Source organism: Astyanax mexicanus, chromosome 16 (genome assembly GCF_023375975.1).
Source record: "Astyanax mexicanus isolate ESR-SI-001 chromosome 16, AstMex3_surface, whole genome shotgun sequence".
Lineage (NCBI taxonomy): Eukaryota > Metazoa > Chordata > Actinopteri > Characiformes > Acestrorhamphidae > Astyanax > Astyanax mexicanus.
In genome coordinates this window covers 21,108,589-21,180,677 of record NC_064423.1, presented here as the reverse complement: position 1 = coordinate 21,180,677, position 72,089 = coordinate 21,108,589, and the positions used below count along the sequence as shown (strand labels likewise).

The following is a 72,089-nucleotide window of genomic DNA, read 5'->3' as shown; positions in this document are numbered from 1 at the left end:
CAACACCCTTTAGTGATGTGGGGAGAGAGCGCCATCTACCCACCTGGAGGGAGCAGGGCCGATTTTGCTCCCTCTGAGCTTGATGGCAAAGCTGCATGAGCGGGGATTCGAAACTGTGACCTCCCGCTCATAGTGGCAGTGCTTTAGGCTTAGGTGGCCTTGGGTGGTGCAACTGTCTAAGTGTTTTCACACTTATCTAGATTGTGTCTGATCTAAACCAAAATAGGTATAAAAAGTTCAGTAGACCACAGTCAAAAGGTGTTGGATTCTGGTAGAAAGCAGAATTGACACAACATCCGGAAAGGCAACTCATGAAATTCACAACATGTCATCGCTATAGGTACTTCCTACTTCAAACCAATAAATGTTAAGTATAGAGAGACATAACCCATGTAGATGATAATAACATGATGTAGGACAATTCTTCAGTCAGCTCAATAAGTGGTTTTATGAAAAACATGTCTGAAGCCCCACCTCTCATGGATTAAACCTCCTATAAAATACGATCCTTACCTTTTTGTTGCATTTGTGATGAGTTTTCACGACTGTTTTCACAACTGTCCACCACCCCTTCATCTCCCATTAACTCTGCATCTCTCCTTTTGACTCCAGTTTTCGTAGAGGAGGGGACTACCCGAACTCCAGAACTCCCAAAATGTTCTCAGAGTTTTCCTCCCTCTCTTCAGTCTCATATTAATACTTTACTTCATAAGGAAATTCATTTGTTTAGCAGCAAACAGAGACACAAAAACCTACACACAAGTGTACTACAGCAGAATGGTAGAAAATGTGTAGAAACTCAGTGCAGACATTGAAAGATTTATACTTCCTAAGAAAATAGTCTCCTTCTAATAATCACTAGCTGATGGCATGTTCCCAACTACCAAAAATGCATTATGTAACCAAAAGAGACCAGTTCAAAAGTATTGCATTTTTTCACACTATAAGGTGAACTTAAAATTCTTTAATTTTCCTTGAAATCGTCAGTGCACCTTATAATCAGGTGTGCGATATACAGGAGTCTCAGTTTAGTTCTCCAGCACCGAGGCTGGAGCAGTGTTAGCATTAGCTTGTAGCCTAACCGCAGCTAGTGCTAGTGGTTAGCCGCTAATGCTGCTGCACCCAGCCTTAGTAAAATCTGGAAATCTAAGCTTACTGTTAATAAATTGAAGCTCTTTACTCACCCAAATAAACAGTTATCAGGAGAGAAATCTGTGTAGATTAACATCCAGCACTCATTTGGTTTTAAAAGAATTTGCAGTTTTGTTTACTTAGCTTAGCTTCATTTAACTTAGTTTGCACTTTTTCTATCACTGATGCAAATGTTATTGTAAACAGAATAAACGTATAGAATTTTACACCAACATTCCCTTTTTGGTTAGGCTGGTTATTAATTCTTTGTATGCAGATGTACATCACCTCTGAGGTGGGTCAGCACTGGCCGTTACAGTCATTATAAAGGCCACCTATCTTGGCCCAGCCTGGCTGTGAGCAGGATCTGGGGAGGCCATAGATCCTCATTAGGTCGCTGAATCTCTGGGCTCTGCTACATCTCTCACTGGATGCGGTCAGTAGGACGCTTTCCCTCAAATCCCTCTGGGCAGCCCAGGGAGCTCCCGTAGTCACACTGAACGACTGTACGTCACCTTTAAATTGCTCTATTTGTCTGCACTGGTCAAACCACCACAGGCCAAGACATTGCTTCCAGCAAGTGTCGTTATAACAAAGGCGTCAGAAGAAGGTGATTTCTCCCACTCTGATTTGAGAACCATTAGTAATCCAATCCAGTTATAAAGGGGATTGTGAACAAAGCCAATCAAATACCAGATACCCAGTTCCTAAATGACCGAATAAAATATTGGGGGTCATTACATATTCACTCTGTCATAACTTCACAATATTCTTAACTGCTCTCTTAAAAACAAAGACTATACATGGTTTGTTTGCAGAGATGCCATAGAAAAAAATCACTTTTCCCCTTATAATTCTTTAAAAGTTGTTTTTCGGAAAACAATGTTTGTAAAAAAAAAAAAAAAAAAAGGGTGTGATAATGAAAACAGAAAACAATAGACATTATGTAAAATTCAAATAAAAAAAGTTACAAAAATATTTCAAGCTTGTAACACATTCCAAAAAAGTTGTGACAAGGGAAATTTAGGGGGTACTAATGTAAATTAAAGTATAAAATTGAATACTAATGTGATTTCAAACAGGTGATGTCAACAAGTGATTGTGAAAAAGCAATATGCGTTGAAGGCTAAGTCATTAAAGAGCAAAGATGGGCAGGTGTCCACATGCTACACGCATTATAAAGGCATGGGCGATGAAGATGAGGTTACAGATTTTAGACTGGAGAATGTCTGATAAAGGAGCAGCAATATTACAAGGTCACAACTGGTCTGAAATGGATGTATAATTTTTTTTTCCTGGAGTGGTTCGCTTGTGGTGAGAATGTAATCTGGTCTCGATCCGAACCAGCTATCAAATATACTCGTTTTTAGTTGAGCTAAACTGCTGAAAAGTTGCTGTTTAATCGGATATATTAGCCAGATAATATACTGCTATGAACAAACACTGTCTCTGCTGCTCCATGCTGTTTACGCATGCAGTAATGTGCAGCTTTCAGATATACACGTTGTAACACAGAATCTTGTCGCTATATTTACTTTCTTGCTCCTGCACCAGACAGCTCTGACCAATCAGAGGGACAATGGGCTTGCATAGTATATTGGTGCACATTTTGGTGTGTTTAGGTTTATGCCTGTGTGAAAACAAATCAAACAGAGGGAGAAAATGCTCCAAGTAAACAAGCTCTTCAACTGATCCAGACCATAAAAAACCAACTACAGGTGTGAAAATGCCCTTTTATACTCAACAAATTAAGTTCAAATTCAGAAATCCTTACAACCAGGCTGAGATGTTTGCATAGATGTAAAACATACACCTTCAAACATACAATTGTATACTAGTATTTTAATTGACTTCACTAATATAAATATAAATTTCTTACATTCATTATTTTATTTACATTTAAATGTCTATAAAAATGTCTATAAAACATGAGTCTTAAAAAGAACAAGAGCAATTAATCACAGTTAATCACAGAATATTGTTGTGAATAAACTGTTTACATTTTTTTATTCGATTGACACCACTTATATTAACAAATAAAAAAAATAATTTAGTTTGAATTGTCATGGTTGTGAAGAACCATTGATCAATGTCAGAGTGTAAAACCGCAAATCCAAGCCATGAACCTTTTAGCAACCTTCATTATTTTTTGTGTGTAAACCTTTGATTAATTGACTAGCGAGTAACCCACATTTATTTGGCAGTCTTACACTCAACAAACAAGAGCTGCTAGCCTGTAGTGGTTCACAACTGTAGAGACCTCAGGCTTGTGTTGGGCGTCCGCAGGGTTCTTCGATCCATGCTGTAGTTACAAATAATAAAACACTGACAGCGTATTAAATATTTGCCAGATGATCAGGCAAAGTAAAAATCTCTAGGATAGGGAATAGAGACTAACAGCTTATTCCTTATAGAAGAAGACTTTAAAACAAAGAAGGAGGGAATTGGGGAAGGAGCGATGGAATAAACTGGACTTGCTTGTGGCTAAAGGAAGATACATGTCTCAAGGGATTGTGCAACCAGAGAGAAACATACAGCTATATGCTCTGTATGTATATATTTAAAAATAGATGTCTAGATCAAACTGCATCCAGTATGATGTTTTCAACCTTTCATATGTCTCTCTTTGTATGTGTGATATATGTCTCTCTCGCCCCCTCCCCTGCCATTCCCTACCTCTATTCTTCCCACCACCTCATGACTGTTACAGACAGTAGGACACGAGGCAGTGGTCAGCTCATGCGCACATGAAACAGACCAGGCTCGCTGCTGTCAAACGAGTGGCTCGCACCCTTGTATCCCTCGATGTGGAATTTTAATTGCAATCTGTAGGGTGTTTTTTTGTTCACGCCACACAGAGAATGTTTTCAAAGCAGGCTTTTGAACAGGTGTTCTCGGTTTGCAGGTTTCTACCGGTCAGCTATGCTGCTTTAGTCCTGTTCTGCTGCTACATAATGAACGCGCTTGTGTGTGTTTGTTACGTTCATTCCCTGTGAGGAACACCAAATATGCATCCTCAAGAACAGTGTCATGGCAACGCCTTTTTGGAGGAAAAAATGTCTGTGTTAGAACACAGACACAAGTGAGGACCAAAAGCTCTTGGTCTTAAAAACCTTTCATCGCCATTGGAAACACTCTTCTAGAAAAAGGATGCAAAATATTTAGCAGCTTCAGAATTAGTTTCTAGTGCAAATAAGATCTTCAGCTGACTAACATATCCAAAAAACAACCAATTAAACACTTTTTATCTAAATATTTAAGTGATTTTATTGCAATTTAATTGCAAATACTGTAGATTGTAGTTTCTATATATCGTCGCTGTCCAATGAAAAACACTTATCTCCAAAACAGCAACTTTACAGGAGAGAGAAAAAACCTTGTAAACTTTCAATGGAAGTCAAGGTAAAAAGAGTTTATTTCAGGTCATTTTAAAGTGTTTCTATTGGTCTGTTTATCAAGAAATTTTGGCACAGTGTAAGGGACAGTTTATTTGTTTAAATTATGTAGTAAACTAAAAATTGACAAAAATGGAGATACGTGTTTTTCATAGGACAGCGACGATATATACTATAGTTTCTATTCACACAACACAGACAGAGGTGCAGCAACTGTAGCTTGTTTTCTTTATGGGGTAAAACACTAAATCTATAGGAGAAAGTACTCTAAGCTGTCAGTGCTGTCCATGTAGCAGGGTTCTGGAGGACTGGTGTTGATCACATTTTGGTTATTTCCCTGCTCAAACAAACTTAATCGATAAGTAAGTAAGGTGTGTTTATGCAAAGTAAATCACCAAACTGTGATGGACATAAGCCTTGGATCTCTATCCAATACCTTTGATCTGAGTAAAAGTTTCATTAGCGATGCAGAACTTAGTGACAAACTGAATGCAGTCAAATTCTCACAGCAATTTTCCAATATCTGTTACCCTTAAAGATCCCTGATTCATTATGGGTGCAGAGTAGAAGCTGTAGCTGTAACAAATAGTGGGCAATCGTAATCATAATTTCAGGAGAGGCAGTGGATGAGCTGATAAGTCTACTACTGATAAGTCTGACTGGCAAACTGGACAACCGACAGAGGTACTGAAGGACAGACAGAGGTACTGACTGATAGACTGACTGATGGATTGACTGACAGACAGACTGACTAACTCACTGACTGACAGAATGAAAGACTAAATGACAGATGAATGACCGGACAGACTGAGTGGCAGATGAATGGACTAATATATTGACTGATGGACAAATGGATAGACAGACAGAGTGTCAAACTAATATACAGACTGACAAATTGATGGACAGACCGACAAACTGACAGACTGTCAAACTGAGGTACAGACTGACAAACTGATGGGCAGACTGACAAACTGACAGACTGCCAAATGGATTTTCTTTCATTCTTCAGCAGCTTCATTAATTTTTGTTAATGATTTATGAAGGGTTTATGAAGGGTTATTTTGTAAAAACCTTAATTCTATATGGAACTATAAAGAACCCTGTATTTATGGAACCCACAACTTCGGTTGAACTGTGTGTGTGTGTGTGTGTGTGTGTGTGTGTGTGTGTGTGTGTGTGTGTGTGTGTGTGTGCGCGCGTGCGCTTGTGCAGGTAGAGAAGGATGAAGGCAACCACCCGTGTGGCCCACATGCTGCATCCTAGAGCATTGTGGAAGGGGAGCTTCAGGCTGTCCTCGTTAGGAGGCTGTCAGTCAAGACCAGGTGCCTCAACCCCAACAAAATGTCTTCACCAACATTCTTTAAAAAGATCTGAAGTTCACTTTGTCTAAAATATGTAAAAACAAGTTTGACTGTATATAAAATGTATGTTTTCACCTGTAACACCGTGACCAGAACAAACCAACATGATAAAATATAAGTTTCAAGTAAAAAAAAAGTAAGAAAAAAAGAAACCCTCAGAAAACAAAAAAACATATAAAAGAGGGAAAAAGGGAGGGAGAGAAACACAACAAAACATAGCAAAAAAAGACAAATATTAATATTAAAAGAAGAGGCGTGTGAGGTGGTGTTTTGTCAAATGGCAGGAAACGCAGGCTTAAAGTTTACAATACCCAAAAAAATAAAATTGTTAAAAAGATGTGTTTAGCTACTCAGAAAGTAACAGCTAAGTTAAACTAGCTAGTTAGCACGGTCTGTGCCACTAGCTAACTAGCTAATTAACTAGCTAGGTTAACTGACTAGTTAGCTGGGTTAGCTAAACTCATACTTGTTGAGACATGTCCTACATAGTAACACAGCAGTTTTCTCTTATGAAGGTAGTTTCAAGTTTAAACTATTATTATTAACTATTCAGCTGTTTTTTAGTACAGACTTCAAGAACTGTGTTTGTCAGAAAATGAAAAAAAAAAAAAAAAAAATTAAAAATTAGCTAGCTAGCTACCCAGCTACCTTAGCTAGTTAAGTTGAGTAGCTATGGCTACTAACCTAGAGACATTGTTTTAAATACTTTAGGCAATAAAATTAGGTATTATCTTGAGGATATTTTCCTTTTTTAAAAAGTTAAATTTAAATTGATTAAATGTAGATACTTTGTTGCTAGCTGCTATTTGCATTCGGACTTTTTATATAAAAATAGTTTGTTTTTATTAAAACCTCCAAAAATAATACATTACCATAATGGTAATTTCATTTTACCATAATAGCTTAAACCTTACATGTACTCTTATGTATTTTAATTTATTTAGACCTGAGAGGCATGTGAGGTGATATTTTGTCAAATGGCAGAAAACACACAAACTTGATTTAGTTTGATTTAGATAGCAAGCAATAGGTAATAAAATACATAAAAAGACATGTTTAGCTACTTAGAAAGTTACACTAGCTATCACGGTCTGTGCCACTAGCTAACTAGCTAATTAACTAGCTAGGTTAACTGGCTAGTAAGCTGAGTTAGCCAAACTCATACTAGTAAAGATAGGTGCTACATAGTAACTACACAGCAGTTTTCTCTTATAAAGGTATTTAAACTAAACTAGGTTTAAACTATTAGCTATTAGCTTTGTTGTAAAGGAGTGGGTATTTCTGTTTCAGCTGTTTTCAGTCCAGACTTCAAGAACTGTGGTTGTCAGAAAAGCTACCTTAGCTAGCTAACTAACTAGCTACAGTCACTAACCTAGAGACATTGTCTTAAATACCTTAGGTATTAAATATTTTTAGGTATTATCATAGAGACTTTGTTAAAGTTAAATTAAAATTAAGTAAATGTAGATACTTCCTTCCTAGTTTATATTAGTAGCTAGCTACGTTAGCAAGCTAATTAGCTGGGTTAACTAAACTCATACTTGTTAAGACATGTGCTACATAGTAACTACACAGCAGGGTTTTTTTTTTTCTTATAAAGGTAGTTTCAAGTTTAAACAGTTAGCCGTGGAGGTTCAAAACTAACAGCTTTGTACATATGTGTTGTAAAGAAGTTTTAGCTGTTTTTAGCTCAGACTTCAAGAATTGTGGTTGTCAGAAAATGACAGTCTGTCAAAAACAAAAACAAACAAACAAAAAAAACGGTTTAAATTAGCTAGCTACCAAGCTACCTTAGCTAGTTAACTAACTAGCTAAGGTCACTAACCTGAAAACATTGTCTTTTTAATACTGTAGGTATTAAATACTTTTTAGGTATTATTTTATACGTAAAGTATATTTTACTTTACGTAAAGTAAAATTAAAATTGAGTAAATGTAGATACTTTCTTTTTTAACATTCATTTAAACTTTTTTTATATAAAAAATACTTGTCAGTCAGTTGAGTTACAGCACAAATTAGTTTTAATAATTTTTTTTTTTAAACTTCCAGCCACGTTCATATAAATGGGAAATTTAATGGATAATTCGAAGAAAAATAATAGATTACTTAATGGAAATTTATTGTTAACATAATAGCTTAATAGCTTAGACCATGTACACATATGTATTTTCATTTATTTAGACATACATGCACATACACTTAGTTAAGATACATTTAATGGGTTTAATATTATATTTTTTTATTGAGTACCATAATGTGATTATTTTCATACTTTCACAGGATTATGTACTTTTTTACAGAAGTTCTGCGGGTGCTTTTTCCATCCTCTGATAAATTTTAGCATGATGGCTACGACTGTGGTCAAAATCTGACCAGTAATAATGACTTTGATAAAAAAGTGTCAGAACTGATACCAAAAACATATTAATCCAAAGAGTGAAATGGACATAAATGTAGTATCTGTTGTGCATATATCTCAATATATTTACCTGTTTTTGTTTTTTAACAAATGTTAAACACCACAGACATTAGTGTATGAATATTCAATATTCAATTTCATGCTTGTAATGTGGTAAAATTGTACTTTTTCTTGTTGTTTTTAAGAACTGAATATGTTTTCAGAAAACTGTGCAGAAAGACTGGACCCTGATACACATGCAGAGTTCAACACAGCCCAGATACAACAGCCTTATAAAGCTCAGAGAGAAGAATCAGTTCATGGACCAGAGCTGTACTCAGAGGCTTCAGAGTGAAAGACCGTGGCTGATGATGTGGTGTGTCAGCCTGCGTGTAACACTGAGGACGGAGGGAGGCCATGCAGGTATGTGAAAGAAACAGGTTGTTTTCAGTGACAGAGACTGGGTTCTTTGGAATTGAGGTATTAGGTATAGAGGTGGATGAACACTGCCATCCAGTGGCCATACTGAAACTTCTTCACCATCAAATATATCACTTTACTAGACTCATTGTAGATTTAGGGGCCTAGTATTTATATTTCTAACTTCTAACAGATATGTGGGTTTATATACCAAAACAGTTTAGTTTCTGGACTCAATAGTACATTATCAGAATTCAAGCTTGTGCTTTTAAGTTAAACTTTTAATTTCCTTTCAGTGAAAAATCTACATTCAGAATGCTGTGTAGTTTACAACTAGGCTTAATATCTGTCTGGAAAACCACTTGTATATGTCCAAATACTTGTAAACATACACGTCCAAATGAGTTTCTAGCTATGAACCCAAGTGGTAAGCAATCTAACTAGTTTTTTTCTGCAAAATTGGGCTTTTACAAAGGACAGTCTGCATTTTTTTATATAAACCACAGTTTTCAGAAAGGTTTGCACTTTGCCCAAATGTTAGTGAACAGCCATTCTAACAAATTAATTCACATGATTTAAGTTGCGTTCATTGCTCACTTAAATGTGCTAATGCACACATACAGTTTGTTTAGTCACTGTAGAGAAGTGTTGCTTATAGAAAAGACAATTTACACAGTACATCAAACTCTTCTTTATGAAACCTTGTTACCCCTGATATTGGCCCTTTAAGATTAGTCTACACTTCAGTAGCAATGATGAATCTCTTGTTGTGACTCACAGACTCACAAAATTTGCCTGAATTTTGTCTATTACAAAAGCTTGACCTTAAAATATCTTTGTTCCTTTACAGCACAAACAACGCAGGTTGTTTCATGGCAGCTTAAATGTAATTTAATATAATCCAGGGACTTGAACGGTTAGCATGCACGTAGCAAACAGGGTAAGACGGGAACATTATGCACTCAATGAGCAGGAAAGTTGCATGAGGAAATGAAACTCTTGCTGCTGCATCTGATGTCACTGTTTCTCTTAGTAAAGGCCCATCTCCAGCATTAGCAGAAAGCAAAAAAAAAAAGTCTGTGCATGCAAAACTTTGCACGGTGGGTGGGTCGACTGTCACTTAAAACCTCTGAGTTACTGTAAAGCATATGAACGGCAAGAAGAAAGAAGAACTTGATAATGATAAACGATAAATATGCATTTTGATAAATTTCACAGAAACTCTGCTTCCTCATTTATGCCTATATCTCTCATGATATGCATGAGTGCATGTGTGCATATGTAATGGTGGTAGCTTATAGTACATGCATATACATATAGACACACAGGCTGCTGCACTGATGAAACCAAGACTGTTGGTTCTATCACTGCACACAGTTTTTTGCTCTTTCACATGGAGGGCACATTTTCTCACTTTGTAAGTGTGAAACAACAGCCCGCATCAAGTGACTTGTGTGGGTAAGCTATAATTATGCTGGCCAATGAGAAGCGGCTGTCCAGCTTGTCATGCTCTACTTTTAATTCAGAAGTGTGTGTCTTATCGAATGTTTCTGGACATTCATTGCTAATCTGAAATAACAGGATATCACTTCAGATGAGGAGATAGATGAAGTGTGTGCTTGCACATGCGCTGCTGTCTTGCTAACTAACCTCATACATACAACACCTGTGTGCTCTAAGAGGAACTCACTCAAGGGGAAATTTTCCAGCTGCTTTTTGCCTTGCCACTTATTCCTCTTTGAGATAGAAGCAGTAAAGATTTCTGTAATCATTTCCTGTGACCTAACATGCTGTAGAATGAAAGTAATAGCAGTCAGGAAGCATGGATTGTGGGGAAAGGAGTTGGACTGCGGTAAAGCTCCCACAGGTCCTTAATAAATAGGTTTGAAATAGGTTTTAAAATTGGTCATTTATGTTCAGAAGATATTTAAAAATTTCTTGTTTTTACTAGTAGTAGTAGTAAATTCTAAGATGAATCCTAAACACCAGGTTGTAAACTATAATTGTGTATTTTAACTAATCCAGAATAGACCAATATACAGGCAGCAGAGCTCTCCAGATCAGACAAATACTGATCAGTGTTTATGGTGCAGTCGAAGTGGTGCTATTTTTTCATTGTTGATGACATACAAGTGTAAAAAAAAAAACTTTAGAACTCATCACAGCTTTTGTTGAAGAATTTTTCTCATGGCTGCTGTTTCCGTCATGCGATTCTGTTTGATGTACAGTCCCCACCCCTAACTTCTCTCACATACTGAAAGCGGTCGTAAGTTAAAAATAGAGAAGCTGAATCTTATCAGTAGCAAACTTGCCTTCTAAACACATATCAGCCTTACTAATATGTCAGCTTTCCATGTAGACTCTCAGATGGAAATAATCTCTTAAACCAGGGGGTTCAGTCTTATTTAATCTTATTAAAGGCCTGTAGATGTTTTATTTTTAATCATTAATCATCTTTTAGGTGTTTAAAACAGTGATATAAAAAAGCAAAGGGAGTGAGCTGCAATCCGCTGGACACGAGTAAAAATTTTAAACAGGTCAACCGTGTGGCCCTGAACTATTCCACTTGTATGGCACAACATTACCTTATGGAGCGCTGCCAGATATGAATAATTGTTGGTGTCATCATACGCTTAAAGCTGCCTTAGGTCACTGAGTGGGTTATGTTTTACTCATAGACACGGAGGCAGGTGGTGGTGGACAGATGTCAAAGGTCATAGAACAGAACAGAAAATTATAATCAAGGCCAGCACGTTTAATTAGCACATAATTAGCTTCTTTTTTCTCACAGTTATTCAGAATTTACTAACAGTTTGACTATTCAGGAAGATATACCATCATTTGGTATGCTGGGTATATGTAGTGGTGCTTGAAGGTTTAACCTTTAGAATGTTCTGTATTACTGCATACTTTTTACCTAAAACATGATAATATATTATTTTAGTCCTAAAAGTAGATAACGAGAACCAAATTAAACAAAAAAAGATATAAAAAAAATTATACTTGGTTATTTATTTACTGAGTATCTGGTGCATAACACTCTTCATTTAAATCAAAAAGTTCTATTATGGAGTCATCCATTACAAAACATTTTAATAATAGTCTTCTGACTTATCTACAATCTTTAGCAAACTCCAGAGAAATCTAGAAAAATCTAAAGGGTTTAAAAACTTTCAAGTAGCACTTTAAACTATACTCTGCAGCATCAAACAGGCACCATTATACCTTGTGGGCCTCTAGATAAAGTCAGTATATATATTTTTTTTTTGGATCATCATAATAGTTTGTTTAAATGTAAGAGACCAGAAATCAGGAACCAATGTGTGTGGGGAAAATGTCACTATAGTGACCTTTTTAATAATAGTGTTAATGGCTGTGTACACAAGTGGTAAGTATTTTAACTAGGTTTTAATCATAGTTTGTGTTTTTTTCACCAGAAACATTAGGATAAAATAAAAAAGTGTCAAATCGCATGGTGCTGTATTTATGGTACTTTGCCACATTTTCCAGAACTGTTTTATAAACAATATGTTCACTACATGCATTGTAATGTTTGTGGACAGCCTTTCTAATGTATGCTGTGGAGCAGTGAAAATTTGTTCTTTGAAATGATGGTCCATCCAGTGCATTTGGGATACATGGAGTTGGGGATGAGGTGAGGATGTTTTTAAGGGTAATACCGTTTGTGTCAAACATGTACACTGCACCTGTTGTGCTACATTCGAAATCTGCTCTCAAAAACTATTTTAACAATGGCCAGGTTGATGCTGCTCTAACATTTGACTATATAACATAGTAGACCAGCACCAGCAGATAACATGGCTCCCCAAACCATCACTGATTGTGGAAACTTCACACTAGACCTCAAGCATTTTGGACTGTGCGTCTCTCCACTCTTCCTCCAGACTCTGTTCCCTTAATTTCCAAATGAAATATAAAATTTACTGATGGTCAGTGATGGTTTGGAGAGCCATGTCATCTGCTGGTGTTGATCCATTATGTTAGATTGTGCAGTGTCTGCTGACAACTTTTATGGATATGTAGATTTTATTTTCAAGCAGGGCTTGGCACACTGCCCAAACTGCCAAAAGTTCCACCCAATGCCGACTGGGATAGGCTCCAGCCTCTGTCCCCGATTGCCACTTGCAATGTATTCTGTAGACTTTGGCTTGTTGTGATCTAGCAGTGTTCTAGCAGTTATGATATTCCACAGAAGTTACTGTTGGTTGTTTTTGCATTCATTTCAAAAAGATGTAAATTTAACATAATGGTTTGGTAGCTAACAATCATCATTTAGATGGTTTCAATAATGGTTTGGGGAACCATGTCAACACTTATAACAAATCACTCTGTGTGTAAAGTAATATATAATCTATATACTGTTTATAACTTTTTGAATTCAGTTACTGAAATAAATTAACTTTTTGATGATATTAAACATTTTTGGTCGCACCTGTGCATCCACATAGGTCTAATATATTTTAAGTTTCGTTGAATTACAAATGGCATACATGGCTTTCCCTTATGAAACATTACTAAGTACCTGCGGCTGACCTAAATCAGATATACAGATATGCAATTTGTTTTACAGCAAAATAGAAAAATGTGCACTAAACCCAGTCTACATGCATTGCCATCACATCCTTTAAAATAAAGTATTAAGTTTTACAGTGTGTCAAAGACAAAGACATAGTGTGTTTTTTTTATTGTGTAAAAAGGATGTAATATTTGTACTTTCATTACAAAGGGTGAATTTTGCTTTTTAACTGATATGCACTATATACTTGTACCTGTGGTCTGGCTGAATTCTTAACTAAGCTTTAAGGCTGTCAGTAATTATTTTAGCTGTGTGTGTGTGTGTGTGTGTCTTCATGCGCACACACATATTTATGGATGAGAGAAGTAGAAGCGGAAGTCTCTAAACCCTCAAGATTGAGACAGCAAGCTATTTCTTTCTATCTGACGCTATTTGAGGTTTTAGTCTGATTCTCCCACCCGTGCAGCCTTACAGTGATCTCACGCTGGTAGTGTTAAGCAAGATTACGGAGTTGATCTGTTCTCCTTAAAACAGAAATATATTGAACAAATGTGTATTTATATTAATTTTAAAAATACATTATAATTATATAATGTATTAGCTAATTATTTCATAATTTATAATTACGTTACTGATGTAGGCCAAATATTATTGTTGGTGTTAATTCATCTAGTATTTCTTCTGAATTATGTGAATGACTGAGCTCCCCAGTGAAATCACATGCACGACTGCTCCAGAATCTTTGTTCCACTATGGTTGAAAATGAAAGTTGAAAAGACGTCCAAACAGAAAACCAGCAATGTTAAAACTACTCACTACTCACTCAAGTCAACTTCTTTGTTTTGCTATTCTGGAATATTCATGGAACTTTAGATAAAACACATGTTGTGGAAACAGTAGTACAGACATTTCAATTTAATTTAGGGTCCCAATATGAGTCCCAATATAGCCGAGACATGGAGAGTTTGAGTTATGATGAAAAGTAAACACATATACCATTGTGACATCCTAGTGGTTTATTTGTAATTAGCCTAGTATTAAGATGATCGGTGGCAGAGACTCAAGAGAACTTGAGCGAAATGTCCCAAATAAGCTTCTTTAATATATTTGCATGATACTAAAATGCATTCGCATGCATTTTCAATGGGCATATACAGTGTTGTGAGGCATCCCTGATCATTTTTATTTCATACATTTTTCCTTTATAAATCTTTTGTTTGTTCAGAGCAGCAATGTCAGTTAAACATATTATATAGCAAAATAATACAGTGATATTTGAGAAGTAAATAAAGTTTATAGAATTTACAAGAAGTGTGCAATAATTCTTTAAACAAAATTAGGCAGGTGCATACATTTGGGCACCCCTGTTCAATTGTTATTAATATCTTTAGCACTAATTATTGGAACACAAAATGTGTTTGGTAAGCTCTTTGACCCTTAACCTACATACACAGGTGAATCCAATTATGTGAAAGGGTTAAAGAGCCAATTGCAAGTTTTTCTCCTCTTTGCATTTTCTCTGAAGAGTGGCAACATGGGGGCCTCAAAACACAACCCTCAAATTACCTAAAAACAAAGATTGTTTAACATCATGGTTTAGGGTACGGATACAAAAAGCTCAGATATTTCAGTTTCCACTGTGAGGAAATGGAAGACCACAGGCACAGTTCTAGTTAAGGCCTGAAGTGGTAGGCCAATAAAAATCTCAAATAATCAGAGGAGAAGGATGGTGAGAACAGTCATAGTTAACCCACAGACCAGCTCCAAAGACCTACAACATCATCTTGCTGCAGATGGAGTCACTGCACAAGAAAAGGCTGTATGGGAGAGTAATGCAGAAGAAGATTTATGGTATGCTAAAGCACATTTGGACAAGCCAGTTTCATTTTGGAATAAGGTGCTGTGGACAGATGAAACTAAAATTGAGTTATTTGGAGATCGGTATGAACGGCAAAAAATGAACACAGCATTCCAAGACAAACACTTGCTACTTTTGTGTATAATTTGGTGGTGGTTCCATCATACTGTTGGGTTGTGTGTTCAGTGCAGGTTCTGGGAATCTTGTTAAAGTTGAGGGTCGCATAGATTCCAGTCAATATCAGCAGATTCTTGAGCACAATGTTCAAGAATCAGTGAGAAAGTTGAAGTTGCACCGGGGCTGGATACTTCAACAAGACAACGACCCTAAACACTAAACACTGCTCAAAATCTACTAAAGCATTCATGCAGACTAACAAGTACAATGTTCTGGAATGATCATCTCAGTCCACAGACCTGAATATTAAGACCTGAAAATCTGTGGTGTGATTCAAAGTGGTCTGTTCATGCTCATAAACCATCAAACCTGACTGAACTGGAGATGTTTTGTAAAGAAGAATGATCCAAAATACCTTCAACCAGAAGCCAGACTCTCATTGGAAGCTATAGGAAGCATTTAGAGGCTGGTATTTCTGCAAAAGTAGGATCTTATAAATATTGATATAATTGTTCTGCTGGGGTGCCCAAACTTATGCACCTCCTAATTTAGTTTAAATAATTTTTGCACACTTTCTGTAAACCTTATAAACTTGATTTTACTTCTCAAATATCACTGAAATTGCTGATCCGAACAACCAATGATTTATAAAGCAAATTCATGGAAATTATCAGGGGTGCCCAAATGTTTAAACAGGCAGCCTAGTGCATCCCAAATGTTTCAACAATAACAGTTTAATATAACATTGTAGCCTTTATGGCTTTTATGTGTTTTGGGAAGTGGGGTAGTTTACTATAGGCCACTGTGGTGCAGGGGTATTGAGGGGTGACTGTCAGAGATCAGGAGTTCTGCTTAAGGAGGGTCCTCAAAGCTTGACCCCACCCATAACTAAGGTGAGTGGTAAAAAAGAGAAAGGGCTGTGTCTAAAGGGAAATAGAGGAGGAGTTTGAGTTCACTGAGGTGTGATCCATCTACCATAAAACCACTTTATGAAGATACATTACTTTTCCATTTAATGTTTTGACATAGCATTTTAGTGAAGGTTTTTTATATATATTTTTGATGGAAACACCTCAGATTTGCATAGTTATTATAATGGAGCATATGAAAGTAACAAAAAGGGTTTCAGTCTTACTTCTGACTATAAAGTCAAGAAGCTGTTGTTGTGAATTCTTGTGAATACGCCTCTCTCTGCTACTTCCTCAAACAGGCGGGAAACCAAAAGAAGGTGAAAAAAGAATGGGCAAGGAAGTGGTATCTTGCAGCATACTCTACGTTCAAAGGCCTAAAATGTGAGATATGTTTAGGGGGCTTGTGTGAAGAGCTTAAAGTGTTTAAAACCTGTATTTAACTAAACTAGAATGCAGATTTAGTTACATTTAGTTGTACATTCTTCACAGATTCGTTGATTAAAAGAAATGCCACTGTATTATTTGTAACACATTTAAAGTCATAGCAATATTCATTATTATCAATGCTGTCCAGTTGTCATCTTTGACATTGTTAAAGTAGTTTCATAGTAGTCTTTCTGCTCTCTTCCTGTGTTTGCTGTGTCTTCTCCTCACTTCTCCTACACTCTACACTTTTTCTTTCGTTTTTGGTAAGAATGGGTTGCTTCAGGTGTAAGAGAGGGATTATTTAGTGCAGCCACTGACTTTCTAATAGTCCATACAAGTTCATTTTTTTATTGCTATTTACTGTAAACCTGCCACATTTTGAGTTTCTCCTATAGCTTCTGTTAAATTTTTAATCTCCACTTCCCACACTTCTCCTGCTCATGATGTCACAGTCATACCACCTTCACCAGCGAGTCACAAACATTTTCTTGATCCTCATCACTTGAATACTAATCACTGTCACCTTTTAACAATTAAGCGTATATAAATACCCTTTTAATGAATTAACCACTTGTTAATTGTATCTCTGTTGCCACACTGAGAAACCTTCTGTGATATCTCGTAAATGATCTTTGTTTTTTCTGTTGGTTTATTTTCTTTGAATTGCCCCTTCGTCGGCTGGTTATTAACATCTTGCCCATTCTCCGGTTTTCACTTTGGTTTGCCACTGTCTGTTTTGGTTGCTGCTGTGTTTGTGCTCTTGTTAACACCATGCACAATACTACTAATATGATAATCAAGCCTGCAAACTAAATTGAGAGTGCTCGCTGAGACATAAATAAGGTCATGACATGCATTTTTTGGGCAGTTTGAAACCATACATTAATGATAATACTACCAATTTGTGACACTACTATCTGTGTTCCTCCAGAAATCAAAATGCATTAGAACAGGCTACATTTTGCCAGTGTTCAATTGTGCAGTATTGGTGACCCGGTGGACTGTAGCCTTCGCTTTCGGTTCTTGTTTGATCAAAGTGAAGACCTGAGAAAATGCTATTTTGCTAACCACAATGGTACAGAGTGGTTATCTATATTACCATAGAATTTTTTTGTCAGCTTCAACAATTCTGGCCAGTTTCACTTGACTTCTCTCATCAACAAGATGTTTCCGTCCACAGAACTGCTGCTCTTTGGATGTTTGTATTGTTACTCCATTCTGAGTAAACTGAGAGACAGTTTTAGAAACCAGTCCAGACAAGATCATCAGACACCAACAATCATGCTTAAAATGACTAAAGTCATATCTTTCCCATTTCTGATAATTGATCTTAAAACTACATAAAGCTGTTGGCCTGCATCAGCATAATTAAATGTATTTTACATGTGCCACATAATTGGCTGATTAATTAATGGCAATAATTGATATTTATACTATTACGTTTCTAATAAATTGCATGGTGTGTTATGTTGATTATTTTCTTTTGAGTTTATTATGTTTGTTATTATGTTATGTATCTCTTCATAATTCAGTGAATGCAGTAATCTGTATAGCAGTTTTACACACTAAGCAATCCTAATAGTGGAACAAACTTCCTTCCACTGCCAGAGCAAGGGTGTCCCACTCTACCTTTAAGGAATTCCTAAAGGCAGAGTTCTCTAAAGAACACCTACACTTTTAACACCACTAACAAACTAACGACTTCTAGCATTATTTCCTGCTCCCCCTCTTTTCTTCCTCTATCCCACTATTCCCCATAGGCCTTCTTTAGGTCCTGTTAAAAAATGTTTTTGCACTGAACGTGTATGTCCTCTATTGCTAAATGTACATCATTACTCGTAAGATGCTTTGGATAAAAGCATCCGCTAAATGCTATGTAACACAATGTACAATATTAATCCACTTTGATCCAGAAGTGGGAAGCAACATGATGCATTTACATGTTACATGTACGTAAAGCAGCAGTCCTTCAGATTTTGTACTTTAAATTAAGAGTAGTAAGTAGCAAGTAGTGTTCCTGAGCAGAGGGGGGGGGGGGGGGGGGGGAATTATTGTAATAAATAACATTAATGTGCTGCTGCAACTATTCCTGTAAAGCCAGATTTATTTACTTAATTAAAAAAACAGGGGGTCTGGTAGGTTCTGGATTCTTTTGGCAATGACAGAATTTGCTGATTACCTGAGCAAACATGGTGCATCTAATCCTGGCAAAAATTACCTAATTAATTGATTTTGAATAGACATTGCACTACAAAACATTTTTGCATGCTCATTGCAATTACATGTTAAAGTAACTTTTTGAACAGATTGTTCTTGTAAGAATTATTTTTAAATACAGTGCTTTGCACTTTTACTTAATACATTTGTGATATCAAAAATATGCTTTTACTCTGTTATTTTCATCATCAAGCTGTTTTAATCCAATGCGCATTTTGTTGTTTTTTTCATATAAAGCTTCCTTCACCAATGAAAAGGACGAGTTCGTTCACCAATTAAAAGCATCTTATGTGACTTACGTAAAGGCTACTACAGTATATATGGTAAAAATCTGGTATCAAGTCATTAACAGCGGTGGGCTTGACAGGTAGATTTTGGCATGGTGCAGGACTGTGATGGTAAAAATGGGCAAAATTTTTGAAGGAGGCAGGTACGCACCCCTGACCCCATGAGCTTGAGGCAATGTTTTTACTACAGAATACCAAAACCAGCAATTATATCATGTCTTCACTACCAGCCTAACAGCCTGGACTGTTGATATCTTTACCTTTTTAATTTATTATCTGCTGAGCATTTAATAAATATAGAGCATAAAACTTAGTCCTCATTTGGGTTTTAAATTGCTACTTTAGATTGGTTGTTTTTTACAGAAAGATTGAAGAGAGGAGAAGTGCTATAGGCATTTTTGATTTGGTGCTTGTATATGTGATACCTAAATAAGGCTGTGATAATTCAAGTTCTATTGATTGTTAAATAAGATTGAGGAAATAACTCACTACTTGAGTAGTGTTTTTACTGAAATTTCTTACCTTTATTCAAGTAAAAAATCTAATTTACTTTTAATTCTACTCTTTAATTCTAATTTCGAAATAACAGTACTTTTACTTGAGTTCTGTTTTTGGCTACTCAGCCCACCTCTGCTCGGATCAGCCTGCACTACTTTATCCTACAATGCAACACTGATTTCCACAGCTTCTACATTTGTTATACTTTATACTTTTTCTATCTGTCTTAGATTTATACTTGTAAATTACATGTCATACATGGGTGCATCACCAACATAAAAAATGCCCTTTTTTTACCCCCTTTGCAAGAGGCGTTACAATGCACATTGCTATGTTACACCTCATTAACAGTCTATTTTCAGGCCTTGCACCTATGTTGTTTTAATAGCAACGGTGCATGTGAATATATCTACGCCGATGGACATAGTGGTCTTGAAGTGAGCTGTGTTCAGGTAAATTGCTGGCGTATTAATAGCTATGCAATGGAAAACAGATGCACCACTGTCTAAAAGCAACCTAGGCAGACGTCATCTGTCAGACACTCATTACTATTTTGGCAGTGAATTATCAACACAGGCGCATCCCCAACATGTGTACACCCCTGCTTGTTACGCACACATGGACACACAGCAGTGCACAAACCCATAATGCGTGCCTGTTAGCAGCTATACAAACTTTTACCTCAATAATACACAGAAAGAACAAGCGTGAACGAGCAGATGGGTTCTGATAGGTTCATCCTTAAATGTGTTGATTATTATATTGAATGCACATGGATTTTAGAAACTGAAAAAATTGAAATTAATTAGCCATAACATCCTTGTTTCTACACTCGCAATCCATTTTATTTGCTCAACTTACAATGTGAAAGCACTTTCAATCTTTATAATTGCAGACTGTAGTCCTTCTGTTTCTCTGCATACGTTATTATCCTTCTTCAACCTTCTGGATCTGACAGTACCGCCACAGAGCAGGCTTTATTTAAGTGGTGGATCATTCTCAGCACTGTAATGACAGTAACATGACATCTGACATTTATTGCTGTACATTTTGTGTTGGTCATCCTCTAGTGCATCCTCATCAGTAGCCCCAGGATGCTGTTGGAAGGATCTTTTAGGTCGATGGTCTATTCTCAGTTCAGCAGTCAAACTGAAATATTTAAAAATTCAGCAGCACTGCTGTGTTTTATACATTATACACGTACCAGCACAACACACAGTAACATACCACCACCATCATATGAGAGTCACTCAGTGCTGAGAATGACCCAGATAAACCAGATAATACCTGCTCTGTGGTGGTCCTGCGGGATCCTGATCCTTAATGAACAGGGTGAAAGGTGGGTAAAAATTATGAACATACTAAAAGCTCCTATATGGTAAACAGAACTGATGAAATGAACAGTAAGTGCAGTCACAAGGAGGTGGTGTTAATGTTATGGGTAATTGACATATATTTACAGTTTTTTCAAACCTGAATTTGATCTCTGCAGTTAAAATCAAAGACGTTTCCACACACCTACAGGGGCAGTTGTACTGTACTGTAAGATAATGACCCTTATGAAAGCCAGTAGATGAAAGGCAATTTCTTAATGCAATGCTCTTAAACTCTGTGCTGCATTGTTTCTTAGTTTAAAAGGATGACACAGAAGTGCAAGGCGAGAGATTGTGGCGTAGCTGAAAATACAACTTCCTGTTAAGAGGCCCTCAGCGCATTGCTGAAGGTGTAAGCGGTCTTGTCAGTGCTCGGTCTTTCAAACTTACAGCAAGCTTGAGGACACTGGGGGGGTAAAACTTTACGGACTGTACCCTTTGGACAAACAAGAAAACGTAAGTTGAACGACCTTAAATAAAATCTACAGAACCTTCGGTTTAACACACCAAAAATTTAAAAAGTGAATACTTTTTAACACTTTATCTCTCTAATAGGACTTATGGTGTCTTAGAGGAGACGCTTATACCCCGGTAATGGCGACGTTTCCTGGACTAAGGCTCTTACTCTTGGTCCTGGCAGGATTGGCACTATGTAAGTACAAAATGTCTTTACTGGCGTCTTTAAATGAAGGTACGTTTCAGAGATTTCATCAGACTAGCGTGTGACAGGATGCTCTTTCTCCGGGTATTCTTGTGGTGGACTGATGGGTTAGATTATACAATTGCACTAAATGACCATGCTAACTTATTTATTACAAATATTAAATGTTCTTTTTAAAAACAAGATAATAAATGTGTTATTTATAATAAATAAATTGTTACACCTGTTTAATTAATTTAAGTAATTTAAGTAAGTCTGTTGTAGGAAGTAGAAAGTGAGAAGTGGAAATTGTACTTAATGTTTCTTAATTTTGAGATACTTGAGCTTGTTGTTGGTATTGAACTGTAAAGGTTTAAAATATACAGCAGTGGGGCAAACTTTTCCCTTTTTTAACAATGTTGCGTTTTTAACTGATTGTGTACTTTGGAAAATGAGAATATAGAATCGATGACGTGATGCGAACTTGGCCTTCAGCAGTCTTTCCTGATAAGTATGTCTTGCTTAGTGATGTATCTTACATAAAGGCCACCGAGCAAAAGAAAATAGACTTTGTATGTGCGTCTCTCTGTTACCAGGAGTATGATTTAATTAGTCTTTGTTGGTGGGAGCTTTGAACAGTTTGTAACTGTAACATAGGGTTGGTGTTTGGGTGTGTCTCCCTGTGGCTGTGATCTAGTTGAGGAGAATTAGACTGATGCTTCATAGCTGCGTGAATGGCTTCACTATCTGTCCCTCAGTTTCTTTCATTGAATTAAACTCTTATTTATTTTTCATGCTTTGATTAATGCCTTTTAAATCTCTATAATATAATGCTTCCTCTATACTTAACAATAATTAACAACAAGTTTACGCTTTTGATGTTGAATTAAACACTTGGTTATATAATTCTTTGGGAGCTGTGTTAATTATCAGTGTAGTTATATGGCTTCTTTAATTCAGTTGGGCTCTGAAATGTGGCCGCTCCACACCGGCTATTGACCACTTCCTTCTTCCAGTTTGAGCTGGTGTCTCTTCCTCACTAGTTTGAGCGCACTGGTGAAAATAGTGCTAGACTGTGTAAAAAAGTGCATGGTGAAATGAAGAAGTTCATTACTTTTTTTCTTACTTTTTCATTTTTGTGTCTTTACTTAGGGGTTAATAACAGAAGCCACTGTGATTCCTGTAACTGTACTAAACAGGCAGGACAGGGAGACTGAGAAATGGGCCTATATTAGGAAGTGTGAGTTTAATAATCATGTGCTCACATGCCAGGGCTATCAGAAAAAGACAACATAAAATCATATCTTAAAGGTTTATCAAGTCAATAGAGATGGCACAGCATTTGTACTTTTCTTTTTAAGAAAGAAGTTTTTTTTTTAAACCTTTGTGGACCATTGTTACTGCCTTTAATTTAGATTCCTGCTCTCTGGTTTTGTACTTTTGAGGACGAAAGCAGAACAGAAAGTGAATTAGTATATATTAATATATCTAGCTGACACTCTCTCTGATCGTGTAGGGGCACACACATTTTTTTATTAACCAATTACCAAAGAGATAAAAGGTAATACTACATAAAAAAGGTATATCTGTTAAAAGAGTCAGTTTAGAGTAATACATTGTAACAATAGCCTTTAAAACAAGAGTTCAAAGATATCTTTCATAATTATTATTTTTTAATCTTATTTTATCAAGGCTTAGTTGAAGTTGCTGATAGCGATATAGTGGTACACAAAAGTTCACACTACAGTTTGGAATTCACAGTTTGAGTTCAGGGGAAAAAGCAAAAAACAATACTTATGACTTAACAAGCTCCCATTTCATTTCATTTAAACAGGCAGTTAGTGTGTGATAAAATTGTGAATTTGCCCGTGTTTATCATATTAGCACCAGTGTTTCACTAGGATGATAATACAAATAACAGGCATTATGATATTTTCTTGTCCTGTGATACATATTGTGATATTAAGAAATACAGGATTTTTTTGTACCAGAAATCAATGAAGTTAAAAATCCAGCATGTCATTAACAATTTTTCCTTTTATACTGATAAAATTGTATCATGACAAGTTTGATCTAATTTGTTTACGATGTGACATTACATGTCCTGCGAAGTGACTATTGTGCACACATCATATTATGATGGTCTTTAAAACGGAGAAAAATGGTTTTGTAGCCCTTGTTTTGTTACATATATTCTGCAGTTGTGGCCCACCCCTACTTCAAAATTACGAAAGGTCCCAAAATGGCCATTATAAAACTTTGCACAGGTTTTGTATCTATTTAAATAATGAATTATTATTATTTTCTAAAGATCACATGTGAAAGCCATTCTTTTGGTGAACAAAACACATGCTAAGGCTAATTTACCTTAGCTAACGTTACTATCCTAGTTCTGTACAGCTTGTACCTTTTAGCTAGAGAGCAGCCATTTGTGAAGGTAGTAAACTGACACCAAGGGTGAAAAGTGATCTTGAAAGTTGAAAGCTTTTTTTTTTTTAGAGTTTAATAAAAATTGTCAGAAAATAAGTTCAGAAAACTGAAGGGGCCTTTTTTTCTGGACATTTATTAAGCTTATTCATGGATTACAGTTTAATGGTAAAGGTATAATGCCTTTATAAAGTTTTAGTCAGGGCTCGACCATAATGTGGGTCATAGAAATTGACTTTATATATTTGATAGAATAAACACAGACAAATATGCAAGTTTCACAGTTTAATTAACATAAACTTTTTACTCACTTTTATTTAGATTTCTGTTATCACTACAAGTGTTGTTTAGTTCATTTATTTAATAAAAAGTTAAAAAGACAGAATTGGACAGTATTGACCTTTCTGCACCTCTCTAATACTTAACCCCTATTACCGAGCTTTAAAGCACATTTCATTGATGTCCATGTACAATAAAATGTATATTAAATCAAGTTGCAAATAGCAAAATTGGCAAGGCATATTTTCTTGTTTATCTCCTTTAAACTTTTAGTGCTAGTTAAACAGGAAATTATGCAAAGTTTGCTAAGTGTTTAATTGGGTGATAAAATATTCCCAATAAATGTTAAATGTTTGATATTTTAACGTGATATATTCTCTTCTAAATCACAACTTTAATCACAGCTTTATCTGAGCAAAAGCCAAGCATGACTAATGTGTTTTTTTATGTTTAGGCAGCTTAAACTAGCTTTTGAAAGTCATTGGCCTTTGTGATTTTCATTTTAACCTTAACCTTGGCTAATACCCCTCGTAACCGTGATCTGTTTCTAAATTACATGATTATGCTCTGATCACAACTATATTTGTTGCATTTTGTGTTACTGTGGCCCAAAATTCAGTAAGTGATTGTGAATAATCAAGAACTTTTCTTTATTAAGTTATTAGGAACTAACCATGGCAAATATTTCACAGACAGGCAAACATTTTTTGGAGTATCATACTGTTACAAGTAAATACACCTCATGGTCAAAGGAAGTTAACTTCTTTGTAGAATACCTGCTAGTGATTACTCACAAGTTATCATGTTCCATTCAGTGGGTGGACCTTTAGCGATTGTGCTGGCAGAGTGTGTGCACTTCAAGTTGAGATCTGAGTTGAGCAAAACCACATCCGTAAAAAAAAGAGAAAGACGGAAAGTCTAGTTCTCTCTCTTTAGTTCTGTGGGGTAGCGTGATATACTGAAGTAGTTCTTCCAGTCTATACAGTCCTTTCTTAACATTTTTTTTGTGAATTCCTTCTATAACTGGAAATAATGGATTACTTGCTATTTTTATTAATAGTGTAGTTTTTAATGTCTTGTGTTTTTTAGCACACAGTGTTTCTTTCTGTATTTGCTATTCTATTCTAGTGACTGCTTCAGTTAAGGTCTAGATGATATATTTTTAAGGTTTCCTCTGACTGTTAAAAAAGAATAATCTCACATAAGACAGAAACATAAAATCTGCAACAGCTCCTGATCACTGTATGCGTGGTAGTTTGCATTCAAAAGTTTCTGGGAACACAAAAATGAACTTTGCATCAAGCAGAACAAAAGAAAAGAAACCAAAGTGCATTTGACTGGGGATGGGGTAGGTTTTAGTCAGTGCACAGGAAGTTGTGGTTAAAATACCAAAATAGTTTTCGTGCTCGCTCTGCGTTGCTATGACACCCAGGCTGTACCACACATAAGCTGTTAATAACACCCTTCTGTTTTCTCCTAAATGGCCGCTATATTATAGGGGTGCTCAATATTTGATTCACAATTGTGAATTCACGTTCAATTTTCTCACGATATTCAGAACAGATTTTGAATTACAAAAAATGAGGAGACCCTTTTTCCTATTTCTTAAGTGTATAAATGTTTCTTGATGAACATTTGCGTAAGTCCGATTTATAATTTTATATGTACAGCTTTACGCTTAAATAAACTGCTGTGTTGTTTAATTTCTTAATTTCTCTAAAGTGAAAGTATAGTTGAACAAGATGGCTAAGTTAAAAACTGATGGACTGTAACAAAAGAAATGTAATATATTACTTTACTTTTATGTTTTTTTTGCTTTAGTTCCACTGCATTTCAAATTCAAATGACTTTACATGACCATGTAAAATGTTATCATGGACAGTATTTGTGCTTGTTGGTTCACAAATGATTAACTGTTTGTAAATGGGTGAATAAAAAAAATATTTTCTTTTTATAGGTATGATATCAACAGCAGGTAAGTTACTGCTAATGTTCTTTTTACATCTAGAAAAATAAATTATTAGCATTGGATTGGAATACTTGTTTGCCATGCTAAAACTTATGGTTCTGTCACAAAGTTGATCCTACCAAACAACCGACACCCCTTGACTCCACCGCAAAAGGTATCTCTTCCTCCACATATTGTATCATACTCCTCACACTCTTGATCTGTCCTGCACTAACTCTCTCCTGGTTCTGTCACAAACCAAGGTCCATCCACTCTCACCATCCCATCTCAAACCCCCACATCTTCAAACACAGATCAGAAAAAAGGTAACATCCTCCACACATCATACCTCCCACTTATCATCAGTCTTACACTCATACTCCAAAATTGTAACGTAACAATGATTTTAGCTGCTGTATTTAAGTTTTACGCTGAAAAATAGTCTGAGAAATAATACTCTGCTTGATTTTGTAATATATATTATGTTAGAAAGCACTATATAAGTATTTTTGGTATACTTTAAGGAACAGACCACTGTTATCTCTAATAAATAAAACAAAAATCTGTACCACTTTGCTTCAAATTATTAAATAGTGGCACTTTTCAAAATCAATGTAATACCCGTAGGGATGTAGTCCTTTCATTTAGAAGTTGACATTACTCAAATTCACACGGTAAAAGCAATGGCTTTTACTTAGTTTACTTGTAAAGTGTTATATGTAATTCAGAGAAGTAAGTAAATTGTTGGTACTTTATTTTAATTTACAGATATTTAGATCTGTACCTTAAATTCAGTGTACTTTCCTAGATTGTGTCATTTTTGGTTGGTGTGACACTAAGTTGCTAATAAATGAAATTAAATGTAACATTAATTTCCAGTGAGAACAAAGTGGATTCAAGTTACAGATTTAAAGACACAGTAATACCAATAAATTATATACATATTATTACGTATGTTCATATTAACAATTAGCATCTCCAGAAATGCTGATGGTATATTTCTACATCAATGCAAAAGATGTCACTGTAGCATTTAACCAACCTAAAGGCACACTCAGCAGAAAAGACAGATAACTTATTTTTAAAGCCTTTAACAACTAGCGCTTATGGGTACAACAAACAATCTACAAGTAAACATAGCAGCAGGTAGCCTGGGGAACGACTACACACTGGTGGTATCGCATGTCGGTGTGTGACTTTTTGTTAATTGTTTGATGTAATCAGTTTAAGTGATATCATCTTTCTGTAGAATGCATTTACTATAATTATTTTATTAAGAATGTAGTTTGGTTTACAGTTGTGTTTGTCAATTCACCTTTATAACAGGTTAATATATAACTTACAGAAGCTCATTCTCTTTCTGTAGATGGAAGTTCATCAATCAGTAAATTACTGCTTGTGTCCTTTTGTCAACTGTCTTGATTTATTGTTATCAGTAGCTGGTAAAGTGAAGATCTAATTCAATAGAAAGCACTGTACTTGAGGGAGCATGTTTTCAAATGCGAAAAAGCTTATGGTTCTCACACTCTTGATCAGTCTTGCACTCACTGTCTCTTGGTTCTGTCACTAACCAAGGTTCATCCACTTCTACCACGCAATCACCCAAACCTGCAAGCAGTGCAACTGAGCAAAAAGGTAACTGTTGCCACACAAACATGCCTCACACAAAACCCCTCCAGAATATTGAGCATAAATTGTACACAGTAACCTTCCAGAACTTCCAGAACTGCTGTGTCTGATTCACTCGTACCAGAGCAACACACACTAACACTAACACACCACCTCCATGTCAGTGACACTGCCGTGCTGAGAATGACCCACCACCCAAAGAATACTGTGCTGTTCTGTGGTGGTGCTGTGGAGTTCTGATAATTGAAGAAAGGGTGAAAGGAGGAAAATATTAAAGTATGCAGAGAAACAGATACAGGACTAGGGCTGTCCCAAACAATTATTTTTTTAAACGATTATTCTAACGATTATTTTTTTTGATTAGTCGACTAATCTATTTATTGAGAAACATATATAAAATAATTATTATTATACGTTTCAAAAGAGAGGAATTCTACTTTTGAGTAACACACTGCCTGGCCAAAAAAAGCTCACCACACTAAACAGCTGTGTAGCCTTAGAAAAATAAAACAATCCATTAATATTACTTTTTTTTTCTTCTCAAACAAGTTCTTTTAAAAAAAATATATATAAATATAAATAAAGTAAAACGAAATTCCAACTCAAAAAAACTCAGTCACGGACGTTGTTCAGATCTATAACGCTAAAAATGGATAAGCTCCCATACACCACAAACGTGTGTTGCACTGTTTTCTGTGACCGCTAGATTTTGTGACCACGGGCAAGTAGTTCTCAGCAGACCGGTGCACTGGCCGTTTCGAAACGTGTTCCTTTCAAATGTTTACTCCGACTGGCCAAAACGGTTAAGTTGAGGGCTGAGGGTTAGGTGTAGATATAGAAAGCTTCCGTTTTGCCAATGAATGCTCATTACCGTGAGCACTGGTCACAAAATTCCGACGATGACAGAAAACAGTGTAACACTGCAGCGCTGACGGCGCAAGCTAAAATAAATTAAGGATTAAAGCTAGCTTAGCTAAACACCTGAACTTATGAATAATGCTACTGTTTCTGGAAACTGCGAAATGCCATGCACAAATATAAACCAAAACTGTATTATTTCTGCCTGTGGCAGGTTTAACCTTTGGTACCTTTGGTAGACTTTTTAAGGACACCCGCGGAGACCCTGATGTAAACGGTACTTACTGTGTTGTCTTGATCCCATGTTGACATAGTGGTCCTGGATGTTTGCGCTTCAAGTGCTCCTGCATAGCAGTTGTGCTACTGTGATAGGCCATCCCCATTTTGCACATATGGCAGAGGACCACATTGTTGCCCTTTTGCTTGAAATGCTCCCAAACTTTAGATGCCTTTATTTGATTTATTTGCAGAATTGTTTACAGTATAATTAATTGTAGTCCTGTATCTGTTTCTCTGCATTATTTTTATCTTCTTTTCACCCTGCTCTTTAATGGTCAGGATCTCACAGGCCACCACAGGGCAGGTATTGTGAGTGTGACACTGAAATGGTGATGGTGTGTTAAAGTGTGTACACTAAGCGGTTCTCCACACACACACTTGTCATGTTGGATCATATTATTGGTAGCATGCATGTAAATGAAGAGTTTTCTTATACTGATGGGCAGAGAGTACATATGAACTAGGGCTGGCCCGAATAGCGTTTTTTGAGCTCCGGATATTCGGCACTGATTCGAAGTGAATATTCGAATATTCGTTTTTAAAAAAAGAGGAAAAAAAAAATAATAAAAAAAAGCAAATCACGGCCCCTTTAATCCACTGAAAAATGTTCAATTTGCTCTGACCGACGAGACATATTCACCCCGGATTTTTGGTGTTTTTATCCTGGATTTTTGTGTTTTCACCCCATATTTTTTCTGTGTTTTTAGCCCAGATTTCTTTGTGTTTTCATCCCGGAATTTCTGCTGCCCCACACCGCGGCTCATCTGCTGCGTAAGCAGGCTAGGAGGCTGCTGCTGCACGGTTTCTCCGCTGCGCAAGCCAGCCCAGTAAATTGCTGTTTGTGTTTTCACACTTAGGCTATTTGCTTAAAAAAACAAACAAAAAAAAAAACGTTTGTTCAGGAAGTATTTTATATTCTTAAACATTGTTAATTATATTAGAGGACAGTCATTGTAAACTGTACTTGGTCTATTTCGGTTAAAGGATTGTGCAGGGTATATTACTGATTTTGTATTTTTGCACTTGGGCTATAAGCTCAATATTAAATATTTCGTTTGTTTAGAAATTATTTTATATTTTTAAACCATGTTAAATTATATTAGAGTAGAGGAAAGTCATTGTTAATGACGTTATTGTACTTGGTCTATTTCGGTTTAAGGATTGTGCAGGGCATAGCCGTATTACTGATTTTGTATTTTTGCACTTGGGCTATAAGCTCAATATTAAATATTTCGTTTGCTTAGAAATTATTTTATATTTTTAAACCATTTTAAATTATATTAGATAAGAGGAAATTCGTTCAGACATCATTTTTGTAGGCCAGGCTTTTGTAACCGATTTAGCCCCTACTGTTGCCACATTACCCCTTACGTTTTATTATATAAATCAGTTTCGAAGAGCCTGCATTTTTTTTTATCATGTATAATAGGGGTCTGCGCGAGACTGATTTTTAAACCCACTCTTCCACGCTCCCGCGTTTCTGTCTCGTTACCGCTCCGCAAAAAAAATTGCTTCTTTAAATCCCGCGCCCGCCCGCCACATACACATTTCTGCCGCTCCCGCCCCACGTTCCTAATATAAATTAAATAAACTACATTTAATGCTTCAAATTTACTTATATATTTATTAAAACAGCAGCGCTGAATAGTGTGTGCGTGTGTGTGTCGGTCCATCCTGCGCGTTGAGAGTTTTCTTTAGGTTTTTTTTTTTTTTACAATTATTACAGTTTTCTTAACTATTTATTAATTTGCTCCCGCATCGTCTGGATTAAACTCCCGCTCCAGCCAATAACAGTTCAGTTCTGTCCCGCGTGCAAGATATTCTGACGGGACCCGCGAGAACAGAAGTGGTTAGAGTGAGGTGGAACTCTGGAAAGGAGAAAAAAAACGAATATCCGAATACCAAAATTAAAAACCGAATACCTACTCAACGAACGAATATCCGAATACCCGAATATTCGGGTCCAGCCCTAATATGAACACCTCAGTCCAGTTCAATAATCTGAATTGGTTTAATCAGATTGGAGAAAATATTTAATTATAGCCATTGTTTAAAAACTCCAGCAGAACTGCTGTGTCTGATTCACTCGTACCAGAGCAACACACACTAACACTAACACATCACCTCCGTGTTAGTGTCACTCAGAGGCGGTCTTTGCATAGAGGCATTGCTAGGCAACTGCCTTGGGCCCCTCCCACTGCAGCCCACTGTAGGGGCCCCCTGACTAGCTGCAAACTTCCCATAGGCCTACAGCTGGTAATTGGGGCCCTTTGGACAGTAATTCACAGATAATTTACAGTGCGTTCATAATAGGTGATTCTTGTATGTTTAAAATGGAAACAAAGACAACACAATAAATTACAAAGAAATACAGATTCTGTCCACACCCCCTCTCTTTCCCGTTAAAATAGAATATTCCATCCACGTGGCCATGCTGGTGACCCGCGAACGCTGCTTGTGAAAGATGGAATTAAGGTGAAATTAATTGTACAAGTGGGTTGTGAGCAAAGCCATGAAGCACCACTACCCAAGTGGCGCTACAAAAAGAAAAAAGAAGGAAGAGGCTAAATTAAAAACAGATGCTCTTCCAAACTGATAAGCTTTTTTAGTGTGTCAGCACCACCGGACCGAATGTTTTGGTGGAGGAGGAGGTCGAGGAGGTGCCATACCAGGGTTTTGCCATACTAGGGTTTATGACCCAACATTGATGGATGGTAACCATCGCGATGCCACGCCCACTTTTTGGTTTTTCCAGAAACATGCCCTGACCTTCTTTAGGTCTCCTTCACCGAAAACTTTACCAAGGATTGTACGGAAAAAGACCAAATCAGGGATGTCAGGGATGAAAATTAAAATACCCTACTCCTATAAATATGCCTATTGGCATATTATTATATTATTTATTATTATTATATTATTATTAGGATATTATTATTTATATCTAGGTTACAGCTTGTCTTCGTTTTTCTTTTCTACATGTCTGTATTAATTTTAGACATTTCATGTTATTCACGCAAATAGAATATGCCTGCTGGTTGTCCGTTGGGAAACTTGCTCATTGTCAACCAGTGTTGGGCACCTTACTTTGAAAAAGTTATCAGTTATATTTACTAGTTACAGAGTTACCCCACTATAAAAATAACTAGTTACCAGTAAAATTAACTATTGACTTACTTTAAATTATGTAAATTCTATTATTACTAGAAAAATAACAAACGAAAATAAATCCAAAATGTTGACAAAATACAATCTAACGAATTTCAAAACATAGAAACGAAAAACGTAAAAATGGTATTAATATAACATAATATAATATAACAGCTGGATCAAACAGTTTAGCGTCAGTCACAAGGAATGCACGCGTCAGGCATAAGGAAAGCGCGCATGGCATTGCGATAAAAAAAAAAGTTTTAATAAATAAGGTCCTATCCAGTGAATTAAAATATATGATATTAAAAGATATTAAATTCACATATTTATTGATATTTAATCAAGAGAAATCACGCAAAATGCGCCGCCTCACTGCACTTTTTTTTTTGGCATTCGGATGTATATTTTATTTAAATATATATTTATTGATTGCACATATAAAAAGTACAATTAGCATTGAAAGCTTCAATTTTCTTTTTTAACTATTTTTTTAATAAATATTTTCCATTTTGACATACAATGGTGTAAAAAATATATTTCTTGCATATTAATGTTGATGGGCCCCCTAGCTAAATTCGCCTTGAGCCCCCAAATTGCTAAGTCCGCCACTTGTGTCACTGCAGTACTGAGAAAGACCCACTATCCATATAATGTGTGTGTGTGTGTGTGTGTGTGTGTGTGTGAGTGTTTTCTGTCAGTCTATTTAATTTCTATTGCATTTGTATTTTTTTTACTTATAATTCTTCTTTTAGTACCAGACAGTAGATCACATACCCCTACTTCACGCAACCCCACGCAACAACACTCAAAGACATCTCAAGCCACAAACAACCAGCCTGAAAACATTGCTTCTACTGAACATGCACAAACAACCGATAAAACAAGTGTTAATAAAGGTAATTACAAGTGGGCACATTTGAAATAAATCCAAAAATCATTAGGTTAAATGAATATTTTAGTTTTGTTTTTTATTTTTTTTGACCAGAGGTCAATACCTAAACATACTAAACAAATGCAAAATTAAATGCTTAGCTTATATATTTAGTAATAAATCTCTTTTATTGTTCAAATGAAAATGGAATATGTGTTCATATGTGTAAACATTTTTCAGTAAGTGTTTTACTGTTGTGTCCTGTGTTTTTTTATATGTATTTGCAGAATTGTGTGGACACATGTTATATGTATTTGAAATATATTTAAGACATATTTGTGTAATCCTGTAGGTTGTGTTAATAGTAGTGTAGTATTGGAAACTTTAGTCTTGTGTTTCACATTCTCATGAAATTGTTGACAGACACAAAGTCCTCTGACTCTGCAGTCACTGTGTCCAAGATCACAACCTCACCCCCACTCTCTTCATCCACATCCAACAAACCAGGTAACAACTCCACAAGATAAGCTTACATCATTTAAGTAATAAGCGGACTATTTTTTTTTCTTTTTCTATAGTAATAGTGGGTATTCTATACCCCTCTTCGTTCACATAAACCAACAGTGTATGTATAAAACCTAAATTAAGAAAATGTATGACAGTATGGAAAATGTAAATGTAACTTTTATTTAATTACAGACAGTGAACCCAACATATTTCATGGTTCTCTCAATTCTCTCCCCAAATTGCCCAACCCAATTACCCAACCACTCACTAGGACTCCTCCTGTCCATGGCAATGCTCAACACTTCTCTTCCAAAACATGAGAGTTCTCTTATTTAATTGCCACCAATGAAGCATCACTATGTAGCCAACTTGTTCAGAGGACGTGCCAGATACCCACCTCTGATCCTTCAGCTAACAGAGACCTCTGACAACCAGCATCACAATAGAAGTGATGAGCCATCCAGAGAGAGTATGTCCAGTTGTTCTCTCTCGAGCTCTCGATGTTGATATCAAAGCTGCATGACCTGAGATTTAAGCTTGTGATTTTTGAGCCATGGTGTCAGCATCTTTGTCTGCGGAGCCACTTGGTGCCCCATAATTTTATTTATTCATATTTATGCAGTACTGCACTTCAGGTGTGCAATACGTTGGAACAATTAGCAAGGTAAAGCATTTACTGCTTGGTATTGTTGCAATTCTTCCTCACAACGATTAAAATATGTATTTTTAATAAGGACACCAAGCAGGGACGTGCACAGGAATCTTGAAGGGCAGTTGCTCTAACCCAGGGGTGTCCAAACTTTTTTTGTTGGGGGCCAGAAGGAGAAATATATTTGAAGTCACAGGCCACAGACTCTGTAATAAAACAAATAATGAAATATACCACTTTAAATAATACATTTTTCCTGATTATTTAATTTACACACCATTCTACTTGATTTACTATCTTTATCTTTGACAGTGTTGTGTAAACTAAGATTTTTCAAATTGATGTTTAATTTCATGATGTCTCTTAATATTAAACTCCTTAATTACGACAACTTTTAGACTCTAAAATGCTCTAGAATCTAGAAATGCACAGCCTCTATGCTTTTAGAATCTTTGGCCAGTTTTTCTGCGCTAGAAATGCGCACTCTCTCCGCTTTTAGACTCTTTGTCCCGTTTTACTGCGCTGGAAATGCGCACTCTCTCCGCTTTTAGACTCCTTTGTCCCGTTTTTCTGCGCTAGAAATGCGCACTCTCTCCGCTTTTAGACTCCTTTGCCCCGTTTTTCTGCGCTAGAAATGCGCACTCTCTCCGCTTTTAGACTCCTTTGCCCCGTTTTTCTGCGCTAGAAATGTGCACCCTCTCTGCTTTTGACTCTTTGGCCCATTTCTGACACCTAGCGTTCAAACTTTGAGTCTCCCATTATAAAAACCTGCTTAACAGCGGGCCAAGTTTCATTTTATTTCTAAAATACCTCACGGGCTGCTTCAAAAAAGGAAATGGGCCGCAAATGGCCCGCGGGCGGTAGTTTGGACACCCCTGCTCTAACCTGAAGAAAGGGCACCCCCTCCCCAAAAAGTCTCCTTCTCCTATATTCGTCTCTTTTCCATTGGCATTTCAATTTTTTTTTGTGCATTAACACAATGTACATGTGAATAATTCGAATAGTGCTTGTGGTGGTCGTGTGTTGTCATGTTGGATCATATTACTGGTAGCATGCATGTAAATGAAGAGTTTTCTTATACTGATGGGCAGAGAGTACATATGAACATCTCAGTCCAGTTCAATAATCTGAATTGGTTTAATCAGATTGGAGAAAATATTTAATTATAGCCATTGTTTAAAAACTCCAGCAGAACTGCTGTGTCTGATTCACTCGTACCAGAGCAACACACACTAACACTAACACACCACCTCCATGTTAGTGTCACTGCAGTGCTGAGAATGACCCACTATCCATATAATGTGTGTGTGTGTGTGTGTGTGTGAGTGTTTTCTGTCAGTCTATTTAATTTCTATTGCATTTGTATTTTTTTTACGTATAATTCTTCTTTTAGTACCAGACAGTAGATCACATACCCCTACTTCACGCAACCCCACGCAACAACACTCAAGTTCATCTCAAGCCACAAACAACCAGCCTGCAAAAATTGCTTCTACTGAACATGCACAAACAACCGATAAAACAAGTGTTAATAAAGGTAATTACATAAAGATTTAACAAATGCTTCCTCACAGGAATATGTAGTTTGTATTAGTTACATTCATTACACTTATTACAAAATTTAATCACACAAAATATATTTTACTAATTATTTGTAAAATACATTTCTTAATGTTTAGGTTATATGTTTAGTTATATATCTCTGTTTTGTTCAAATGAAGATGGAATATGTGCTCATATGTTTAAAAATGTTTTCATTAAGTGTTTTACTGTTGTGTCCTGTGTTTTTTTTTTTCATATGTATTTGCAGAATTGTGTGGACACATGTTATATGCATTACAGATATATTTAGGACATCATTGGGTAATCCTGTAGGTTGTGTTAAAAGTAGTGTAGTACTGGAAACTTATTGTTTTTACAGTATAATTAATTGTAGTCCTGAATCGGTTTCTCTGCATTATTTTTATCTTCTTTTCACCCTGCTCTTTAATGGTCAGGATCTCACAGGCCACCACAGGGCAGGTATTGTGAGTGTGACACTGAAATGGTGATGGTGTGTTAAAGTGTGTACACTAAGCGGTTCTCCACACACACACTTGTCATGTTGGATCATATTATTGGTAGCATGCATGTAAATGAAGAGTTTTCTTATACTGATGGGCAGAGAGTACATATGAACACCTCAGTCCAGTTCAATAATCTGAATTGGTTTAATCAGATTGGAGAAAATATTTACACGTAATTATAGCCAGTGTTTAAAAACTCCAGCAGAACTGCTGTGTCTGATTCACTCGTACAAGAGCAACACACACTAACACTAACACACCACCTCCATGTTAGTGTTACTGCAGTGCTGAGAATGACCCACCACCCAAAGAATACTGTGCTGTTCTGTGGTGGTGCTGTGGAGTTCTAATAATTGAAGAAAATGGTGAAAGGAGGAAAATAATAAAGTATGCAGAGAAACAGATACAGGACTACTGTCTGTAATTATAGAATTACAAATTGCCTCTATATGATCAGAAGAGCTGAAAAACGTGCAGAGAGTAGAACCAAAGGGAGGTTTTAATACAGTGGCTGGTTGGTAAATATGTGTGTCTGTGTGTGTGTGTGTGTTTTCTGTCAATCGATTTAATTTCTATTGCATTTGTATTTTTTTTACGTATAATTCTTCTTTTAGTACCAGACAGTAGATCACATACCCCTACTTCACGCAACCCCACGCAACAACACTCAAGTTCATCTCAAGCCACAAACAACCAGCCTGCAAAAATTGCTTCTACTGAACATGCACAAACAACCGATAAAACAAGTGTTAATAAAGGTAATTACATAAAGATTTAACAAATGCTTCCTCACAGGAATATGTAGTTTGTATTAGTTACATTTATTACACTTATTACAAAATTAAATCACACAAAATATATTTTACTAATTATTTATAAAATACATTTCTTAATGTTTAGGTTATATGTTTAGTTATATATCTCTGTTTTGTTAAAATGAAGATGGAATATGTGCACATATGTTTAAAAATGTTTTCATTAAGTGTTTGCAGAATTGTGTGGACACATGTTTTATGCATTAAAAATATTTAGGACATCATTGGGTAATCCTGTAGGTTGTGTTAAAAGTAGTGTAGTACTGGAAACTTATTGTTTTTACAGTATAATTAATTGTAGTCCTGTATCGGTTTCTCTGCATTATTTTTATCTTCTTTTCACCCTGCTCTTTAATGGTCAGGATCTCACAGGCCACCACAGAGCAGGTATTGTGAGTGTGACACTGAAATGGTGATGGTGTGTTAAAGTGTGTACACTAAGCGGTTCTCCACACACACACTTGTCATGTTGGATCATATTATTGGTAGCATGCATGTAAATGAAGAGTTTTCTTATACTGATGGGCAGAGAGTACATATGAACACCTCAGTCCAGTTCAATAATCTGAATTGGTTTAATCAGATTGGAGAAAATATTTAATTATAGCCATTGTTTAAAAACTCCAGCAGAACTGCTGTGTCTGATTCACTCGTACCAGAGCAACACACACTAACACTAACACATCACCTCCGTGTTAGTGTTACTGCAGTGCTGAGAGTGACCCACTATCCATATAATGTGTGCGTGTGTGTGGTGTGTGTGTGTGTGTGTGTGTGTGTGTGTGTGTGTGCGTGTGTGTGTCAGTCTATTTAATTTATATTGCATTTGTATTTTTTTTTACGTATAATTCTTCTTCTCCACGCAACCCCACGCAACAACACTCAAATACATCTCAAGCCACAAACAACCAGCCTGCAAACATTGCTTCTACTGAACATGCACAAACAACCGATAAAACAAGTGTTAATAAAGGTAATTACAAGTGGGCACATTTGAAATAAATCCAAAAATCATTAGGTTAAAGTAAGATTTTAGTTCAGTTTTTTTTTTTTTTTGACCAGAGGTGTGTGCTATAAAATCACAAATAATTATCTAACAATTTCTATACCTCATCAATACCTAAACATACTAAACAAATGCAAAATTAAATGCTTAGCTTATATATTTAGTAATAAATCTCTTTTATCGTTCAAATGAAAATGGAATATGTGTTCATATGTGTAAACATTTTTCAGTAAGTGTTTTACTGTTGTGTCCTGTGTTTTTTTATATGTATTTGCAGAATTGTGTGGACACATGTTATATGTATTTGAAATATATTTAAGACATATTTGTGTAATCCTGTAGGTTGTGTTAATAGTAGTGTAGTATTGGAAACTTTAGTCTTGTGTTTCACATTCTGATGAAATTGTTGACAGACACAAAGTCCTCTGACTCTGCAGTCACTGTGTCCAAGATCACAACCTCACCCCCACTCTCTTCATCCACATCCAACAAACCAGGTAACAACTCCACAAGATAAGCTTACATCATTTAAGTAATAAGCGGACAAAAATGTTTTTCTTTTTCTATATTAATAGTGTGTATTCTATACCCCTCTTCGTTCACATAAACCAACAGTGTATGTATAAAACCTAAATTAAGAAAATGTATGACAGTATGGAAAATGTAAATGTAACTTTTATTTAATTACAGACAGTGAACCCAACATATTTCATGGTTCTCTCAATTTTCTCCCCAAATTGCCCAACCCAATTTACCCACCCACTCACTAGGACTCCTCCTATCCATTGCAATGCTCAACACTTCTCTTCCAAAACATGAGAGTTCTCTTATTTAATTGCCACCAATGAAGCATCACTATGTAGCCAACTTGTTCAGAGGACGTGCCAGATACCCACCTCTGATCCTTCAGCTAACAGAGACCTCTGACAACCAGCATCACAATAGAAGTGATGAGCCATCCAGAGAGAGTATGTCCAGTTGTGCTCTCTCAAGCTCTCGATGTTGATATCAAAGCTGCATGACCTGAGATTTAAGCTTGTGATTTTTGAGCCATGGTGTCAGCATCTTTGTCTGCGGAGCCACTTGGTGCCCCATAATTTTATTTATTCATATTTATGCAGTACTGCACTTCAGGTGTGCAATACGTAGGAACAATTGGGACGTTAAAGCATTTACTGCTTTGTATTGTTGCAATACTAATTTGTGCAACAGTACAGGACCGTCATTGTCATTGTTTTATCAAAAATCTCCTTTCAGTCTCTACTGGGGACAGTTCAGGACTACAGAGAGGCCTGTGCATTATCTGTGTGCTCTTCTTTGTAATGTGTGCAGCACGTGGATTTGCATTTTCTTGTGGGAAAATGCAAGAACATTACTGGAAAAGATGTTTTCTTGAAGGCATCATATGTCGTTCTTAGATCTCAGTGTACTATTTTGCATCAATTCTGTCATGACAGAAGTGTATTAATACAACTTCATACTATGACAGGCATTGTTTTTCAGACTTGTTAATAACAGGCTGTATGTTCTTTTTACATTTAGTCTGAATTTTACAGCATCAGTCTGTAGAATACTAATTTGTACATATTTGTACAGTACATATTTTCACTGTGTGATGGTGTTTTTCAGATGTCTCTGGGACATATGAATCATTTTCTCAAGCAAAAGTCTAATTTCTCTATTTATTTATATTAATTACAGGCCTAAACAATAGGAATTGATTAATATTAACAAATTAAATTGACTAGACAAAACATAAAACATCTTGTGTTCATACTGTCTGCAATGGAAAAGTCAATATTAGAAACACTGCATTTTGAATTTGGATAGAACTTTTTCCTGTAAGTAAAGTATATATATATATTGTATAGTCATAGACAAAGGCAAAACCACCATTCTTACTCCCACCTCCAAGCTTCAACACTCGAGCAAACCGTTGACTATAGCACATCAGACTACAGCAGTCTTTTTTTCACACAGTACAACATTTCAATTTACAGGTAGTGGTCTCTTTATGTACAATGTTTGTTGTTTGATTTTGTCAGACAACCTTCCTGATCAAATTGAACTTGCATGTCCAGACATCACAAACCGGTCAATTTTTAATTGGAACACTTTACGTAAGATGAGCATCAAAAATTGTCCTTCTTCTTAAACCACTTCACATTCTGATGAAATTTTTGACAGGCACAAAGTCCTCTGACTCTGCAGTCACTGTGTCAAAGACCACAGCCTCACCCTCACTCTCTCCATCCACATCCAGCAAAACAGGTAACAACAACGCAAGATAAGCTTACATCATTAAAGTAATAAGCGGCCAAAAATTATATTTTTTTCTAAATAGTATAACCCAATCAGCCATAACATTAGCACCAACTGATTATGTTTTTTTATTTTGTCAGACAACCTTCTTGTAGTTTGCTATGCTTTGTAGGCATTGGTTATTTAATTTTTTTAGAGTACTAGGCAGCTGCTTAGAGGAGCCCATTGCTGCTGATTGTTGGGTCAACTTTTGAGTAGTTAAGAGTATTTGTGATTATTTTAATTAACTGGTGATTGTAAACAAGCCATAGTCATAACAAACAAAGTAAGATAAGAAACCCTGGTAATAGATAAATAAGAGTTCAATTATTTAGCTAAACAAAGCAATTAAAAAGAAAAGCATTACATGTGATATGTGCTAAACTAATGCCACATTTAATATGTGACATATTTTCCAATTCAGATAAAATTTTAATTTGTGCTCTACAAGCACAGGCACAAACTCCTCTGACTTTACAAACACTGTGTACATAAACACAGCCTCACCCTCACTCACTTTACCCACATCCACCAAAACAGGTAACAACACCAGCAAGATATGCTTATATCATTTAAGCAGTATGTAGCCAAAAAATAATCGAATGCACCACCACACTACACCACCAATTACACAATATTGCATCTTATTTTTCCTAAATATCGAAAACAGTTTACAGGTAATTTATATGTGTTTCTTAAATCTGTGGAGAGGATTGTCTGCACTGTTATTTGTAAGTGATCAAATTGGATTTGCATGTCCGGACATCTGAAACCTGTCTGTGTGGGCTGCCATGGTAATAATATAGGTAAAGTAAGTAACCATTGGCACTTTCCTCGGATCTCTACTCTGAAATTGATGATGTTTTTGATTGACACTCTGTAAGTGATGAAAAATCTGATTTAAGCTTCCGGAGTGTCTAGACTGAGCCTGAACATAGCCTAAAAGATGATTTTTTTTTTATGAGGACTAAGCGAAGTGATGAGAATTTCACTTACACTTCACTTAAGATGAGCATCAAAACTGTTCTTGTTTACAAACCACTTTACATTCTAAAGAAATTGACAGACACAAACTCCTCTAAATCTGCAGACACTGTGTCAAAGACCACAGCCTCACCCTCACTCTCTCCATCCACATCCAGCAAAACAGGTAACAACACCACAAGATAAGCTTACATCATTTAAGTAACAGGTAAAATGAGAATTTTTCTTTAGTAATAGTCTGTATTCTATACCCCTCTTCATTCACATAAACCAACAGTAATGTATTATATTGCAAATATGTACAAACCTAAATTAAGAAAATGTATGACAGTATGGAAAATGTAACTTTTATTTAATTACAGACAGTGAACCCAACATATTTCATGGTTCTCTTAATTTTCTCCCCAAATTGCCCTACCCAATTTACCCACCCACTCACTAGGACTCCTCCTATCCATTGCAATGCTCAACACTTCTCTTCCAAAACATGAGAGTTCTCTTATTTAATTGCCACCAATGAAGCATCACTATGTAGCCAACTTGTTCAGAGGACGTGCCAGATACCCACCTCTGATCCTTCAGCTAACAGAGACCTCTGACAACCAGCATCACAATAGAAGTGATGACCTGAGATTTAAGCTTGTGATTTTTGAGCCATGGTGTCAGCATCTTTGTCTGCGGAGCCACTTGGTGCCCCGTAATTTTATTTATTCATATTTATGCAGTACTGCACTTCAGGTGTGCAATACGTAGGAACAATTGGGACGTTAAAGCATTTACTGCTTTGTATTGTTGCAATACTAATTTGTGCAACAGTACAGGACCGTCATTGTCATTGTTTTATCAAAAATCTCCTTTCAGTCTCTACTGGGGACAGTTCAGGACTACAGAGAGGCCTGTGCATTATCTGTGTGCTCTTCTTTGTAATGTGTGCAGCACGTGGATTTGCATTTTCTTGTGGGAAAATGCAAGAACATTACTGGAAAAGATGTTTTCTTGAAGGCATCATATGTCGTTCTTAGATCTCAGTGTACTATTTTGCATGAATTCTACCATGACAGAAGTGTATTAATACAACTTCATACTATGACAGGCATTGTTTTTCAGACTTGTTAATAACAGTCTGTATTGTCTTTTTACATTCAGTCTGTAGAATACTAATTTGTCTGACCACAGTACATATTTTCACTGTGTGATGGTGTTTTTCAGATGTCTCTGGGACATATGAATCATTTTCTCAAGCAAAAGTCTAATTTCTCTGAACATTTTTATTAATTGCAAAAAGACAGAAATTGATTAATATTAACAAGCTAAATTTACTACAAAACATAAAACATCTTGTGTTCATACTGTCTGCAATGGAATGAAAGTCAATGTAATAAAAACACTGCATTTTGAATTTGGATAGAACTTTTTCCTGTACGTAAAGTATATATGTAAAGTATATATTACTAATGCATCTTATAGTCACAGGCAAAGGCAAAACCACCATTCTTACACCCACCTCCAAGCTTCAACACTCAAGCACACTATTGACTATAGCACATCAGACTACAGTCTCTTTTTCACACAGTACAACATTTCAAACAACAGGTAATGGTCCTTTTATGTACAGTGTTTTTTTTTACCTTCTTGTAGTTTGCTATGCTTTGTAGGCATCAGTTATTTATTTATTTTTAAATACTAGGCAGCTGCTTAGAGGATCCCATTGCTGTTGATTGTTGGGTGAAGTTTTGAGTAGTTTTGTGATAATTTGAAATTTGAATTAGCTGGTGATTGTAAACAAACTAAGTAAGGTAAGAAACACAGATAATAGATTCTTGAGAGTTCAAATATTTTGCTATTTAAAAAATCTAAACAAAGCAATTGAAAAGAAAATCATTAAATGTGATACGTGCAAAACTCATGCCACATTTAATATACACATATTTTACAACATATTTGTTCAATTCGGATAACAAATTTAAATTGTGCTCTACAGGCACAGGCACAAACTCTACAAACACTGTGTCCATGAACACAGCCTCATCCTCACTCACTTTACCCACATCCACCACAACAGGTAACAGCACCAGCAAGATAAGCTTACATCATTTAAGCAGTATGTTGCAGTCAGGTTGTTACTGACTTTTGAGGAACGCTTGACCTAAAAAAAAGTTTTTTAATTGAAGTATAGAGTATAGAGTTTAGTTTGTTATTTTGTAATTTTCATGTTTTTGAAAAGTAATTGTCAATAATTCTGTTTACAGAAAATCTGCCTAATGGAACAAAAACAGGTGAGGCATATATGACCGAATTATGAACACTAAGAAATCACAAAATAATCTTCCAATTAGTAGTATCTAGATTAAATGTTTTATGGATGCATTGGCATTGTTATGTGTTCTGTGATTGTTTTTTGAGGTGAGTAACAGTTAATAAAGTGCTTTCGGGTGTAACATATAGTATATCATGGTGTAGACATTATGGCTCATGTCATGAAGGTTTATGAAGAATATGGAATAGTCTGTATGCAAGTGTTAACGAACGTAATGCACATGCAAATTTCACAAGTGCAAAATTCACTCTGAACCTTGGAGCTAGAAAAAGTGTCTACTTTTATTTAATTTTTTTTCATTGTTTTAGATTCATGTTTCAAAGCCAAAATAGCCCTTAGTATTAAAGGCCAGTGGTCATTTTAACCATATACATTACAAATGTCTCTTTTGTAGTTCTAATTTATCATGTCTGTCCTTACCATGGTAAAAGAGCTGCCTCTGGTTTCCCTTAGAACATGTCTGCAGTAAAAAACTGACCAAATGTTGATGCTTTACCAGCTAAATTAGAGTCAAACAGCACTATCAGAATATTCTTAGTAAAAACAGAGGGGACCGAACAGTAATGGCATCATGAAAGAGAAACTTTGTGTGTTTCCATGCGTATTTGACAAGATTTTGCAACAAAAAATAATCCTACATTTATTAACAGCACTGTGTGAACAACAGTGTGAATCATGTAAAAGTAAGAGATGTGCAACCTAATTCATGTGAGCAGACAGGTACTGTTGTCCAGAACAACTTAGCACTTAAAATGTGCCAAAAGACTAAACTCAGGTATTTAGTGTAATTTGCCTGTATTATTTTAGCAGCTGATAAAATAAATAATAATAATACATTGCCACTCTAATAATGATGGAATGTAATAGTTGTGACTTGCACTTCTTCATGTCCTGTTGACATTGTTGACAGACCCAAGCACATCTGACCCTACAAGCACTGTGTCCTCCATGAAGACACTCTCACCCACACCCATCACAAACAAGTCCGAAACAGAAGGTAACACCAGCACAGTGTTATACACAGTTACTTAATTAACACAGCACAGACTGTAACTGGTTGCAAATATTGTTTTGACCCTGTTTTATTTATTCCTCTCCACAGATCATTCATGTAAGTAACCAACATGTTTAAATGTAACCCAAACCCCAAAGTCATTATTGTGAAATGTTTTTCCCAAATTAATGCAAGCATGCCTTTACAGGTACCTACACAGTCGAAGAAAGAGAAAAAAATAGCTCAATTGCATTTGAAGTGAAGATTACATCAAATTCCAGTCGCACAAATTACACTGTTGAGTACACGGACACCTTACAGAATCACACAAATACCACATGGTCAGGGGATAAACCGAGTCTACCGATAAAATTTAAAGATTTGAAGCCTTCCCGCAACTACACTGTCCATGTCCCTAACTGCACGTCCACTGAAAACACATGGTTTCAAGGAGAACTGAGTAAGTGGTTTAAAGAGACACTGCATTTTTCAATATTTAAATATTTTGCATTGTATAGTGATAATTCTTTTCTGTGGCAGTTTACAGAATAAATATTCAATTTGATGACAGTGGACGCACATTTTTATTTTCACTAAGTTTATTTATGGACAATTATAGAATCATGTAATGATATTTATTGCTAGGATGCCATGGTTGTTAATGTTAAAAAAATAACTCTTTCTTTTTGAAGCTGAGGAGGATATAAAGGTTAATCTGACGGGTACTGATCAGAAGAAGGTGTGCTTTGAGACTAAATGGAATTTCACAAAACAGTGTATTAATGTAACAGAAGATAACGCATGCAAGATCCAAACAATCTTTAAAGAGGTAAACTACACTGGAGTGAATATTACTTTGCCCCCAGGTACGTATACAAAACTGCATATTATTCATCATATTGTGTATGTATAAATAGAGGGTATATCATTTATTTGAAAATTCCTTTGATGGAATTACCTGGTCTATATTCAGTATATTGGGGTAGTCAGCTGACATCATTCTTTCAGCACATACTGCTGCTGAACCTAGACCTGACCAACTGCAGCAAACCCAAATTATTTACTTTGTGAAATCCAAGTGGCAACTTTTTTTTGGCAAGGCAGTGCATTTCCTTATTAAAAATGATCAGATTTGCCTGGATTATGAAAGCCACAATTGTTATTGCAAACCAGTGTGCTCTTTAGGTAAAGCAAAAATTCATACTCAATTGAGCTTGCATAGGTATTCAGTTTAACGAAAAACAAAAATAGCAGCTAGAAATGTGTTGGGGTTAAGTTTTTGACAGTTTTGCGCACTGTTTGGGGGTGCTTTTAAAATGTTTTTTCAAAGTAATAGTAATGATTATTGTGCTCTTAATACAATTATAGTTTGGCACTTAATGATGAATTGACCAATACAAATTCACCAAAATAAAAAGGCATATTTGTAAAATACTAGCACTTCTAATCAGAATTACAAGGGTTTATTTAACCACATATAGACACACACGCACAAACACAAACACAGTATGGGTGTCTATGTAAAATGTAACCAAATATCTGCTGTCTGCTGATTTTTCTTTTTACTTCTTGCAGAAAAGCTTAATATCACTTTTGAGAAATGGATACCCACCAAATTTACATGGGTCAAGAAGCCTGCGAATTGTGAGAATATAAGTATAGCTTGTTCTTCCACTGGTGGTAAGTTTGTTGATAATATTGTTGTATCTGCAAAGAGCAGCTTTTAATTTGTTCTTTTAAAAATGCCTATAATGTAATTGATATAAATCTGCAGAAGCTGTAAAAGTAGATCTTATTACTGTTTAGGCTCACCCTTCACAGTAACACCAGGACAGAAAAAGGATCTTGTACCATCCAGTCACTATAACTGCACTGGGACTTACCATTATAAGCCATGTGTTTACTGTGAGACAGTTAACATTAGCACACATCTCCCGGTGAACATCAAATGTGGTAAGTTAGTCTCAGTATCAGATGTTACACGCACACCTGTTTTAGTTGGAGCTGCTAGTTTATCATGTGTATGTGTATGCTAGCAAGAGCCACAATTCAGCCAACAAACATTGTGAAGACAAAGTATATAAAGTCAGTCCCAAATATAGAGAGGCATTATCACAAAATAGCATCTCACTGTAATGCAGTGACTTAATTCTTTTAAAGCATTTCAACAGCTCACAGAAAGATCTGTCTAGATTAAGCTACAGCCTCTAATTGATGGGGTTGATCTGGATTAGCTTGAATGCCTAGAATTTCTAGAATTTCCACTCGGGGAGCAATAAAGTATCTATCTATCTATCTATCTATCTATCTATCTATCTATCTATCTATCTATCTATCTATCTATCTGTCTGTCTATCTGTCTGTCTGTCTGTCTGTCTGTCTGTCTGTCTGTCTGTCTGTCTGTTTGTCTGTCTGTGCCATACGACACGTTCTGACATGCCACCTTTATTAGCAAGTATTATCTTTTCTGGGTGTTAGTTTAGTACGATTATTGTACTGCTGTGCTGTCAGATCCTGTCTCTGACACCTAGCTCAGACCTATAAACTCCATTTCAAACTCCATACCCTCCACTGGTCACACAACACTGCAACAGACTACTTTGCATTACTGTGTTTGTTTTTGCCAACTCTTTTCTGTATTCAGTATATACTCCTTATTTCCCAGTTGTTAGGTATCAAGTATTTGACCTTCTTGTGTTTTGTGTTTCCCTGCCATATCCTGTCCTGCCCTTCCCTGTTCACTTGAGTTTTTTTCATGTAACAATCTTTTGTTTTGTTGCTCTTACATTTTGGTACTTCACGCATGTCTCTCACGCATGCCACCAGAACTCCCATGCATTCAATCAAATTATCAATATTAACTAATGTTTAACCTAAAATGTTGTATTTTAGAACATTGTGTGTGCCATGCCGTAGGTTGCCAGAGGTGTTGTGTGGACATGGTGGTATAAATTGCTGTTCTGTTTACTATCTTGACTTTAAAAAGATTCTCCCTGTAGACTTTGCCATACAGCTTCAAAAGCAGCTGTAACTAAGCTGTAGCTCTAAATTAATGGCTTACAGTTAAAATTCCCTGTTTAGTAAGAAAACCAAAAATAAACTAAGACTTCCCGAATCCCAAACTCAGAATATTCAGTTATCTTCTGACATATCAGCTGCAACCAACTGTATTAAGTATTTCTTTGCTTAGCGTCAAAATATGTCATTCTGATGTGGGTTAAAGAAGCATTGCCCAATGTAAGAGATGACATGCTACTTTCTATCCCGTAGATGTGAGAAAAGCCATTGTCCTGACACCAAGTAATAAAAGCATACTTGCATCTTGGGATCTAAGTCAGAGAAATTGCTCCAAGCTAAACGTTAATGCCGAAGTTACATGCAAGGCCAAGAAGTCAGAAGGTAAGATTTAGACCTCTTCTATAAAACTCCTGTAATTAAATTCACTTTTTTCTCATTTTCTGCTTTTAGTCATGCTGACCCAGTGTAAATGCACAAAGCTTCTCAGGGTGGAAGTAATGATGTTGATTCAGGTTCCTTTCTTATTATTAATAACATCCCTTCACACTCTGTGAAGCTTAATGAGTATCATATCAATGTCCAGTATCCATAATTATCAATCAAACATTCTCTGCATACATTTTCAGCAATAGAATTTATATTATTTAATGGATGTTGTTATTACAGGGAAATGCAATTTGAGTACAAATAAGCGTTGTAATGTGACATCCTTGGATTACTTTACCGATTACACTTGCCAATGTAACGACCCTGATGGTTACAACTTCTGCGAAAACAATAACAAGGCCAAAACTCTGTCTGGACGTGAGTATTCAACTTGTTTACTTTATATTCTAATGTTTCAGTGAAATGCCTTTGAATCACCACCTACCAATAACCAATTAACTAATAAAATATCTAGTATTGGTTTTAACCCTTAACCCTAACGTTTTTACCTTTTACCTAAGTAAAAATGATATAATTTTTTTTTCAACTCAGATTCATAAGTCATTGCTCATTTTCTGTGAGAAACATTAATCAGAAAACATTTTCAATAACACCACATTATGAATAGAAATGCCATTAGTTTTTGATGATTTTATAAACAAAAATTAATTAGCAAATGTACAAATAAAGTTTCTTAATAACTATAGATTATTATTATTTCAGTTTCATTAGAAATGTAACCTATTTAGGTCAGTTTACACATAATATCTGTCTGAACAACATATTAGCCACATTGAACATTGTCATGTTCATACCAGACTATACTACACATTAGGGACTGAGTTTCACTGTGAATTGCACATGTACTTCTCCTCTTCAAGTTCAGAGCCAGACTCTGAATTTTAAGACACGTGATCCTCACATTTTGAAACTTCTACCTCTGCATCAACATCAAAATGACACGATTTATGTGATTTAGAGATTTTCTTTTTATATTACTTGCGTTTGGGATTAAGTAAGCATTTGCTGAGTATTTTTACAAAAAAAGTTTGATTATTTTGATTATTTTGAACCCTTTCAGACCTGAATTATGTGCCAGTGATTGAAAAATCTAAATAATAATAATGCTGTTTTTATAATAATGCTGCACACAAAGGAAATTTTCTAATATAAAATCTATATAAACATTAAATCCTGAAATAAAAAAAAGTAACTGTTTTTTATGTCTACTGGATTGGAAGCATGTGCTTAACATTTTTATTTTAGGTTTAATATTGACCTTTTTGGTCACGAGACATCCCTAAACACTAAAATAAACATTATAAAAACTGTTCTAAATTACACACAGTTAGCTAAAAATGAGCTCTTTTAATTTGCCACTTTGGCTCTAGTGCTGTTTTTTTCCAGTGCAGTGGGCGGGGCATTCAAGCAATTGTTTCATTGGCTTATAACATTTTTTTTGTTTATATGTTTATATTCTTCATAGTCTTTTCTGCTTAACAACAGATCACAATTAGTGTTATGTGCAACATAATATTTATAGATAACAAAATACATTATGTCCATTGTAATGGACACAGGGTCTGAAAGGGTTCAAAGCCCCAAAATTATACAATAAGAGTTAATTATACAGAAATGCCTACATAATTGTTGTTGCAAAAAGTCATAATAACAGTAAACATAGCAACAAGCTGCAAAATACAGGACCAAAGCGCATATAAATCCAATTAGGCTTAATGCATTAATGCACTCAAATGACTGTTTTAGTGCCCTTTATTGATATACGTATCTTATCCCACCTCACTTACTTCTCCTAAACCACAATTTAGTATAGTAAACTATACCATCTGACCCATGTCCCCTTTTACTCATGCAGTTTCTCATGCTCATACTCTGAGAACATTTTCTGTTTTTTTATTAAAACAAGTAATATCTGATGTGGCCTAAATATTAACACTTCTCTTATTCTTGTTTGTTTTAATAGCACCTGGGAAGCCTACGAAAGTGCTTGTGGTAATCAAGTCCAATAATATTATTGAAGTGTCATGTGACAATAAGGAATGGCATGGGAACAATAATCTATTTTATGCAAAACTCGATCCTGAACATGAATGGACGAAACTCGAACCCAGAACTAAATGTTCCTTTTCTTTTAAAAATCTCTACTACCTAACTACATATCAGTTGAAGGTATTACTGTACTGTGGTTTGTACATTGTAAAATAATTTTTCAATGCATACATTATTAGTTTTTCTCTATTATTTGACATGGTATATATGTTCAACTCAGGTCTATGCTGAAAATGATGGAATCCCCAGTGACCACTTTACTCACTCATATAGGACTGAATGTAAGAGCAATACATTTTTATGTACACTCTATTTAATCTGTTTTCAAATATATTTTGTGTCACTCACATTTGTGTAATCAGACATTATAATACACAATGCAGACAGCTTTCTTTTTTTTGTCACATTTACATTTTTTAGATTACCAAACAAACTGTAATATCAGACAAATGTAACCTAAGTAAATACATAAATAATAATAAGTACTAATACAAAAAAAGATTTTTAAATGAAGCTTTGAAAAAGCTGTCCAAACAAGCTACCCCCCTTTGATGAAATCAAGAAATCACTTCAATATAACTTGTCTGACAACACGAAGCAGGATAAAATATCTCAAAAAGCAACACAGTATGCCGTGATCTGAAGAAACTCAAGAATAGAAAATAAAGGCTTGGCATCTATCAGTGTGGAAAAGGCTGCAAATTCATTTTAAAGCTTTGAGACTCCAGCGGAGGACAATGATCCTAAGCACACAAACACCTCTGAATGCTTTTGGAGTGGCCTATTCAAAGTCTGGTTGAGATGCTGTGGCATGATCTTAAACAGGCTGTTCACGCTTAACCCCCCCACCCCCCCCAACCACAAAGTGGGTGAATCAGTACAATTCTGCAATAAAAGATAGACCAAAATTCCTCCACAGAGATGTGAAAGACTCATTGCCAGTTATTGTAAACTTGGCACAACGAAGTTATTAGGTTTAGGGATAAACCATTTTAATAAATTAAATTATCAAAAAAAAAAGATAGAAAGAAGATATAAAAAGAAGATTTTATATTTTCTCTGGTTATATTTGTCTGATATTATGTTATATTATTGTGTGTTTGTTAAACTGAAAGATTAAGTAGGCTAAAAAAGCAAACGGGGCGCAAACACATTTTTACATCACTGTAAATAACTAGTGAGAAATTTATTTGCTGCATTTCAGACAATTCCGGAGCTGTTTTAGGATTTCTGGGGTTCCTTATCGTTGTCACATCTATTGCACTCATGTTTGTCCTGTACAAAATCTACCTTCTGAAGAGGGACAAGTCAAGGTGTGTTATTGTTTACTGCAAATTATTGTATGCCATTGTTAACAAATGATTTATGTACAGTTAATATTCTTAAATCAAATTCACATATGCATTATTTGTTTTATGAATTACTACAGGGATGACCGTGAAATGGATGACCTTCTTCCTCAAAGTAAGATGCTGTTATGCTGTCTGTGTATCCAAACTGCTCTTCTTGAGTCTTGAGTCTCTGATACCCTTTTCTTGCACTCTAGCTACTCTGCTGCCAGTTGAACCCATCGCCGCTGATGCTCTGGTTGAGGCCTATAGGAAGAAGATAGCTGATGAGGGACGTCTGTTCATGGAAGAATTTCAGGTGACTGAGAGCTTTTTACACTTTTAACAATCATTTTTAACATTTCATCTCTACCGCCTTTGTAATTGTAGACAACAAAATCAGTGTGAATGTGAAAGATAATTCAGATATTTCACCAGTGAGTTTAAAATTAAAAGTATTGTTTATTCTGTTTGTTTTTACAGAGCATTCCACGGATTTTCTCTAATTACACTGTGAAAGAGGCCAAGAAAGCAGACAACCAGCCTAAGAACCGCTATGTTGACATCCTTCCCTGTAAGTTAAGAACCAAGCAAATACAACATGAAGCACATTTTTCAATTCTGTCTCATACATTTATACCTATAAATATGTTTTCAGATGACTATAATCGTGTTCAACTCTCTAATGGAGGCAGACATGACTACATTAACGCCAGTTTTATTGAGGTATTTTCATTAAGTACTTTATTAAATATTACAAACATATCTGAAGTTTCCAAGAAATCAAAGCTACACATTTATATTGTCTTCATATTAACAAAAAGCTGCATATTGGTCACATGTTTTATGCAGGGTTACAAGGAGTCCAACAAATATATCGCAGCCCAAGGTAACTTTTATTGCTTGTCATGACCCTTAAAACAGTTAATAGTAATCTTATGTGTGATCAGTAATGTTGGGTGTAATCCTTCTTTTCCTTCAGGACCTAAAGAAGAGACTGTTGGAGATTTCTGGAGAATGATCTGGGAGCAGCAGTCCTCTATTATCGTCATGGTTACCCGTTGTGAGGAAGGAAACAAGGTAGGCAAAACTTTTCTGTAAGCTTATCATCAAAAATGGCCAATGAAGTAATTTTATTTATTAATACTACATTGGAATTTAGAGTAAAATTAAAGAGCTGAAAAGCAAAATAGAGAATGTAGAAGAAACAATAGACAAAATTATATATTTTATTTTCTGATAGACACTGTTATAGTGATTCAAAAAAAATATTATCTCATTAAACATTTGCTTTTTAGACCAAATGCGCTCAGTACTGGCCATCACTGGACAGAGAAACCGAGATTTTTGACGACTATGTTGTGAAGATCAAGGGAGAGGAGAACTGCCCGGATTACATTATTCGCCGATTGAGCCTGATGAATGTGAGTCTATTACTGTTTTCTTGTTGTCTGAAATAATTCTGTGAAACCATTCATTTTAACATCTATCGCCTCTTCAAGCTAAAGCATTTCACTTTGTGTTTAAAAGAAAGACACTGGGCCTGCTTCATAAGAGGCATTGCCATTAAACTTCCTGTTTAACATGCGGTTTTCATAAAACAACACACCCCTCCCAAAAAAATAAAAGTGTAAACTGCATAGTTGTAAATTTTGCAGCAAATGATTTTAACTCTAGTACATATTTCATATTATGCTCATAGATGTGTCTGGTCACATGCAGATAATCTATGACTAACCTTAATATTTCAGATTCACCAAATCAAAGTGTCAAGGATTTGGGTAATGTGGCAAACATTACAGCATCAGATTAGAACATTATTGAGTTGATAGGGATTATATAATGCAATAATATAAGTATTAATTTTACAGCGGATTTAGTCATGACCCAGCAAATCAGAAAAAAATGAGGAGATTTAGGAGAAATAGAATCTTTTTGCTTTGAATTATTGTTATATTTGACATCACACATAAATTGTTTTCCAAAAACTTACCTCAGGGGTGCACAGCTCCAGGTGGGTGTTTGGGTGTTGGTATTTGCCCTAGTTAAACACACAGTTTTTAGTTTAAGATCAGTTTAGCACTCAAACTGAGAAAAATCCATTTATTTACCCATTTGATTGGCTTTTTGTGTGGACATAAAAATACTATAGATAGAAGGAGAAACTGGCACGCTAAGAATGACTAAGGTTAATTAATGAGATGGATTTATTACCCACCGCACACCTCGTGTACTTGTTTTTTTTTTTTCTGGACCGGGAAAACATTGAAATATTATAATTTTAATATCTTATCTCATGCCTGTCTGTGCTTTCTGTAGAGGAAAGAGAAGTCAGCAGAGCGAGATGTCACTCATATTCAGTTTACGAGCTGGCCTGACCACGGTGTACCTGGAGAACCTGGTCTGCTCCTCAAGCTGCGGCGAAGAGTCAACTCCTTCAAGAACTTCTTCAGTGGACCAATCGTCATTCACTGCAGGTAGGAGGAGCTGATTGCAGAATTGCAGTCACATTTTCCTTGAGAAGATATTTAAGAATAAATATTATACAGGTAATTATGCACAAGTGTCAATAAAGCCTGTATCTCTGGCCTTGGACACTGATTTACAAAATGTGATTTTTCAACAGTCTACAGGGCGAAATAATAGTGTTAATTATAAATACACACAGTGCACACATGAGAACATACAAAAGGTAAAAGTAAATTTGGTTAAAAATGACATTACAATATTTTTCTGAATATTATTATAATTTGCTCAAATCTATTGTAATTTTATGTTGCTCTCTTTGTAACATTTAAAATGGATGAAGAGTTAAGATTATACCATTTTTATGGTATGAAAACATTTTAAATTTATATGTACATTTACATTATTTATATTTATATTTAAATGCATTCACTAGGATTCTTATGAAGACATTCCTTTTTTAAGTATTTCTTTGGTATCCTTCACAATAGTTCCTCATTGTGACCTAAATTATTGTATGCATTGAATGGGTTAATTATTTGTAAAAGTAATCTTATTTCTTTAATATAGGCCAATGTGTGGTTTAAGGTAGTTTTGCAAGTGTAATATTGTTAATTAGTGGTACAATTAGATATTAGAGGTTAAAGAGGACTGCAGAGCCAAATTACCATCTCCCTCAGTTTCTGCCCTTGAAACACAAAAAGGGTGGTTCTAGTTTAGTAGTTCCTAGTTAACAATTACTGAGTAGAATCTGAAATAACTGGAGAACTACTGGTTTAAGAACATATAACCTGTACATGCCAGCCTAGGGAAATGCTTTTAAATCTGTATTTTTTTTAAATGTCATCTGTGTCACTTGTCATAAAATTCTATTTAAAAATTATATATGGTATTGTAAAAACCCTGATCCCAATCCCTCAGTGACTCTCCTAACAGTAATCTAACTCAGTTAGACAGTTGAACCTAAATGTTGTTAACTGTCTGTAGTGCTGGAGTTGGACGCACTGGTACCTACATCGGCATTGATGCCATGATAGAGAGCCTGGAGGCAGAGGGCCGTATGGACATTTACGGATACGTGGTCAAACTTCGGCGTCAAAGATGCCTCATGGTTCAAGTGGAGGTAAAACAGCTGTAGTTTGCCCTGTTTGCTTTTTTCTTACTTTCTTAATTTATTTAATACGTGTGTGTGTTTTAAGTTTGTATGCTTGTGTTGTATTTAATTTAATATTTAATCTTTCAGGCCCAGTATGTTCTGATCCACACGGCACTGATTGAATATAATCAGTTTGGTGAGACAGAAATTCCACTGTCTGATTTCCACTCCACGGTCAACACCCTTAAACAGAAGGACGGCAGTGACCCCAGTTTGATGGAGATGGAATTTCAGGTTGGTGCATTTCTGTGAACTTTATATAGGGGTTAATTCTAAATATCCATCTATAATAAACAGCAAAGCAAAATATTTATGGTAATAATTATTTATATACACAGTAAATTTGCCTGTAAATGTGTCTGTAGTTTATAGAATAAAACAACTATGTTTAGTTTACACAAACATATACCTATTAAAAAGCAAAATCGATTCAGAAACTGAAGTGGTCTCTTAATTTTTTTCCAGAGCTGTATTTAAGCAGCACACTGTTTTATTTATTTATTTATTCACAATTCCAAATAAATAGTAAGCTTTGTTGTACTGACATCACAGAACGTTGCTTTATAAATATCATAAGCATAAAAAATTCAGGTATTTAAAAAAAAAAAACAATGCTACCATTAAACAATTTGCGATTTTAGTATTTTAAAGGATTTATTTTAATCACAATATGTATTACTTTAATCAGAATATTAGTATTTTCATCCATGTCACTTTCTCAATACATATTTATATTTTTGTTGTTTTTATGTTTTATGCAGAAAACACCAAAGTTTAAAAACTGGAGGTCATCCAACACAGCGCTCAGCGAGGAGAATAAGAAGAAAAATCGGTCTTCTGTTGTACCATGTGAGTGTTAAGCGTATGTAAAGATATCTGTCAATGATTAGATACTTGTGTATATACATATATGTATATATGTATACATAATTTATTAACCCAGACATGTATAGTATCTGACTTTTTTTTTCTAGTTGAGAACAGGACATGCTAGGCTAATGTTGCTAACAAACTTTAGCTTAGACTGTCAGCAGTCTCTGTGTGAAGTAGTTAAAATTCTAAACAGACACATTTTCTTTAATTCCAGATGACTTCAATAGAGTCCCGATTAGACTGGAGGAAGACGATGGCCGTGGAAGTGATGCCGATGATGAGGATGAGTATTCTTCAGATGAAGAGGATGAAATGCCCACCAAATACATCAATGCCTCATTTTTGGATGTAAATATGTTCATATATTTATCAACCTTTGAGGAGGGAGATGATGATAAATAAAAAGACAGGACTCAGAACACAATTTCTTCAAGTGCAGCTTGTCCTTCAGCTTTGAGTTTACTCTTAAACTCTCCTTTTTAAATATTTTAATTAAACCCTGTATATATTTTTTTCTTAGGGATACTGGTGTCCAAGAAGTCTCATTGCTGCACAGGGACCTCTCTCAGACACAGTTGAAGATTTCCTCCAGATGTTGCTTCAGCAGCGAGCTAGAACTGTGGTGATGCTCTCTGATTGCACAGAGAATGGGCAGGCAAGTCTTCCATAGAACTAATGTGCTTTGGTGAAGCCAACCTAAATACTCTAATTCCAATGTTTTTTTTTTAAGGGATGGCAACCTAATTTTGTGCTCACAACTTGGTTTTGCATGTTTATCTTTTAGGAGTTCTGCTCTCAGTACTGGAATGATGAGAAGAAGGAGTTTGGCGAGATGTCAGTGGAAGTCAAAGAGACTGAAACTTTCCCTACATACATCAGACGAAGCCTAGAAATACAGCATACGAAGGTAACTATTCTGTAAATAGGTTTCACTAAATAAGAATCACTTGCACAATTGCAAGCTACATTTTTTCAGTTTATGTATTCCTGTCTGGTCAAAAGTTTTAGGACAACCATATTGTTTATTTGTCCAGTAGCAGTGCTGTATGGCCCAGACAAGCTGTTTTTTATTTTCTCTCTTAGCAATTACTTTATTACTGCACTTCACCTGTCAGACCTCTAAATCTTTTTGCTAAGCTGAGTTCAGTTTCCAAGAGTCTTTTGAAAGTGTAGAAAACAGTACTCACTGCTCTCTGGTTTATCTGTAATTATGGTGATCTGTAATGATTTTTTATAGCAAACAATTAATTGGTTAAGAGCATACAGCTGGTAAGTAGGAAGGAAAATAGCTTGAGCTTTGTAATTAAAAAAATGTCAATGTTCAAAGCCTTTGTCTGTGTTTATAATAACTAGGAAAAAAACACAGGAACAGTGATAACTACAAATGACCACAAAGTATTTTCTTTGGAGAAATGTAGCTTAGCTTAATATTGGATTATTTCTCAGTTTAAGCAGTGAAGAGAAGATTTAGGGGTCTGACAGGTGAAGTGCAGTGATAAAGTCATTGCCAAGATAAAAGGAGGTTGTCTGGACCATACAGGACTGCTACTGGAGTACTAAACAATAGAGGTGTTCTAAAAACTAAGATTGGTAGTGAAATTATGCAACATTTAATGTTACATGTTTTATTTTTTGGCAAATAAGTGAACCAGAGAAGTCTGGATTTGTTTACTTATCTTCAGAAAATCAATACATTTAAATAGAAGCGTCCAAACTTTTTAGTACTGCATACTGAATTTCTACAGCATACTTTTGTACCTACAATATACTTGTGAACCCAAGACACACTTAAAACTGCTTCTGACATCTGCAGAGGAAAGAAAGCCACACAGTACAGCAGTACCACTTCCTGAAATGGGCGGGAAATGAGCTTCCTGCAAACCCTCACGACTTGATTGACATGCTGAAGACCATCAGACAGACTGGCGGCTATAAAAACAGCAGAGAGAACAGGGGAACGCCCATTGTATTTCACTGCAAGTGAGTATAGCTGCTGCTGAGGCTGTGTAAAATAGGAGTGTGTGGAATCGAATTGTCCACATAGAAAAAGGAGTGCATATAACTATTTATTGTAAAAATAATTAGTTAATTTATATCATTTAAAAGAGAGAGTTTTAATACATTCTGGATTTTTTATAAATAAATTAACAATTATATCATAGTTTTTACTAAAAATATATGCTATTTAAAATGTCTTGCTTTAAAGCTTTAACAATCAAATTAAATCAGTATGAATTATGGTGGAATATAATAATCTTAATACTCATTAACATTTTGTGTATATTTGTCTGCTTCATTAGCGATGGTTCCTCACGTTCTGGAGTTGCCTGCGCTCTGTGGAACCTTCTGGACAGTGCAGACACAGAGAAACTAGTGGACATCTTCCAGGTGGCCAAAGGCCTGCGCAAGGAGAGGCCAGGGATGATCACAAGCCCTGTAAGCTCTTTTTACTTATTTGACATCTGGTCATAATTCAGTGCAACTCACAGTAGGCATTTCTCCATTTTAAGTTTCTGCTTGACCTACTTACAAAAAATGTGAGAAACCATACATTAGACATTTTTTTATATATTTAAAGCAGCAGTCCTTAATATTTGTTCAAGTAAAATAGAACTAGTAGTATTTCTGAGTGGGGAGAGGGCAATATATTATCATAGGTGGCATAAATGTGGTTCTGCTATCATTCCTGCATAGCTTTTGCTCCTTTCCTAAGTAAATGTGATGCTGCTAATGGTGCTAATACAAGTGCTAATGTGAACACAAAACAGATATCAGAACAGCCAACTCAGCCTTTATCTGGTCATTGTTCTTTGCATCATTGAAGAAAAAGATATCACCTAAGAAAAAAATATATAAATATGCAATAGAGTCCTCAATTAAATCACCAGATTTATCCATTCTAAAAATGATTGCACTACAATTCACATTAAAATGTACTTTTTAACATGTTCAGTGCAATTACATATTCTGACCAAAAAATACTAAAACTAAGTGTTATACAGTTATCTGCGGCAAATTTAGTTTTACATTAATGAAAAAAAAACATGGATAGTAGTACATATGTTAACTAGTTAAAGGACTGGTTGTGCTTTTAATAAAAGAGGAAATATTAACCCAGAAAAATGAGTTCTGTTGCTGCAAAGTTTTTTACCTGTAAAAAATGTGGGGAAAAAATAATTTCAACTGAAACAGTTGTTTAGAGATACTTTATACTTTAACAGACTGTCATTATATGTTATGCAATAACTTCCTCTGTACAGGAGCAGTACCAGTTCCTCTACGCAGCTCTGGAGGCGGCGTTCCCAGTGCAGAATGGCGAGGTGAAGAAGGAGACGGCCTCTCCTGACACTGTGCAGATCATCAACGAAGAGACGGCACTGATCAGTGCTGCCACTGAAGACCAAGAGGGGGCAGCAAGCAGCCAGCCAGCACAACAGCAGGCAGATGCAGGGGTCAGTGGTGCTAGTGTAGCCAATGGAGACACTGGGGCCAATAAGGATACTGGGGCAAACAAGGATACTGAGGCAAATAAGGAAACTGAGGCAAACAAGGATACTGAGGCAAAAAAGGATACTGGGGCTAATGAGGCAAGTGAGTCTAGCGAGCAGACAGAGAAACCTCCCAGTGAAAATGCCACCAACGGTCCTACTGTTACTGTAGAAGTCTAAACTGTGCAAATCACACTTATTCATATCATACTCATCAAATTACAGTTTCAAAACAAAACAAGGCTGTAAATGTGTGTGTAAAATTAAATGTAAAATGGAAATTCCTGATTTTTTTATGTTTTACATAATGAAATTGTGTGCTTGTAAATATAACATTACAGGTCATTCATGTGAAATGCTCTGTTTTAGAGAAGACTAAACACATTTTTCACCAAGACAGTGATTAAAACTAATCCAAAGCATTCCATTCTTCTAAACATCACAATAATGCACAATGATAATTTTGAAATATGCTTTAATTTCGTAATTTCGCTTTAAATACAGACATTTTACACCACATTTAAATCACCAAATTTAAATCCTCCTAATCACATTTATATTTTCTTTCATCAGTATGTTCATTATTATCTGTCAGTTACATTGTATAAACATTAGGGAGTGAACAAGTCTGAGAACAAACTGATAATCATTTTTTGGAGACACAAGGATCTCTTGGCCATATAAATGCATTGCATTTCACTTATTCTACTTTAAGCCTTTTACAATTGTATTCATATTCTTTACTTTACATTTATGTGTGCAGAGCCAGTACACAGAGGAGTGCGGTAAACAAAAAAATGACAGCTGAACCCATTCATTCTACTGTTGATATGGTTTACTTACTTCTCAACCTGAATTTCTCTGAATTTAAGATTCCGCTTTTTTCATAAACATAAGGAACAGAGTTGCTGTTTTATAGTATCCTCAACAAATATTTTAGTCCACTTGCTTTCAGCGTGAACCAGCTGTGTGTGTAAAAATGTGCTTCATTTTTTGATTCTCTCAGTTTTTAAACGTTTAAATCTGTGTGAATGTAATGTAAATTTAGAGTTTGCTTATATTCATTGTAATATTTCGTAACCAAATTTAAGTTATAAAGTGCAAAATGATGGAATGTATTTTAGAGCCGATTTCGATTACTAAAGACAGCAATTACTTTGCACTACATTGTTGTCTTGAAACATTCAAACTATATTTTCTACAGTTATAAAAGGACTTGATGCATCATTTGTATTGCTCTATAATAGACTTATTTAGCTATGTAAAAGTGAAAACCTGTCAAAATAAAATGCTGGATTTTAAACCAGATCAGTGTGGTTGTGTGACTGTGTGAAGCAGGTGGAGGAGTTCCTAAAACTTAAATGGGTTTTTGGGTCATATAGCTTTACTATCTTTGTAACAGATGTGCCAAAGCGGGTCATCTCTTCTCATCTACTATAACAGCCAGCCATTCCAGGTGCAGAACCTCATATCACCCCAGAACCTACTAGTGTAAATGCTTCTATTTAACATTTTATTGTAAGTTGCTGATGATTTGAATAGTGCTGAAGCATTCTGAGGCAGTTCTTTTTCATCTACTGGCAGCAAAACAGTGATAGATCATGCTGCTACCACCACCATGCTTAACAGTTGCTACAGTGTTCTTAATGAATGGGTTTAATTTCTTCACTTTACTACTTCAAACATCTTTGTCTCATCTGACTATAACATGTATTTACTCACTTCTCTTCATAACTAACTTCTGTTTCAGACGCAGCTTTTATGTTAGTGCACAGAAGCTGCTATCTGTAGTCAGTCATCATCACTAAAATAAGGTTAAGAGGCTTCAGTTGTGGCATAACTAAAGACTTGCTGGAATTTTTAGAGCCACTGAATTAATTATCTAAGTGGATGTATTTATATTTTTAAACATTTACAGAACAAGTCAAAAGTTTGAACACACCTTAAATTACCTTTACTACCTTTAAATGTTTTCTACTTGTAGATTAATAATAAAGTCGTTCAAACTATAAAGAAAAACATATGTCATTGTTTTTTAAACAAAACAGTGTTAAACAAACCAGAATATGTTTTATATTTTAGAGTTTTTAAATTAGAACCTATTGTTAAGATGACAGTTTCGCGCATCTTGGCTGGATTTTCTCAGTCAGCTATATGAGGTAGGGTAACCTGGAATGGATTTCAGTTAACAGCTGTGTTGAACTTGTCAAAAGTTTTTTTTTTATTTATTTATTTCTTGCTCTCTTAAAGTGTTTGAGAGCATCAGTTGTAAAGTTGTGAAGAGGTAGAGTTGGTATATAGTGAAAAGCTCTATTTAAGTAAATGTTATAATCCATATTATGGCACTACTTAACTATGTAAAGAAATAAATAACGAAGTGAAATGAAATCAATCCAAAAAAAATCGCAAGAACTTTGAAAGTATCCTTAAGTGTTGCAACTGCATAGACTTTATGATGAAACTGGCACTCATCAGTCTGCCTCTGGAAAGGAAGAGCAAGAGTTTCCTCTATTGCACAGGATAAGTTCAAGAACGCAGGATGAGGCAAGGACTACTTAACTAAGTAAAGAAAAATATAAATTTAAGAAATTAAGTTCAGCCAATCCGAAACATTTCAAACATCAAGAATAAAGTATTGCCCAGTGCAATCGCAAAGACCATCAAAAACTTTATGATAAAACTGGCAGGAAGAGCAAGAGTCACCTCTGTTGCACAGGATAAGTTAATACGAGCTTTAGAAACTGCAAGTTAACAGCACCACTGATAAGGGCACCTAAATGTTTCTTTACAGAGTATTTTGGTTGTTTAACACGTTTAAGTCACTACATGAATCCTTATGAGTTCTTTCATAGTCTGAATGACATCAGTATTCATTTACAATGTAGGAAACAAAATAAAACAAGGAAAACATTGAATGAGAAGCTGTGTCCAAATGTTTGACTGATACTATATACTGTGGCGACCAGGGCCACCGCTCTGCATACGCAGACAACGCAGCCAGCGTTAGGCCTCAACCATTTTGCAGTTGCAGGGAGCCAAATTGACTGAGAATGAAATGTGTTGAAATTATGACATTATTAAATTTAAAACCCAATGTGAATTATTTATGATACGCTCATCTTTTTTGTCTTTAAACATTGCATGGGGCACCTACTCTACTACTTAAAAGCGGAACGTTATTATTTTTGTGCATAATATAATGCCCCCACCCCTATTGCCTGAAATGGCACGGCTCGGTTTGCTCTGTTGGTTGTTGCCAGATGTGACATTTTCCAGTCAAATAAATAATCAAAAAATGCATGGAGGCGCTAAATCTTGCGCATGTTTAACCATTTTTAAAGTGTATGTGGCCATTCTATACAAAAACTTGTCCAGTGCAATATTTGTGTAAGTTAAAAACTTAAAATAAAATAAACAAATAGGATGAAAAATCGTAACTTATCTGGCAACCTTAGTCCTAACTAAAGTAGCAACGCTACTTGAGTTTGGCAGGAGACAAGTTCACCGCGCGAAGTTGCTACTAAATGGTAATTCAACTATGAAGCGACGGTTTGAGTCTGGAGCTGAGAAGAAGAAAAAGAAGCAGAAAGATGAGGCCCATGCATCCCTTTCTGGTGAGTAACTTCGATGATAAAGGTTTAAATAGTTTTGATTACTTCATGTTCAGTGGTGTTGCCTGAGCTAGTTACGTTGGCTTTGCTGATTTGGTAGCTTTAAACGCTTAACTAGAAACTAATCTGGGTATTGCAAGGCACGTGGCACATTTGCAAATAGTAGTAGTGTAGTTTGAAGATTTTTAGTGACTTTAATAAAAAATTAATAAACAGAGTAGCCTACTTATTGACTAATGCCGTCAGTGCATCTAAATGGTCTGTATGACAGCAGGATCAGACAGCTCTATAGATTTTGACAGGCTGATATAAATACACCACGAATATAAACGATAATTTCATAACCTTTAAGGCTGGCTTGTGTAAATGACGTGTCCACTGCTTAAAATAGACATGCATTGTTTCATTTATTATTTATACATTATAAATAGTACTCTTGTGCTGTTCTTCACTGTTATTGGCCTTGCTTATCCCTGACCAGTTATGCTTAGGGCCTCCAAAACCTTAGCAGCGGCCCTGGTGGCGACTGTTAAGTAGAAAAGTGAGAAATCCTGTGTGTGTGTGTGCGAGAAGGAGGGGTATGATGGCACAGTGTCTCCACAATCCTAGTGTGCACTGCTGGCCCCTCTATAAGATGCTATGCTGGTGCTGTTGTGACTGATTTTGGCTGATATATTGATATTCATTCATAGTGATATATTGTGCTGTATTTGGTGGAACCTTCCTCTTGCATGCCACAATATATAAACTTGATTGACTCCAGAAAGGCCCCCAAAATTCTTCTAAACTCTTCTATTAAAAATGGTTAGTACACTTATTTTCCATAGAAAATGAACAGCCCAAATAAAATAACTGAAAATCCAAAAATGGCAATTTCTGAACACAACTTCAGGTCAAATTGTATGGCCTTAGTTCTTCTAATACACTGTAAGCCTGGATAAGTAAAATTTACTTACAAATTTTAGGAAACCGGTTGCCTTAGGAAAGTTAAATAATGAAAACTTAAGTTAGCATAACTTAGAACATCAAGTTATTACAACTAAAGGTTTTATTAAACTTTTTTATTTTTGTTATAGTGTAAGACTGGATAAGTTGAGTTTACTTAACTTTTTTTGCTCAAATATTTTAAGTAATGGGGGATGAAAACATAAATTTAAACATCAAGTTATTTTTATTTAACCTGGTAATGAGCAGATGAGTCCAGTTAGGTGTTGGAGCAAAAACACATCATTGTGTACAGTGTGTGCTCTCAGTAGAGGGCAGTGTAATCCTTTTACTGTCTCTACTGACAAACCCTGTGTCCAAACCCCTTACAATGAATGCATTCAGCTACTCAGCTACTTTACTGAAGTTGCTTGTTTAATCTCTGTAAAAAAGTACTGCCAATAGAATAGGTCTCTCTGGAGCAGGTAAATAAACATGAAGTAAATAAACTATTGACACCAATTGCCTAATTCTAGTGATGGGCTAGAGGGATATAAAGCTCCCCAGTATTGAGCTGTGGATCAGTGGAACTGAGTTCTCTGGAATGTTGGTGCATGCTCCTGTTCATTGTGTAATTGTGTGATCATTAAATGACAAGAATGTTCTTGTCATCTAATGCAATCAAATCATCTCAGCAATGCTCTGAAAATGTAGTATAAAGCATTGGACAGTAGTAGAGACAGTTGCTTTGATAAAAGCTGGAAAAAGTATTTCTTTTTTATATCAGTGATTAAAATAAATAAATAAATAAATAAATAAATAAATGAGGAGGTGTCCCAACACTTTTGTCTTAGCTGTTTTTGTATATCCTGTAGCTTTCTTAAAAATAATAAAATACACCCTGTGCATGAGCTTCTTTATTTATTTATCCTGATCAAAAATAAGCTAAAAAATGTATTAATTAAAAAAATATGTATTACACTATTTAAATAAACACATATATATAGGCCTATCATGACAATTACTGTATATTATCAACTTATGGTTAAACAGAGTTCAGCATCGCCCATTATTTTCTCATAGCAAGAAGAAATATGATATGTTGGCTTTGTTTAAAATTTTATTTACATTTTCAACATGGGATATATAAACATATACAGCTCTAGAAAAAATAAATGTCCACTTAAAAATGGTGAGTTTCTTTGATTTGACAAAATTGAAAACCTCTGGAATATAATCAAGAGGAAGATGGATGATCACAAGCCATCAAACCAAGCTGAACTGCTTGAATTTTTGAGTGGCATAAATTGATTCAAAATCAGTGTGTAAGACTGGTGGAGGAGAACATGCCAAGATGCTTAAAAACTTTGATTAAAAACAGGGTTATTCCAACAAAGATTGATTTCTTGAATATTAAAACTACATGAATATGAACTTGTTTTCTTTGCATTATTTGACGTCTAAAAGCTCAATATTTTTACTTGGAATTGAAAAGAAATTATGTCCTTTAATGTTGTCTGTAAACCAATACCTATAAATTGCAAAATCTGAGAAACATAATAATTAATGTCTCTTTAAAAGTGTGTAACTACATTAATAAGCTATTTTATTTGCGTTATATCAATGGAATAAATTATTATATTAAAATTATATATTTAATTGGAATTATTTATTAAATCGTCTAAATAAAGGGGTCTATCTTCATACACCCCTTTTTTGTTAAACTGTATCTATTATATGTTCATCATAAAAGAAGGGAATAATAAATAATAAAAAAGTGCAATACACTGAACAAGCATTAGATGGAGTCCAAGACCAAGAAACATCACCCAAACACCCCCACCCTCAACCCAGTCCATACAAGCTCCAATGTTCAAAATGTGCTTTATTCGGTAAGGATGCTCCCTAATCAAGAAGATGAGCTCATTAAATGTCAGACTACTGGTAATGTGTATATAAATGATAAAGAAAATGTGGAAATAATGAGTTTTTTCTTTATTACAGTCATTCTCACCGCCCTCATCATATATTTCTGCACCTCAGCTCTCAGTCACATCAGCACGTGTGATCTATAACCTATATTCTGAAGCTCTTCCTAAAAGCTGTTTATAAAATAAAAGTTTTTTTATCTGCTTGTACACTATTTGTACAGCATGGAATGTTTTCAGGTCATAAAAGGAAATCTCTTACTGCTACTTGTTCTGCTTTTATTTTTCAAAAGCGTGAAATAAAATATAAAAGTGCACTCCTGTTATAGTTAATTGTATTAAAACTTTTTTTTATTAAATTATTGATTTGATTTATTCATTCATATGCTTTTATGCTGAAAGAGAAAGCATGGCCTGATAATGGCATAATAAAAATGATGATGACGTTATTATTATTATTATTATTATTATTATTATTATTATTATTATTATTATTATTATTATTATTATTATTATTATTACAGACAGCATTACAGCAGCAGCTGCAGTGTATGTTGTTTGGAACTGTTTTTTATAAAAACAGTAATTTCACCAATTTTCTAGATAAGTTTAAGCTGTAAGTGTAAACACTGTTTTACAGTGTTTATGTGCTTAACGGGTGAAACTGATCTCCTATATAAAAATAAAATTGGTCACATTTTATTTATTCATTTATATTCTTTTTTTGTTTGTTTGTTTGTTTTACTATTTTTTAGCACCCAGTCTGGTGGAGTGGTAAATGCAGAATGCTATAAGGCAAAATATCCAATTTATTTTTTCTTTTTATGGGTCACTATAGTATTATTAGCTAAGTTATTAATAGAATTGCACTAATCATTTATGTAGTAAATAAAACTAAAGCAATATTTATGCAGTAGAGGTTATTTACTGTCCTAAGAGAAATTCTGCTTTAGTTTCATATGCAAATATATATATAGAGATATATATAGAGAAATATATATATTTCTCTAGTTAAAAAAATCTAGAAATTAAAATATGAATTGAACATGTACTATATATATGGTATAATATAGTACACAGCTCATAGTTTAGTGATGTGTAGTGTACCTTAGACAAGTAGGCCTGTCTCAAACTAGTTCTCCACCTTCAGTTATCGAATTTGTTGAAGTTTAAATAGACTCTTATTATTTATTATTTATTTTTGACATATTGTTGTCGAAATACTACTACTACTACTATTATTATTATTAGTAGTAGTATTAATTAAAAATTAAATTATTGTTTCTTTCATTATTTTTTATGTTGTATAGTTACAGCAGTATATAAGACTTACTGTAACAATCTAGAGTTCGATTTTATAAGTAGGTGGTTTTATTAGTTGCCACATAGAAAGCATACAAAGTAGCCAAAAACACCAATACTTAAAAAAAAACAAACTATATAATAACAAAAACAATAGAGAATACAGATAACAAACGATACCAGAAACACAGCAGGTCAAACAAACCATGACACAGAACAAAGAAAAACATGGGGTAAATATACAAAGACAAGGAACACCTGGGGAAGATAACAAGGGGGCTGGGTTACAAATGAGACACAGATGGGAAGACTAACGACAAGGCGGGTCAAAGGTGGAGTCATTTTTTTGACACTAATTTAATTAACTGGTAACTGACCAGAGGAGGATGGGTTCCCCCTGTAAGCTTCAATTTATCCCATGTTTATTCCTTTCAGCTCTGAGGGAGTTTTTCCTCCTCTTTGTCACCTTTTCATATTTTATTTGTCGTTTTATGCTTTATGTAAAGCTGTTTTGCGACGACATCAGATGTAAAAAAAAAAAGCTCTGTATAAATAAATTTGTTTAGATTGTTTGATTATAGAATAAACCCAAAGTTAAGCAAGCCAGTGATTCTGTAATTGGATCTCAAGAACCCCAGGAAAGTCCAAGTTAACAAATAAAACATGTTTGCTGAGGACTGGTTGCTTTAAACTGCGTTAAACAATCCCGGTGGTCTGTGGTTGTGATCCCTGGTTCCTATTATACAGTGTAAAAATATCAGGGGGGGTGTGTAGGGGGTGTAGGGTGTATCTTTACAATGCTTAATCTTACATTATCTTATATCATATTATATATTATTATATTATATATAATATATAATCTTATATTATATCATAATAAATATTCATATTTTACAAAACTAGTGAAATTCCCCCTTTAAAACATATTGACAAATATAAATATACTATGGACTAATATATCTTACATATGCTGATATTTGATAGTATAATATTGCGTTTTTTTATCTTGTACATGTAACACTCTAAACTAAGGGAAATTCCCCTTTAATAAATCGTTATTATCTGTGCATGTGTGCAGGAGCATTTGCATTCAGCTGCCACATGTAACTCCACCCAGCATACAATTATCATTGTATCATCTTTCTCTGCAACCTTTTGTGTCAAATACAGGCTCTCATACGAAGCCGCAGTGGGTGTGGCATATTTTTACACTTTTATAGCTCCACAAACACATAAATAAGCACTGATACACAGTTACGCGCAGCAGAGCGCTACGCATGCCTTACCCCTATATAACACAGAGTACGTATGTGGCAGGGTTTATCCACAGTGGCTCTGTGTAATTAGGGTTAGTGCTTTGGGAGGGGTTTACTGAGCCAGTGCTGAGCACCTCCAGCTCAGAGCTAACTTTATCCATAGAGAATCTGAGCTTGAATCATTTTTTTTAGTGCAAGTAAGCTTTTAGATCGCTCTGTTTCAGTGGGATGTATTATTATACACTCGTCAAAAACGTAGTCGCAAAAATAGATTTTGCAAGATTTTGCAGCAGTGGTGGAGTGTTGGTAGCATGATAGATGTTCAATAGCATCCCACACATTTTCAATCAGGGATACTGCAGATCTGGTGATGTAGCTTTAGCATGTGTCTTACCCTGCGTTCAGAGTATGGAAGCTCATTCCCACCACCTAAAAAAAAATTCAGAACATTTTTTTATTTTTATTAAGTAAACTGCTAACTCAATATTTTGACATAATAAGTCTTTATTTTGAGATAGAGGTTGAGTGTAATTACATTTCATTGCGGAATTAATATCACTCTACTGTGAGCATTGTGATTTGCTTTTAAACATGCAATCTCACACAGTGGAATACAATGCAGTTGAGCTGATTGCATTTTAAGTGATATATTGCGACAAATTCAGTGATTTTGAAAATCGAATCCTGTTCATGTAGTTTGCCATCGGCTAACGGAGCCCTGAGAGAGCACAATTGGCCTTGCTCTCTCTGGGTGAGTAGGTGGCGCTTTCTCTCCCCACATCACTCCAAAGGGTGATGTCAATCAGCACAAGGCGTCTGTGAGCTGATGTATCAGAACCGAGTCGCTGCGCTTTCCTCTGAGTGCACTGTGATGCTACACAGCAATGCTGCATCAGCAGCAGCTAAAAAAGAGGCGGTGGCTGACTTCACATGTATCGGCATGTGCTAGTCTTCACCCTCCTTGTGTTGGAGAACCACTTGTGATAGGGGGAGTCCTAATAAGTGTTTTTTTTTTTAAATAATTGGCCTTGTAAATTGGCAAGAAAATAGGAAAAAAAAAATTGCTGTCCAATGAAAAACACTTATCTCCAAAACAGCAACTTTACAGGAGAGAGAAAAAACCTTTTAAACTTTCAATGGAATCAATGTAAAAAGAGTTTCTATTGGTCCGTTCATCCAGAAATTTTGGCACAGTGTAAGGAACAGTTTGTATGTAAATGTATGTAAAATGTAAATTCTTTTGTATTGTTTTTCAATAAAGAGATTAAGTGCATCAAAATGTAATGTACTAGTGGTTTTGCATTCACTGTTAAAAAAAGTGCAAAAAAAACCCTGTAATTTTCCAGCAGCAGGGAACGCCAAAAAATGTCTATTAAAAAAAACCCAGAAACATACTGTCACATTTAAAACAGATATAAACCGTAAAAAAAAATATTGTTTTTACTATCATTAACAACTATTACTGTCAATTCACAGAAACTTATCCTATAATTACATGAAATCTTTTACTTTCCACAGATTTTAATTTGTAAAAAAGTGTCATACACTCCTATTAAAACAGAGTTTTAACATCATTTTACAAGAACTTGTCATATAATTACATGAAATCTTTCACTTTTAACATATTTTAGTTCTTAAAAAAGTGTCCTACACTCCTTATAAAAAATAGAAATATTTCCCTTTATTTGGCAAAATAAATTACAAAAAAAGCATTTGTTTTTCAATTTGGCACTAATTCTTCTCCATATACAGCTACATATTGATACTCCTGGCATGCTGAGCTACACATGCATTACACACTACTTCTGTAGGTATAATCAAGGGTTGTTGTTTATTATTCTACTTCCTGGTAGCTTTTATCATACTTTTGAATAGCATAGCAATCTGACACAGTTTTCTGGGTGCTACTATTTTAGCAATTATTTCTTGGACGATGAGTGTTTCTAGTATTGACCAGCCCTGGAAGTCTCCACCCTTTTTTAGCGTAAACATAAAACCACACAGAGCCGAAACCCCTCCACTCTACAGAGACGCTGTGTGGTCGGAGCCGAGAGAGAGCAGGAAAGTCTCAGGTGAAGTATGATTGAGATTTATACACTACAGTTGGCAAAAGCATGGCGTCTGATTGCCAGGCAGACAGGCTAGCTTGTACATATACACACTCACACTCGCACACACACACATATATGCACCCATATATCAAAGCCGCACATTCCTGTGGGTCCTGCACTGCAGGCCTGGGGATTGCAGTGGCATACTATAGCCAGTTGTCTCCTTTCACAGCGCAGGCTTTAAATGGCCTTAATAGAAATTCCCCCCAAAAGGCCGCTGACGCCCCGTTCTCACTCACAGAGAAAGTACGAGCGGGCCTGCTGTCATTTCACGTCTCTCGCAAAATGAGTAACGTCTCACGTGACTCGCTGTGACGGCCCAGACGGAGCATTATCATGCTAAGAGAGGCTTTTTTTCACAGCTCCCCACACAAAGAGATTACATATCTCATACAAAAGATGTCTTCAGCTGGGACAAAAACCCACACAGTGCAGGGCTCAGGCTCCGTGCCCTCATACAGTCATGTTTTGTCTGTATTGCTTCACACAGCTGGCCAATCTGCATCTCCTTTCTGGATTTCCTCTCTCTCTCTCTCTCTCTCTCTCTCTCTCCCTCTATAGCTTGCTCTCAGTTTCTCTTTTATTAACACACACATACACACACATCCTGCATTTTGGTCGTTTATAAAGCAGTGGTTTATTTGGAATCTGGCTTGGTGAAGTGTAGGCTATGCATGGCCCGAGGCCTACAGCTTTCAACAGAATTAGCTGCTGTATTGATTTTACATACATTAATTTCTCGGGTTGAAGCCTCTGTTCATTAGCGCTGGATAAACACAACTACTGCCTTATGCCTTATTCTTCTACACCATGCTGTTCATCATGTAAGCTACCGCTAATGGCCAGAGGTGGCTAAAATAGCATAAACATAACATATTCCCTGCAAATGTTGTTAAAGCTTGGTGGACATGGTGAAGTAAAGATAAACTGTGTGTATCTTTGTGTATCTTTATTATTTTACTGACATACAGCTCTGGAAAAAATTAAGAGACAACTTCAGTTTCTGAATCAGTTTCTCTGATTTTGCTATTTATATGTATATGTTTGAATGAAATAAACATTGTTGTTTTATTCTATAAACTACGGACAACATTTCTCCCAAATTCCGGAGCTTTCAGACCTCAAATAATGCAAAGTTATAATAATATAATAAAAAAATAAAGTTTTAAGAGTTCAGAAATCAATATTTGGTGCAATAACTCTGTTTTTAATCACAGTTGTCTTGCATCTTGGCATGTTCTCCTCCACCAGTCTTACACACTGCTTTTGATAACTTTACGCCACTTCTGGTGCAAAAATTCAAGCAGTTCAGCTTGGTTTAATAATCATCTTCTTGAATATATTCCAGAGGTTTTTAATTTGGTAAAATCATGGAAACTCATAATTTATATTTACTCATAAAGTGGTCTCTTGTCCATTTTGGTGACTTTTCACTCCTTTGAACCTTAAAATTTTAAAACTACATTTAAAAAATAAAACAAGA

General features: G+C 35.4%; 1 protein-coding gene across 2 annotated transcripts; it reads left to right on the top strand.

The window, feature by feature from the left end:
- The first annotated feature begins 21,231 nt into the window (after positions 1 to 21,231).
- ptprc (protein tyrosine phosphatase receptor type C) lies at positions 21,232 to 60,780 on the top strand. 2 transcript variants are annotated; one of them, XM_049465985.1, is made up of 40 exons: positions 21,232 to 21,385; positions 21,485 to 21,581; positions 26,233 to 26,250; positions 26,354 to 26,398; positions 26,487 to 26,549; positions 27,590 to 27,607; positions 27,799 to 27,858; positions 33,434 to 33,517; positions 38,467 to 38,550; positions 40,241 to 40,324; positions 41,445 to 41,504; positions 43,320 to 43,400; positions 43,588 to 43,614; positions 44,758 to 44,766; positions 44,858 to 45,109; positions 45,342 to 45,515; positions 46,225 to 46,329; positions 46,456 to 46,602; positions 47,920 to 48,048; positions 48,334 to 48,471; positions 50,078 to 50,283; positions 50,384 to 50,444; positions 51,368 to 51,476; positions 51,593 to 51,627; positions 51,710 to 51,810; positions 51,975 to 52,065; positions 52,150 to 52,217; positions 52,344 to 52,380; positions 52,474 to 52,571; positions 52,790 to 52,915; positions 53,811 to 53,968; positions 54,945 to 55,080; positions 55,201 to 55,347; positions 55,875 to 55,962; positions 56,201 to 56,334; positions 56,507 to 56,641; positions 56,771 to 56,893; positions 57,800 to 57,966; positions 58,287 to 58,422; positions 59,247 to 60,780. In XM_049465985.1, the coding sequence occupies exons 2-40, from the start codon at positions 21,524 to 21,526 to the stop codon at positions 59,652 to 59,654; spliced, it is 4,200 nt and encodes a 1,399-aa protein (XP_049321942.1). In that variant the 5' UTR covers positions 21,232 to 21,385; positions 21,485 to 21,523; the 3' UTR covers positions 59,655 to 60,780. The 2 variants fall into 2 exon arrangements, with proteins under 2 accessions (XP_049321942.1, XP_049321943.1); XM_049465986.1 differs by lacking the exons at positions 27,590 to 27,607; positions 33,434 to 33,517; positions 38,467 to 38,550; ... (1 more) ...; positions 41,445 to 41,504; positions 43,320 to 43,400 and having other exon boundaries at positions 21,237 to 21,385.
- The last annotated feature ends 11,309 nt before the right edge of the window (positions 60,781 to 72,089 follow it).

Bases quoted from the DNA above. Each gene is read 5' to 3' on its own strand.
- ptprc (XM_049465985.1), top strand. From the start codon at position 21,524: ATGGCGACGTTTCCTGGACTAAGGCTCTTACTCTTGGTCCTGGCAGGA. The intron at 55,963-56,200 runs GTGAGTGTTAAG...CTTTAATTCCAG, and splicing joins TCGGTCTTCTGTTGTACCAT to ATGACTTCAATAGAGTCCCG. The intron at 56,894-57,799 runs GTAACTATTCTG...TGACATCTGCAG, and splicing joins TAGAAATACAGCATACGAAG to AGGAAAGAAAGCCACACAGT.